The sequence below is a fragment of the Podarcis muralis genome, chromosome 3 (assembly GCF_964188315.1).
Source record: "Podarcis muralis chromosome 3, rPodMur119.hap1.1, whole genome shotgun sequence".
In the NCBI taxonomy this organism is placed as follows: domain Eukaryota; kingdom Metazoa; phylum Chordata; class Lepidosauria; order Squamata; family Lacertidae; genus Podarcis; species Podarcis muralis.
The window spans coordinates 29,826,999-29,899,087 of record NC_135657.1 but is presented as its reverse complement, the minus strand read 5'-3'; the positions used below and the strand labels follow the sequence as shown (position 1 = coordinate 29,899,087).

At 43.0% G+C, this 72,089-nt stretch overlaps 1 long non-coding RNA gene across 2 annotated transcripts; it reads left to right on the top strand.

The window, feature by feature from the left end:
• Positions 1-21,415: 21,415 nt before the first annotated feature.
• Positions 21,416-58,040, top strand: LOC144327224 (uncharacterized). Of its 2 annotated transcripts, XR_013392156.1 has the most exons (7): positions 21,416-22,918; positions 25,160-25,342; positions 48,569-48,658; positions 54,253-54,413; positions 54,943-54,998; positions 56,902-57,003; positions 57,816-58,040. It is a non-coding gene; the product is annotated as an uncharacterized LOC144327224 (long non-coding RNA). The 2 variants fall into 2 exon arrangements; XR_013392157.1 differs by lacking the exon at positions 54,943-54,998.
• Positions 58,041-72,089: the final 14,049 nt, after the last annotated feature.

The window sequence follows — 72,089 nt, the reverse complement described above, 5'->3', positions numbered from 1 at the left end:
GTCATCTGAACATTTGATGAGCATCCCCTTCATACAAGTCATTTGTAAAGACGTTGAACAACAACGGGTCCAGGACAGAACCCTGTGGTCACTATTTTCCAGCATGACGAGGGACCATTAGTGGTTTGGTCAGTCAACCAGTGCATCATAAGGCCTTCTTAGCACCTCCAGTATTTATAATTCCTACTTTCAGCAATGTACGAAAGCTCATTTGCTCTGAGGTGCGGAACGCGCCTGACATGATCCATTTAAAACCCTTTAAAACCTCAAACCAGGGAATGGGGTGAGATGTTGAATGCATAGGATTACTATTTCAAGTTTCTTATATATGTGTGCGTTGTTCTTCTTCTCCATAAAATTCCTTGTAGATTAAATAGATGGAAATCTGATTGGCAAATTCCAAAGAGTTTGAAGGGAACAAGATGAAAAAGGACAAGGCATTGAACTTGGAAAACAGCTACAGAGCACGTGCAAAAGCTACTCTTTTTTCCAAATAAATTTCATAAAGAGTTTTATTACTTGCCTAAATCATGAGCCATGCAAGTGACTTATCCAAAGCTATAAAAATGAGTACTTCTTCTGTTACCTTTATGGGAAATCTAGGATATTATTAACATAATAAATCTCAGGCGCTAACCATGACAGAACCAGATACAAGTCCTTGTTTTTGTAGGTTTCTGTAGAAAGCTACTCAGACAGATGCCACATGCCATGAAATAACTTTAGCAGCCAGGTCCTTTTCATAAACAAAGAACACAGGCCAAAGGGAAAGAAAATCCAAAACAAGTATCATCCCTTGAGCACCTCTTATATACACTAATGTTTGCTGTGACAAATGTTCACCCATTTCTATTATTGTTTTGAAAAGATAACTTCCATGGGAGCTGAAACATGTCCAAACTCTCATTTAATGTTCATTCCCCGCCCCATGCCTGTTCTTTGCTGTTCATTTCCCCTGCTTAGGCACAGTTTTTAAAGTTATTGCTTCTTTCTTCATCTTTCAGTGCATCCGGCCAATCAGCGATTCCATAACACATGTTATGACATCACAATACAAAATAGTGAATCACCTTTGGATGCCTAATGCCACCACTGAGGGCAAATGAAAACTAATAAGAGAGCAGGCAAAGTTTCATGAAGTGATCACATTACTGGATCACTGGTCATCCTCATTCCAAATGTGCATTACATATCTGCCCCTTTCAGAGTAACATCCCCGCCCAAAAAAAATCAACGAAGGGAATGTGTTGCATTTTTGTCACTGCCAAATCATTTCCCCCACTTTCAATTTGGCCTTGCCAAATGTATTGTGATCCAGTGCATGATTATTTGTGGGGAGGGACTGGAGATAAACACATACCCCGTAGATATATAAGCTGTACTGTCAGTAACAAGAGTTTCTGCTTTGAATACCCATAATTCAAAGCTCTACATCAACTAGTGGTCCTCCAGATGTTGCTGGACTTCAGCTCCCATCATCCCCAGCTGGCATACCCAATGGTCTGGCTTGATGGGAGTTGTAGTCCAACAACATTTAGAAGGGAACAGATTCCCCATTCCTGCTTTCCATCTGCCACTGGCTACCCACTGTCTATCCATTAAAAAAAGTGTATGATAAAAGCAGTTTAAGAGCTGGTGGAAGGGATCACCTGCCTCACAGAAAACATAGTTTCACTAAATGTTTTTAAAAAGCACATTTTTAGCAGAAGTGTAGAAATATGCTCAGTGGCTGCTACACTAGATGGCAGGTATCAACTTTTTACTCTCAGAAGGTCCAGACAATGTCTTTGTTCAACAATCTGCTTGTCCACTGTGTGTTGGCTTCTCATTTAATGGCTTTTCACATTGCTTCTAACTAGCATATTTCTTGGTCACTTCTTTCCCACATTATTCTCATTACCCTCATGATTCATCCTTTGTCATAGGATTCGGACATTCTTATAGTGTATTGTGTCATATAACATGCTACTTCCCAAAGAACAAGCAAATCAGTTCATTTTTCCCTTGTGTCCTTTCTGAATTCTCTGCTACATTTGACATTCATTTGCTATATTTAGTGTCCCACGATTGGCCATTCTGCATTAAAAAAAATAAAAAATCAACAGCATTTTGAGAAAAGAGCAGTTTCTATGGAATGAGAACCCTTTGAATGGCTTTAGCATCCTTTATTTTGATTATGTGTCAGCTTATTGTGCCCAAGATATGGAGATACGGGGCTGTTGTTTTCCTCTGGGTAATGAATGAACAAATAAGCCAGTGATGATTCACATGCAGTCATTCCAGAGTTCAGACAATGGGAAACAATAATGGTTTCAAAAATACGACACTTTCATCTGCAATATTTATAGGTTATTATTAAACGGGAATGGTGCTTAACAATGCCTTTGAAAAAACAAATCATTGTCTCCTATCGCCATTTAGCAGTTTCTTCCTGGGAAGTGTTTCGTAAATGCTTGATGAATATGTCCTCCATTAGGACTTAGGAAACAGAAGCCGTCTGCACAATAGTGGGCTTTAAAGGGCTGGTGCATCCATTCCTTCGTTAACAGGAATGGGGGATTGGTGCTGCTTTCAACTATTAGTCAGTAAGAGATTTCATTCAATCCTCATGAATGACATGATATGGAGACATCTAAGGAATGTGTGATGCTTCTCCATTTCTGTCACCAAGTAGTTGGGGAATAGTTGGAGGCGCTGATGCTTCTGAATACTGGAAGCCACAGAAGGGGAGAGAGAGAGCTCTTTGGGGGTTGGACTATATGAGCCTTGTGGACCCTTCCAACTCCACAATTCTATTATCCTTCTGCTTGGGTCCTGCTCGCAGGTTTCACGCAGGCTTCCACTGTGAGAAGCAGATGCTGGACTAGATGGGCCGTTGGCCGGACATCCTTATGTGAAATTATGCAAAGCATTAATACGAACCCATGAGAACTGCTGCGTAGAATACACCGTGCGGCACTTGATAACTCACTTAAGTGCTTTTTCTGCTTTCCTTGGGCAAATTACTTGACCACAATAAGCAGCAGAGAAATTATAAAGCAACGGCCGGATGTCTGAGCATATGGCAGGCGAATACAACAGGAACTTGCAGAGAGAGCAACCAGGTGCGGCAGCAGCTGAAGTCGAAATGTTGGTGACAGATGTTCTTCCTGGTCTTTTGGAGAAGTGCATACCAGTCAGCATCTTCATCATATCACCTGACATCTCCTGCTGCAAGGAAGCATGGGATTACTTGATGACTTTTACAACTGTGGGACAGGGCCGAGAGCATGTGCAGGTTCTGTGTCACCTCTGCCTGTAAACACCTCCTCCATCGCGCAGCCTCTCAGCAAGGGGACCGTAAAGAATGCAAAGGGGCTTGAGAGGAAACCTGGGACAGAGGATTCAGCTGTCAACTCGCGAAGCTCGGCAGCTGCCCTGCTTATAAACACTTTCTCCACCGGGCACCCTGTCGTCCAGCGGATTGCAAATCGCATTCTAAAAGCGGCGCTGATTTCATCAGAACGCAGGCAAAGGCAAATGACAAAGGCCCACTAAACTCAGTCGCCACACCTACTAATAGGTAGAGCCAGTGTGGTAAAGTGGTTAGAGCATCAGGTTAGGACCTGGGAGACCAGGGTTTGAATCCCCACTCAGCCATAAAGCTCAATGGACCTTGAGCCAGTTGCACTGCCTCACTCAGCCTAACCTACCTCACAGGGTTTTTGTAGGGATTAAATGAGAAGGTGAAATGTAAGCCTGTTCAAGCTCCACGGAGAGAAAGGTAGGATATAAACACATTAAACAGATAAATAAGAGGGATTGGAGAATCTGTCAGTTTCTCAGGTTCTTATATGTTTGCACTGTAAATAGTAAGCATAATGCAAAACATGTGTCTTGCTTCATTTGTTGAAGGCAAGTCAACAGAGTAAGAGCTGGAACTAGAATTGAGCTGAAATTGCAGAGAAGACTTTTTTCTCCCTTGAGAAAAATTCTGAGAATGTCCCGGGGTTGAGGGGAGTGCCCCTTGCAGAATTTACTCTGAATATAAGCTGCCATTTTAAAATCATTTTTAAATTTGAAATCATTATTATTGTGCACATTTCCCCACAGTGCCTTGGAATAAGGCTGGATCGGTGGCATTGGGGAGGATGCAGAACGGTGTGGCTGGGCTGCCAACACAGTCAATGAAAACCTATAGGGGGAAAATGAAGAGTTGCTGCCCTTATCATGGCCAATTACCCCTCAAGAAACAATTGGAGAATTTCTCCTCCCACTAGAGAAATCTGGTGAAATAATCTCTCAGCCATTTCTCTGCCTCCAGACAGGGTGGAAAAAAATTCAAGAGACCAGTTATGTACACCTCCACCTAAAGCCATGCCAGCAGTAGGCAAATAATGAGTTGGATTCAGCTAGCTGTCACTGGGTCCCATCAATGGGGCAAGTTACTTGCAACTTAACTTAATCCCATTGAACATAAATGCAACCAACTAAAGCATGCTATTCTATGCACACCATCTTGGAAGGCAGCCCTGCTGAATTTAATGGGGCTTACTTCCTGGTAGGTGGGGTTAGAAATCCAGACTGGATCCAACTCTGTGTCTTTTACTGCTCCATATTCATTTTCAAGAATTTGCATGCAGAATGTTCCAGATTCAATCCTTGGCACCCCCCAGATAGGGCTGAGAATGCCTTCTGTCTGATCCCCTGGAGAGCTGCTGCCAATCCCCGTAGGCAGTACTGAGCTAGGTGAGCAAAAGGTCTGACTCTGTAAAAGGCATCTTCCTAGGTTCCTATGTACCTTAAAGCTAGTGGGGTTTAAAAGTGCTTACTTTGAGCTGGGCCATGCCTCTAGGTCTCTGAGAGAGCGCGGCAAGTGGGAAATTTCAAACGGTGGAAATTTTATGGCAAATATCCTGCCTCCATTTCCCCAAAGACAAAAAAACTGAGGACAGTTAGTGCACAGAGTAGCTGTAAACGATAGCGAACGTAATGGACTAGTTCTATCGCTGCAATCCAACAAATGTGATCTGGGTGGCCAGCAATAACAAAACCAATGTGCAGCTTCATCGAAAATTTACATGAGGATGGAGTTCATTTTCAGCTTGCTGCACACCTCTGGGGGACTGAATTTGAATCAGATCCATGTAGCTAAGTTGTTCTCAGTGTTATAATAGGAAGTACGAACTCTTGGCAGTGGAAAGAGGCAAATGGGATGCTGGAGGGAAAATAATACAAAAAAAAAAAAAAAAGAGGTTCAATTTGTTGCCTGAGCTGAACAGTGTAATCTTGACAGGGTGAGAACAGCAAGCCAGCTCTACAGGGACAATATTTATTCCTGAATTGGGAAGGGAAAGTGAATAAGGGAGGTTGTCTGCCAGCTGTTAGGAGCCATAAGCAGTTTGGTTTTTAAAGGCCTCTGTGTCTCTGTGTTCACCTTGAGTCAGGCGTAGAGATTATTCTTACACTTCCTAATTTACAGCTGATCAGGAAAAGTGAAGTGGGTGGAAACAAACTGTGGAAACTGTACTGGGCTAAGTTCAGCCTTGAATAAGGGACAACCTGCCTCGCTACCAATTGTGTGGCTGCCTATTTTTCTTCTTCCTTCCTTCTGATGGCAAGTTTTGTGTGTGCTCTGCCATGGGTCCAAGTAGCAATATGGCATGCTTATGCAAATACTCCAAAAGTTGTTTGGATGACTGCATGATCTCAGTCACCATTTATGCAAGGAAGCAGAGACAGTAATCTTCTCCCTGTTTCAAGCCAGATGTGGTCATTCTTCAGACCATTTTCTAGATCCACTTCAGTTGGGGTTTTGGCCCAGTTTTGGCCCAGAAACTGCTTTGGTCACCCTGTATGATGACCTCTGACAGGAGAGACAGGGGAAATTTGTCTCTGTTAATTATTTCAGTCTCTCAGTGGCTTTCAATGGCATCAACCATGGTAGCAGCTGTCCATATTATGGGTGGGTGACACTGCGTTGTGGTGGTTCCAGTCCTACTTGGATGGTTGTTTCCAGAGGTTGATTTTTGGAGAGTGCTCTTCAGCCCCATAAGAGCCTCAGGGTTTGATTTTATCCCTTATGCTGTTTAACATCTACATGAAAATGCTGGCTGGGGTTATCCGAAGTTTTGGAGTGTGTTGTCAGTCTTTAAGAATGCAGCCAGAAATGTTACAGAAATGCTAGTACACACTTACCCAGAAGTAAGTCTCATTAGGCTTCCTTCTGAGTAAGCATGCCATACGGTTGTACTGTAAGGAAACAAGAAACATAGGCATGGCAGCTTCTGTTTCTGATCAGGCCTGAAAAGAGATTTGTTCTTTGCACATACAGTGTTGTCAGAGCCAGTGCAGATCTGGAAACCTTATATGCAAAACAGTTGACTTGCCTGAAACAGTCAAGTATGCTTTTTTTATTTAGAAAGGAGGGGGGGTGAGAGGGAATAAACATAAACTCCTTAACGGAGAACAAGCCAGGCAAACGTGACAATGTGAACGGCAGATAAAAATAAACCTTGAGTACGCTTGCTGGCCTTCTGCAGTGACAAAGCGGCTCCTTTGATATTTTGTGAATTAACTACCACTTGGAACGGGGAAAATAAATTTTAAAGGCCATACAGCCTTTTTTTGTTTGTTAACTGTGACTTATTAGATTTTTTTCCAAAGGGGGTTGATGCATTGCCTCTGCATAAACAGAAGCAGCTTGCTTACAACTCCCATCTTCTGCTGTTATGAGTTTATGAGAAAGGAAGCTCAAGGAAGATCAATACATCCTCTGCGTACATTACAAATGACTTGTGACGTAGGTCCACAGGAGCTGTTTTTAGTGGGGGATAGTCCAGTTATTATGGATTTGACATGAACTTGGCCCATTGCCTTCAAGGGAATGAAATGTAGGCATAATTTGGCCTTCCTGTAATTGTCTCTTTAACTTGGCGATGGAGGCTAATTTTTTCCTGTGAAATGAGCCCAAGACGTCACTAGAGCAATGCCCAGATTAATTAATGAGACATAATAATACTCCTAATAAAAGCTCATGATATGAGGCCTCTTCCTTCAGCTCCCCCTCCCCACCCCTCCCCACATGCTCTCTTAAGAAAACTGCTTTACAGGAATCTGTGAGTCACTTTCCATCAAGGCGCTTTGTCTTTAATTGACGCAAACAATACAGTGGAGACAAATAAGCAGCGTAGAACCATCTGTTTAATTGAGTCCTTGACATTTTATTGCATTTCCCCCAATTGCATATTAAAGGAAGCAAATAGAAAAACACTGGCTAATTATATGCTGTTTACGGATCCTAGATTTACTTTGATTGTATTCCTCTAGATGACGATCCCGCCTTGTTACACGCGTACCTTCTGCTTCCGCCTGCCTTCGCATTGCACGTTTGCATAACAAATCCTTGTTGTGCATTTAGCATATCTCATCCCCGCAAAGCTCTTTGTGCATCTGAAAAGGAAAACAATAATCTTGGGAGGGTAAGATAGAAGGCAAACTCATGAAAGGTTCCCATATGGCCTGCTGTCCCTGATCTTAGGAATAGAGCAAGCTGTGCTACATTCCACTTTTTATATTCCTCATATCAATTCAGCTGAAGATACAGTTGAATACAGACAGTTCATTGGATTCTACGATGCCGGTTTGTAAGCGAATGGTCTGTTGAGATTGATGTCAATATTGCACCTGAAAAGAAGACTCATGCGAGATAGCATTGGAATAAGGTTATATTCAGTCCTTTTTTCTTTAAAAAAAAATGTTTAGGGGTACTCTCATTTTCCTATTTGTACAGTCATACCTCATGTTGCATCCGCTTCAGGATACATGTTTTTTGTTGCATCCCGCAGCAACCTGGAAATACCGGAACGGGTTACTTCCAGGTTTTGCCACTCACACATGCACAGAAGCGCTAAATCACGCCCCGCAGGAGCGCAGACCCAGCACTTCGGCTTGCGTCAGTTCCGTGTTAAAGACGGTCCTCCAGAACGGATCCCATCCATAACACGAGGTTCCACTGTACAGGGGTACCTCGGGTTACAGACGCTTCAGGTTACAGACGCTTCAGGTTACAGACTCAGCTAACCCAGAAATAGTACCCCAGGTTAAGAACTTTGCTTCAGGATGAGAACAGAAATCGTGCTCCGGCGGCGTGGCGGCAGCGGGAGGCCCCATTAGCTAAAGTGGTGCTTCAGGCTAAGAACAGTTTCAGGTTAAGAACAGACCTCCAGAACGAATTAAGTTCTTAACCTGAGGTACCACTGTATTGAAATACTGCCCCTCAATGAGGCCAAACTTAGATTCACAAAATATTTAGGGGTATGCGTACCCCTGCATCCCCCCCAGAAAGAAAGCACTGGTTATATTTATTAGAATATAACAAGTGGGAAGAGTTGCCAATCTACATTAACCCAATTAACCAATTCAAAGAAGTAGAGGCAGGAAAGGATTTAGCTAATCCTAGTAGAGAAGCATCTCTCCAGCCTTCTAGGCATGTGATGCAGTCTCAGCCTGTGGCTTCCCAGCTCAGGGTGGGGTTGGGGGGACAACCATAGCTGTCAACTTACAGATTTTAAAATAAGGGACCAGCAGCCTCGAAAATAAGGGACCAGCAGCCAAAATAAGGGATTTTCCCAGCACAGGTATGTTCAGCTTCTGAGCCCCTCTGAGCCAAAGGCAGAAAGCCCAGCCAGCAGCCAAACGAAGCCTCAAGCGATGGTTCCCACAGCGCAGCAACCCGGCAAAGGGGATGCAGCTAGGAAAACCACCGTCACCTTTCCGCTGGGAAGCACTGAGCAAAGGCGAGTCCCCAGGCAACACGGCCAATTTGATCGGCACAAGGCATGCAACCTCCACCCCCCCCAGTCGTTCTTAGACTCCTTATTGGGTGAGCAACGCAGCCAAGCAACACAGCTGGAGCCTCCCTCCTCCCTGGCCGGCAGGGAGGGAGAGAGAGGAGCTGCTTCCTTTGAAACCCAGGAAATTTAAAGGACATCATCAATAAGGGACAGCAGTGGGACATGGCGCTGGGATAAGTGAATTTCCCGCCAAATAAGGGATGGTTGGCAGCTATGGGGAGAACCTCCTGCTTGCTAGAAGTGTCGGTTATGAAATCAACACATGCACTCAGGTCATACTGCACAGCGTTTGCCTAAATTGCCAGGCCTAAAGAGCATCCACAAGCCCCACCAGGTATAAATCACTGGCAGATCCCTGAAAGATGCCCTTAACCTAATAATGCCTTAGTTTCCCAACTATTTTCTCACCCACTGCCTTACCTGCCCATGCTCAATGTCCACCATGACTACCAGACCACACAACTCCCAGACTGCCCATTGAATTAGTCCCAGCAGTAGGAGAAAAACAGGACAACCCTAAGGCAACTCAAGGATTTCTCCCTCAAAAATTCCGACTCAGCCCCTTCAACAAGACACACCAAAGCCCACACAGCATACAGGGAGGGAGGGAGCTGCAAACTTGCAAGGAGGAATAGCTGGGAGAGGAGCAGTCTTATGAGGCCAAGCTTCCCGCCTTCCCTGTTGACTGTTAGGCCTCAAATGACTTCCTTTGGGGAGCAACTAAAATTCCTGAGTCATCTTTGTTAAGAGGGGAGTGAGGGCAAACATATCTCTATGCATATATCTATGCAGTGGCACTTTAGAATCATAAAAGCATTCTGACAAGAAGTGCTTAGGTGTGGAAGTTTGCATTGAAGAAAGAAGGAGTGTGTTGTAGCAGATAGAGTCAGGTAGACCCAATACATTTCAGACCCTCCAAGTGTCCCTATTTTCCAGGGACAGTCCTGGATTTACAGAAGCCGTTCCGGTTTCTGATTTGATCCCTGAATGTCCCACTTTTCCTTAGGATGTCCCTATTTTCATCAAAGAAATGTTGGGAGGATATGGCTGTTTTCATCGGAGAAATGTTGGAGGGTATAAAGTTGTGTGACCACCCCCCCCCCCAAGCCAAGGAAATAAGTAACTATAAAACTTTTAGAAGACATCTGAAGGCAGCCCTGGAAAGGGAAGTATTTTAATGCTTAATGTTTTATTATGTTTTTATATATGTAGGAAGCCACCCAGAGTGGCTGGGGCAACCCAGCCAGATGGGTGGGGTATAAATAATAAAATTATTGTTAATATGATGGTGGAATAGGACGTCCTTATTTACATCAGAGAAATGTTGGGGGCGGGTATGACATTTTGCTACCTGAGGTGACAAAATGGCACCACCCACCCACCCCGTTCCACATTTAAGCAAGAGGCTTTGTCCAAGTTCCAGGGCACATTCTAGCCAAGCAAGAGCACTCAAGGAGGCTGCGAAGCAGGGCCAGGGAGGGTTGTGGCTATTTATAAGAAGAATATTCAGATACTTGTTCCCTTGTCTGCAGTCTGAAAGGGAGCATACAGAAAGAGAAACGCTGTTTAGAGCAGAGCTTTCCAAACTTTTCATGTTGGGGACACACTTTTTAGCCCACCCTGTGGAACACCCTCCCATCAGATGTCAAGGCAATAAACAACTATTTGACTTTAGAAAACATCTGAAGGCAGCCCTGTTTAGGGAAGTTTTTAATGTTTGATGTTTTATCATGTTTTTCATATTCTGTTGGGAGCTGCCCAGGGTGGCTGGGGAGGCCCGGCCAGATGGGCAGGGTAAAAGTAATAAAGAATATTTATTATTTTTATTATTTTTATTACTACTACTACTACTACTACTGACTTGTGGCATCACAGAGGTGGGCTTTGTCACTGGCAATACCAGTGTTGTGGAATGCCCTCCATGCTGAAACATGGGAGGTTCTATCAGTATCGGCGTTCTGCCAGCTCTTGAAGGCACACCTGTTTGGTCGTGCATCCCTCTGAATTATGCTTTATAGTGGGCTTATTCTGGCATATATTTTATGTTTTGATGTAATTGTTTTATTGTGTATGGATATTTTATAACTGATTAGAAGTCGTTTTGGAATGCAAGTGGTATATAAATCAATAATAGTAATTCCAGAAGAGAAAGGCAGAAAGAGAAGGGATGTGATGAGAGATGTTCTTAAGGCTGCTTGTGGATTCTCAGAATTATCCTGTACAAAAGAAATGCTTTCTGTTCTGTAGTTTGGCATGGGTCCATTTGTCTTCTTCATTCTTCTGACATTTCCTTATATATGTATTATTATTTGTTTAGCATTTATTTAAGGTATCTGCACTCTTAAGGTGGCTGGCAAGAGTCAATGAAATACAACTATCAAATAATCCTGAAGTAGTCTAAGGAAATACTTTTCCTGGTCCTTCCCATTCAGCTTTTTCTGATGTTATGCATGTTGCTCCATGTTTCCTTTTGCTGATATCAGATTCAGCCAACACATGGGGTCTCCTGGAAAAAACTACTTTCTCTGTGTGTGGGGGGGGGGTGCATTTAAATAAATAAAAAAGGAGGCCAGTTAGCCATTTGTTTTGATAGGGTAAATGCAGAGATGTTGACTTTACAATCAAAAGCATTATGACTCCAAACTTTCCAAACCCAAGTTGCGTGCTTCAGCTAACACCACCAACATGTGCTCTGCATGATTAATAGTGTTTATAAAGTACATAAAAGAATTTTGGAAGAATATGATATAAGGACATTACTATGTGCATTTTTGGTGGGGGGTTTTTTAAAACCCAACATGATAAATATACAGTTGGACTTTGCTTTCTTGACAAAAATTATTTATGGAAGAAGAAAAATCAGAAATAAATTAGGCAAGCCATGTGATTTTTCTCAAAATGGGGGGGGGGGAGGGGGAATGCTAACAGTCCAATATCCAGATTTGTGCGGACCATTTTCTTAGCTTGACTGATGTTACTAATGTGGTTCTTCCCCACTCCTCCAAAATAAATAAATAAATAAATAGCTGTTTCTCTCTTTAAGTTCTGCCATTAAACTGCACGGGGATAATTCTTACAAACATAAGAACAGACATGCTGAGTCAACCCAACCACATACATCACTCATCATTTTCCTTACAGACAGTAGACCAATATGCCCAAGAAGGGAGCACAAGCAGAGAGTGATGGGTGTCCTTCTGATGTTTATAGCAGGGAATAGATGGCAGAGGGAGAGATTGGTCTGCAAGCCTCTCCATTAGCTCAGCCGAGAGACCAGCAACTGTTGGTTTCTAGTGAATACATGGTTATTAATAAATGTTTCTATGCTTTCTAAACATACTTCATTGGGAAACTATCTAAGTAAATTACAAACCATCGTAGTACTAATAAACATTATTTACACTTACAAAAATTTACAGCAGAAATGATCAAACATACACATAATTCAAACAAAGTTTCCTTTATTACAATCATTAAATGTTTACTCAGGGTGGCGCTGTGGGTAAAACCTCAGCGCCTAGGGCTTGCCGATCGTCAGGTCCGCGGTTCGAATCCCCGCGGCGGGGTGTGCTCCCGTTGCTCGGTCCCAGCGCCTGCCAACCTAGCAGTTCGAAAGCACCTCCGGGTGCAAGTAGATAAATAGGGACCGCTTACTGGCGGGAAGGTAAACGGCGTTTCCGTGTGCTGCGCTAGCTCGCCAGATGCAGCTTGTCACGCTGGCCACGTGACCCGGAAGTGTCTTCGGACAGCGCTGGCCCCCGGCCTCTTAAGCGAGATGGGCGCGCAACCCCAGAGTCGGACACGACTGGCCCATACGGGCAGGGGTACCTTTACCTAAATGTTTACTCACATGTAAGTCTTGTCAGGATTTAGCATAGAACCAGTGAAGAATATGAAGCAGGCAGTGCAGTGATACTTATATGTTACTTTCTACATACTTAAGATACTGCTTGCTTTCTGGAGAGAGCAAACAACATGCCCATGCCCATCAACAGGCAAACGAAAAAGAGGTCAGGAGGAAATAGTAGGGCTTAAAATCCTTTGTCTAAGTTCCCCAGGAAATGACATCACAGAGATGTTATCTCTAGGAATTAATCTCTCTGTGAGGCTTAACCCCTTTATACAGTAAACATAATTGTCATTTTGGCTGCAGATTTTCTCCAAAAAATGAGACCCAGCTGAAAAGTGTCAGCCTGTTAAACATGGCAAGCTGAGGATGGGGGATCAGAGCACCATGTGGGCTGACAGGATGAATTGAGGACTGTGGCCGTGGGAGAAGCGGGTCGCTCTTGAAGTGTAAAGCTGGAAGCCCCAGCATCATAGGCTCAGATTGTATATATGTGTAAATAGACCATATATTTGATAAAGACACCACAGTTTCTGCTGTGTTTCCATTTGCAAAGGAAACACGAACCCCAAGTAAGTGCCTGGACTCCTGGAATCTTGCACTGCTTTGGAGATTGGGGTGGCACATAGCAATATAAGAAGAAGAATATAACAATAATGTAACATAATAATAATATATTATATGTTATAATACATATAATAAAATGTAACATATAATATATGTTGCTTTGATTAGGCATTGAAGAGTGCAATGTAAATGCTAGAAATAATTTTCAGAAAAAATAATCTCATATCATTAGCTTGAAGCTCTCATTTATTATGAGTTTGGTCAATATACATATACATGTGTATGTTAATCAGTTTATCCTGTCACTTTCGGTGAGTCTGAAATTTGCAAGTAATAGACACATCCTTTGGTCATTAGTCTTGAGTTAGCTGCCCTTTTGCTGATTTTTAAAAGCCCCAAGGGAAGAAGAGAAACATTTATAAAGGCATTCTAATCTTTAACATAAGCTGAGCCTTTGATTGTAAAATGTATCATTTGGTCATCTTGGTTTTTAAAATGTAGACCCATTCCCTAAATCCATCACTTGTTGCAGCTGTTCTGTCTTTAGCACCTGTAAGTTTACCCCTGAGAGGCTCCAGACCTAACGAAAATATTTTATAGGCATCAGGTCCAATGGCTGGATGTTCAAGCATTGTTTTTTCAAATAAATGTACTCCCCACCAGATTAGTCAACCAGAGAGACACAATGGTACCAAAAGACCCATGAACTAAAGAATCTGAATTGAAACAGTCTGGACTCCTTTGACGAAAATAAGCAAATAAAATAAAATAATTACTAAACCATTTAATGGGTGTCTAATTCCTGCTTTAAACTCCAGGGCTCTTTTAAACACAACCTTCAGTTACTCTGCCATGAAGAAGAAACAGATTTTTGTTAAGTATGCGCAACACCTGAGTGTTCAAAAGTGCATTCTTAAGTGTTTTCATCCTGCAGTAAATCCTACTAAATTCAATGGGTCTTACTCCAAGAAAAGCATATTTAGCATTGCAGCCTCATGGTGCAATCCTATTTAAATTTATTTGAAAGAAAGTCTAGGGATGGGTGGATTGGCCAAAATAGAGGTGATACTAATTGCATGAATATATCATATGCAGAGTGTGTTAGTGTGTATCTATCAGGAAGGGTGAGGAAAAGCAGCACTGCGAATACAGGTGAGAGACAGTGGAATTATACCCCTTTCCCTCCTCTACAATTACTATTTGCTTCAGGAGCTAAGCCTCCATTGGCATTGCAAACAAACAAAAAAGCAGTGCTATTTTCCTAAAAAAAGAGGTGCCAGAACTCACCAGGAGTTCTCTTATAATGGCAGTGGCAGACACCTGAGAGGTGCTGTAAACTGAGTTCCAGTGAGTTCCGGCTGGAAAAAAAAGCCCTGCAAAAAAGCACTTGTTCATGCAATTAACATCACATTTCATTTGGCCCAAAGATTAAACATTCAGGAAATTTATTATATCTGTGCCCAACAATTGGTACAGTCCTATGCGTTTAACTGGCTCTGCAGAACTAACTTCGGAGGATTCCATAATTAAGGTGCAAGCAATTTGCTGCACAATCCTCAGAGGTCAGTCCCATTGACTTCACTAGAATGTAGTTCCAGGTAAGTGGGGACAACATTGCAGCCTCAAAGCCCTGTTGATTTCACTGAGAAAATCAAGCTTAATGTCCACCAAATCATGTTTTTAATTTTCTGTGTCCCTGAAAAAAGCTGGGATTATTGATACTATCTTGGATCAAAAAGCTGTCATTTGCTTTTCCATGCTTATTTTTATTCTGATTCGAGATTACTCTGGTCTTGTACACATATTATATTGTAGAACAGTTGATGTGTATATGGGAAAGAACAGGATCGCGCCTGCAGCCCCCCTCCCCCCGCCAACACATTCAGTATAACACATTCACTGAGCCTAAGTGCATCTAATTTGACTGTACACATGTGCTCAGTCTTTTCATTTCTTGGAATTAAACTGCTCTTCCTCTATGAGGAAGAGATTGCATCTTTTTAGTAGAATTATTTATAGCCCCCCTCCCCCCTATCGCCAGTTCCATGGAAAACTTCACATTTCACGTGCAAAAATCTCCATATTGCAGCCTTGCAGTTCTAAACACACAGGGTTGTAGCAACACACACACAAAAAATGCTCTGAAGTAGACCCATTGAAATAAATGGAATTAAGCTATTTGATTTCAGTGGGTCGCCTCCTGAGTATGACAATTGGATCCAATCAGCTAGTATTTACTGTTTTCCCTCTTTATTGCCTCTTTTGCATTGGTGTCCTTGTAGGGCTGCTTTAAAATCCTCTATAGAGTATGGGGATCATTGGATGACTTCATTATGTAACATAAAATCACCATCCATCATTTTCCTCTAAAGGGGAAGTATAGGGAGCTGACGACATTATTAAGCAATATATTATCAGAGACACCATAAGGATTTTTTCGGAATTTCTTATAGAGGCCTCTAAAACAAGCTGCTTGCAACACCTGGTGCTTATTTATTTCCTGGACCCAATCTCAAACCATTGTTAGAGTTCCCAGTGGAAGATATTTATGGTTTTAGGTTTTCCAGCAGGCAAAGCCTTCTTTAAGAAGAGGGGCTATGTGTATTGGATAGAAAGTGAGAAGATTCTAGATTAATAAATCCCCTCTTTATCCGAACAGATCTGAGCAGATTAATGGCTTTGGTTGATTCTAAGCTATTACTGTGCACAGTTAATTACATGTGAGCAGCAAGCCCCAGATAGTGGAAGAAGCTGTACATTAATACACATTCGAAATGGAAAGGTACCTGTGTATTCATTGTCAGGGAGCAGCTGGGATCCTCCATTCATCAGCAAGACCCATAGGGAAGAACATCTGTAAAATACACATCTGGGTACTCATCTGTCTCATGCCTTCACTCTCCATGTGTTATGTCAAAGCTCCTCAACCAGTGCATTCAACCTCAGCTGCTGGGTGTGGACTCTCCAGCATATTCAGCTGCACCACTTGTGTGTTCAGATTCCCATCCGGCAATTTAGTCATTGCCATTCTCCATTAATGGGGGCAGGAGGGCTATCCAGGATTCTATAGGCCAATGGCACATGGTGCTGAATGCTTCATTGATGGAGACACACATCTTTCCCTAACCTTCAACAGCAGGATCGGAACAATAGTGTGCAGGAAGGGACGTTAACACTTCCTCACCAAAGAAATATCCCACCCCCTCCCCAAGCACCCAGTGGCACCAGTGATCTGCCTCACCTCCAAACCTGCTGTTTAAAGGTAGGCTCACCTTTAAATTCAGACCAGGTCAAATTTCTCCTCCATCTCTTGGGCTCTTGGTGAAAGCCCTGAGGTGGAAATAGCACATAAGATGTGACACGGTTTTTCTCCCTCTTTCCGCCTTCGGATCTTAACAGCTCCTTCTTCACACTATTTTCTCCCATCATGAAGGTGCTTTTGAACCTTCATTCTAAGCTTATTCACCCCTCATTCTAAACTGTGGGAGTTTTAGAAGCATAATTCAGAATTGATGGTATTAATTTCTCTTTGTGGGAGAATCCTATGGGACTGAAACAAAGCAACACAAGTCAGTTATCTTCCCATATTGTGATTTTTGGTAACTGTAGACATTGTTTAAGAATCAGCTATTCCTGTTTCTTCACATAACATAGCCTTGGAATAACTCCAACAGTATACATTCAAACCATGTCCATCACATTATATTTAGCTAGAAATCCCCCTATTTCATATCTCTGTCTGGTTATTACTTTTGCTTTTGACAATTGCATGGTGAGCAAAAAGTACCTGAGAACATGATGGAAGGCACGAACTACTTTAAGAAACCCAAAATCCTGTGGTTTAACACCAGGATATACTTGCCTTGTCAAAAGAGCGAAAAATTCAAATGAATTAAAATCAGTATTGGCATGTAAGTTATTGTTCTCTGAGTGCTGAGGTGAGTAATGGGGCAGACTAAGCCAACTAGGTTGATGTGGCCATACACTTTTGAAAGTGTCACAGGGCTTCTTTTATGTGTGGTGAGTGAACACATATAGATATGGCTTCCAGTGGTGGGTGAAATCTCATCACTCAGTTTAGGATTGCTGCACCTTCTTACATTCTTAAGAGAACCCTGTGTGTACTCCAAGTCCCAGCCAGCATGGCCAATGGTCAGGGATGATGGGAATTGCAGTCCAAAGCATCTAAGAAAAACCTTCTGGATCATGGCAGCGGCTCATCTCCTGCAGTTTCCAGCAATTGGTAAGGCACCAGGCTTGGGAAAGGTGATGTAATAATAATAATAATAATAATAATAATAATAATAATAATAATAATTTATTATTTATACCCCACCCATCTGGCTGAGTTTCCCCATCCACTCTGGGCGGCTTCCAATCAAGTGTTAAAAACAATACAGCATTAAATATTAAAAACTCCCCTAAACAGGGCTGCCTTCAGATGTCTTCTAAAGAGAAGATAGCTGCTTATTTCCTTCACATCTGAAGGATGTTCCACAGGCCGGGTGCCACTACCGAGAAAGCCCTCTGTCTGGTTCCCTGTAACCTCACTTCTCACAATGAGGGAACCGCCAGAAGGCCCTCGGCGCTGGATCTCAGTGTCTGGGCTGAACGATGGGGGTGGAGACGCTCTTTGTCCTGACCTTCAGATGAATGTGTGGAGGTCAGGGCAATCATCTCCCTCCCTTCCCCCTTCACACATTCAAAGAATGCCTGAAAGGGGTTCTTCTCTCCTCCTAATCCACCTACAGGTTTTCTTTGTGGCTTTAAGCGCGGTAAGAATTGCAAAGGCCTTTGGCAACCGCGACACAGAAATTATTGCTCTAAAAAGAAAGCGATCTTTATGAGGGCTTCATCAGAAGCACATGTATCTAAGTATTAGGAATATATTATTCCACAGGACTTGGCGACGGCCCAGAAGCCGGAGCGCTGCGCACAACGTTGGCCCGTGCAATTTGAGAAGCTGCTGAGCATCCCAAACAAGAGCAGCAACGATAAGAGATAGCAAGAAAGGTTGAAGAGCTGGTCATGTTTAGCTTAGGGGCCTGAAGGCTCCAGGGTGATGGTGATATAATGGTTCTCAGATCTTTGAAAGTAAGCTGCAAGCAGGATGGCAAACAACTGTTGGCTGAGTGGAATTTGACTGCATAGCCCATAAATGATGACTGAACTGTCAAACCTTTGGGATTAAATACCAGAGTCTTCAAACCATCAGAATATATAAATCAATCTTCGCCAGCCCAGTGCTGCACTGGCTAGGGCTGATGGGATTTGTAGTCCAAAACATATGGAAGGCACTCTGGAAGGCTGGTGAAGGTTGATTTAAACTATGTATCTTTTTGTACGTTCTTTCATATGTGGTGGACCTGTAAAAGGGTAAAAGATTATTGGGAAGTAACTGATAGTTCAATTCATTATAATGAATTGGGAAAAAAATGTTTGAAAGCACCTTTCCTAAACAAAAAACAAAAAAACAGAGTCCTTTTTGTTGGGGATAATTCAGATGGAAATTCCCAGGTGTCAAAAAAGGATATTTATGTATGCCGCTACGGCAGCCTGTGTTTTGTTAGCCCAAAAATGGAAAACGAACAAGGTCCCAACCAAAGCAGAATGGCAACTTAAACTGATGGAATATGCACAGCTTGCAGATCTAACTTACAAAATAAGAGAACTAAGAAGAACATTCTTTTAAAGAAGATTGGGAAATGTTTATTGAATATATGGGGGGAATTGCGTACAATTGAAAACGTTGGCAGCATTAGGATAAATTCAACAGTGTAAATAATCTTTGATGGAAGTAATGATGGAATACTGAATCGTTTAGTTTATATAAAATATGCAGAGATTTATGCTATGCAAAATGAACCATGGGAAGAGAAGAAGGGAAGTCACTGATATTTTAAGGTTGTTTAAATGAATATTCTAAATTGTAAAACAGAAAATTTTAAAATTAAACAAACAATGTATTTTTTGTACAATATCCCTGGGAAAGATGGAATATATTGGCATGTCCCATCACTCCAGTGGCATTTAGGCGTAGGAAGCTGCCTTCTACTAAGTCAGACCATTGGTCTATCTAGGTCAGTATTGTCTGCACTGATTGGCAGCAGCTCTCTGAGGTTTCAGACAATGCTCTCTCCCAGCCCTACCTGGTTGTGTCCAGTCCCTGTAGCAACTGGCCATTCTTGCTGCTTAGAGCAGCTGCAATCTGTGTTTGTCGAGGGAACTTTCAAAACAGGCATTGGGAACCTGTGGCCCTCCTGATGTTGCTGAACTACAACTCCCATCAGCCCCAGCAAGCATGGCCAGTGGTTGGGGATAATGAGAACTGTAGTTGTAGCAACATCTGGAGGGCTAAAGGTTCCTCACACCTGTTTAAACTATTAAAGGCAGTCCTTGGACCATCTTGTAAACCTTTGTCATTTGGGGGTGCATTTTGGAGCGTGTGTTTTTAAAAACTGCAGATTGAAATGGATGGTATGGATGGTGTTTTTCTTTTTTCCAGATAGGAAAAAGAAATTATCCGAAAGCAAGAAGGAAGTAAGGACATGAAGGGGACGGCCAAATGCTGTCTGTTGGTTGGAAGATGTTGAAGAAATCCCCTGTGGAAAAACAACAAAGAAAGGTACCAGGAAACAAAGTATTATTTTCATGTTCTGCCATTAGCTTGCCACCTGTTAGCTGTGATCATTACCCAGAGCTGAAAGGGGAAAGGCTAATCTCTTGCACATTTAGATCAACAAACTCAAACAAAACCTGCCTAATTATCCCATTGAACCTGTGTCAGTTTTTTAAATCCAGCTCCCTTTCCCAGCTTGGCTGCAAGCCAAGCCCAGCAAGCTGGTGTCCATAAGCCGCATGCTAATGACAATGTCCTTTCATTCCAGGAATGATATAATTGCCAAAAGCAGTTTACAGACTCATTATTTTTATGGTCATATTTCAGAGGAAGAGTCAAAGGTCAGTCTAGGGTTTGCTTGGGAGCGTATTGGATCTTGCCTATTGATAGCATGCAGCAGCAGCAGCGCCACACCATCTCCCAAAGAGCAAAGTGTTATCCCTGGGTTAGCCAGGATTCCCACTGTCACAGCAATGACAACCTAAGAATTATCCAGGTGGTCAGTTTTTACACAGCCCATTGCTAATCCGTACTTTAAGAAAATCCCCCTGTGATGTGAAAACAAATAATTCATTTTGATGTTGAATTGAGCACGAGCGTTTTGTCCAGATAAATTTGACGTGCTTTATTTAGTACACTCTTATTCTGCTGTTCATCATAATAATGCTGTCACATTTTTTTGCCAGTTTTGGGGGGGAGAGGGAAGGGGAAGTGCTGAACCATTTGTGTGAATGTTCTTGTGAGTATGAATGAGATTGCCCTGCCCATAATAATAATAATAATTTATTATTTGTACCCCGCCGATCTGGCTGGTTTTCCCCAGCCACTCTGGGCGGCTTCCACAGAGACCAAAAATACACTAAAATGTCACACATTAAAAACTTCCCTGAACAGGGCTGCCTTAAGATGTCTTCTGAATGTCAGGTAGTTGTTTATCGCTTTGACATCTGATGGGAGGGCGTTTCACAGGGAAGGCGCCACTACCAAGATGGCCCTCTGCCTGGTTCCCTGTAGCTTTGCTTCTCGCAATGAGGGAACCGCCAGAAGGCCCACGGCGCTGGACCTCAGCGTCCGGGCAGAACAATGGGGGGTGGAGACGCTCCTTCAGGTATACTGGGCCGAGGCCGTTTAAGGCTTTAAAGGTCAACACCAACACTTTGAATTGTGCTCGGAAACGTACTGGGAGCCAATGTAGGTCTTTCAAGACCGGTGTTATGTGCTCTCGGTGGCCGCCCCCAGTCACCAGTCTAGATGCCGCATTCTGGATTAGTTGTAATTTCTGGGTCACCTTCAAAGGTAGCCCCACGTAGAGCACATTGCAGAACACTGTAGAACACATTCTGTTTCCACCCCACATTCAAACATATTTGTTCAGGAAGGGTATTTCACCACACACACACCTACCAAGAATGTCCACATGGGTGGATTCCACAACTCCAAAGTATCATTTTTCACCAAATCATTTATATTGGTTTTTAACTGAAGCTAACCAAGGCAAGCTCTCATTTCATTGTTTCCTAATTTCCCAGGCAAAGGAGATACAAGAAGGAAGAGTACGAGATCAAGTGGGTGTGAAAGGAAGATCAGAAAGGGGAACAAGCTGCTAGTTAAATGTAGGCACTGTGGAGCCCTCCTGAACTTGGTTGGACTACAACTCCCATCATCCCTGACCAACGGCCATACTGGCTGAAGCCAGTGGGAGTTGAAGTCCAGCTACATCTGGAGGGTACTATATTGGCCATATGTGTGCTAGGTCATTGCAAAACCCAATAACCAGAATCCTGTGGTGACGATGGTGGTGACTGATTGTGACTCTTAGCAGTGGTGTTGTTTAGTTTTGAATGTGGCTTTCCTATTGCATTTCTTATATTGATTGCTTTTTTGCTAGGAATTGTAAACCGAGAGATTTCTGTTGAAAGATGAAGTAAATAAATAGATAGATTTGGGGTGTAAAATTCAGGACTGACAAAGCACAGCACTGCAGAATTCTGTTCCCACAAGAAGCAGTGGTGGCCACCATCTTTGATGGTTTTGAAAGAGGATTGGACAAATTCATGGAGGGTAAGACTATCAGTGGCTACTAGCTGTGATATCTATACTCTGTTCTCCATGGTGAGGGGCAGCAATGCTTCTGAAATACCAGTAGCTGGAGACCACGGGAGGGGAGAGGGCTCTTGGGCTCAGGTCCTGCTTGTGGGCGTTGCCTAGGCATCTGGTTGCCCCCCCCCCCCAACAATATGATACTGTGATAGATCACCCTTTGGCCTCTTCTTGTGTTCTTACATTCGTACATTTCCATTTCAGACAGCAGAGATCAATGCTGAAGACCAAATATTCACTCTGTTTGGAGAATATTTGTCTTCTGCTTTTGCTTGGGAGAACTGGGGCAGGGGGTTGTTTCAACTCCAGGACTGCAGAAGTGGGCAAATGGTATCTGCTGTAAAACCATAGGTGAATTATAATAAAACAATACCTCAGTGGTATATTATATAATAAAATGAAAACAGCATATTAACAGAAACAGTAAAACTGTAATTAAACGCATACATCCCTTACAGTGCAAGCTTATAATGTCTACTCAGATGTAAGCCTCATGGACCTCAAGGGGACTTACTCCCAGGTAAGAATGGGTATAGGGTTGCAGCCTTAATGTCCCAAAGCATGTTGGCTAACTTTATAGATCCTCTGCCATCTGCAGTTAATTACTGTAGTTTTACTATTAGCAGGTCAATAAACTTTTGATCACCTCTTTATTCTTTTATTGGGTTCTGTGCCAGCTTATGTTTCAGTGTGAGGTTCAGTAACAAGTTTTTCCCTGAAATAGGGAAAATTAATAATTCTGAGGTGTTTGACATGTTTCAAGGGCAGGGATTATATGCTGCTTTGGGTGATGGACCTAAACACTTATTTATTTTTTTGCCAAGGGAATTCTGTAAAAATGCCGTGTGCACTGACAACAATCGGATTAAAACACTATTAATAACCTCTGCAGTTCAAGCTTGTTCCTCGATGACAGTTCAACAAGGCAAGCCTGTGGATATCAACTCACAGGTAAGCTCCACCTTGTTCAATGGGATTTACTCACAGGAAAGTGTGCATACCTCAGCCTAAGTGTACATAACTCTGGGCACAAGAGTTTCAACCTGCAAACAGAATTTTCTCAGATATTCAAGGGCCAGTATCCTGTTCTCACAGTGGCCAACCACATGCCCATGAGAAGCACACAAGCACATCCTGAACAGTAGTGCATTGTACCTCTTGAACAGAAAAAGAGAAATATTACTGATGTTGACATAACAGTTTACATTTTACCTACAATTTACACTGGGTACCTATGGAATATCAGTTACTTGATTTTGGCAGCATATAAATAGTTGAAATGTTACCCTGGAAGAATTGCTTCTTGTATTATTATTTTTAAGCAATTTAAAGAGGCATAATTCTGTTTCACTGTTGCTAATCGAAGGCTTTGTCTTGCGATTCTTGTTGGTGTTGGATCAGAGCCTCGGTTTTTACTGTGTGCTGCACTCTCAGGACAATAAAGATTAGTGTGTTTAAATTGGTTAAGGCTAAAGAAACAAGTGAGGAAACCAAATCCTTGCCACATCCACAGTAAAGATGAAATACACACACACACACACACACACACACACACACACACACACACACACAGCTCACGCACACACATACAAACCAGTCCCCACTCAATTAAACAAAACCTGTTTACCCCCTCCCTCCTTCATATCTGAAACCCATTATTCTGTGAGTGTAAACCTAAATAATAATAATAATAATTAATTGTAAGTAAATAAGCTGGAACTCTCACCAAACTGTGTGTCTGTGTTTCAACTGAGATGCATTGTTTGACTGAGGGCATTTTAATGTTCGGTGTCCATTTCAATGAGTTCATCAGATGTGATGGAGGATAAGAAGCCTGGATGTTTTTAAAGTGGTGCATTGGAGCGATTTTTTGCCTAATGTTGGGGTCCGTCCCCCCCGCACCAACACAACTATTAAAAGTACAGTGGTACCTCATGTTACAGACGCTTCAGGTTACAGATGCTTCAGGTTACAGACTCTGCTAACCCAGAACTAGTACCTCAGGTTAAGAACTTTGCTTCAGGATGAGAACTTTGCTTCAGGCGGTGGCTCAGCGGCAGCAGGAGGCCTTATTAGCTAAAGTGGCACCTCAGGTTAAGAACAGTTTCAGGTTAAGAACGGACCTCCAGAACAAATTAAGTTCTTAACCCGAGGTACCACTGTACAGGGTCCCTGTCTTATGTTATGTTTGCTAATCCTACACATATCAGTTCAAACTGGTTTTATTATTTGTTTTATTTTATTTTAAATGTTTAGAATCCACCCTTCTTCTATAGAAAGGGTGGGAAATCTTTTCGAGCCCTTGCAGACAACTTTCTGGGGGCCACATATTGGAAGTGGGCAGGGGCAGCTGCAAAAGTGAGTAGACTTTCACCTTTTTACATTGCAGTCAGGATAAAAATCAAAGGATCTTACACACACAACATACATCTCTCCACCCTCCTTTCAGGCATATCCGACAAGAAGCAATTCCTCTGGGGTAATTTTTTCAATATTCTCCTGAACTGTAGGGAGGATTTCTCCTGGAGAACATTCAGTGAAATGGTCTGCCCATGTTCACCAGCTGTGGGACCAGTCTTAATATCGTTTAATCTCATGTTAATATTGTTCAAGGAAGCAACAGAGGTGCCCCTTCACTCTTTCCGGTTCCCCTATATCAGCCCTGGCTTCTTTCATCCACCAATATGAACTGAAAATAAAGCTTAATCCAACAATACATGAGCCTGAATTTCTCAGAGGAGAATTTTCCAGGGGGAAATGTCTGAGATTCTCTCCCTGTTTCATATCACCAGAATATCTGACAAAATTCCACCTGCCCCACCTTGAATGCTTCAAATAATGTGGAGAACTTTTGGAGGCCATTTTCATTCAACCCAAATCTAGAGATCAATGAACACAGCATTCACAGAAAGCTGGTGGCACCTTTTAATTTTACTACATTTCCTTTCCGCTTTCCTCCGTTCCCTCTTAGCCCCCTCCCAAATGCTTATAACATTGCAGCTGAGAGCTAAGTCATTTAGTTGCGACTACTTTCTGTTGCTTATGAGTGCTTTCAAATGGGAAGGGAGTCTTAATGTGATACCGGAAAGGGCATTAGATAAATAAACAGGTCTTTGGTTCTGACATTTCCTGGAAGCTTAAGATCATTAACTGAGGGGTCCCCACTCATCTTAACGCTTTGCCCATTAACAGGTACATTTGAGTCTTTCCTAGGGAATTCACCAGCCTCTTCTCATTCTCGGGGCGAATGGTTTGCGAGTGACATGCCGTATGGTGTGTGTTAACTGACTTACTCCCAAAGGGACACCGATATGCCCTTAATTAGGATGTTGGAAGCATCAAGTGAAGCCTTCTGAGATGGCATCAGGAAACGAGGTGAGGAACTGTGGCTGCTCACCGCCTATTTGTTTATAGTACTTATTTATTTATTTTTAAGATTGCTCACCCCACCTTTCACCATAAGATCCCATAGCGGGTTACAGCAAGGGAAAATACCATTTTAAAAGCAGATGAAACCATCGCAATTATAAAACAAGTAAAATCGCTGTAAATGGAACAGAAGAGTATAGATTTGGCAAAAGAAATAAAAAATCATTCCTTTCCTCCTAGTGAAAAGATAAAAGAAGAGTTTTCTCTGGGAAGTGTATCTGATCCCAGTCTATCCTAACTACAACCACGTAAATTAGGTAATGGTGAGCGATGGCGACTGGCCAAAAGTTACCCACTGATGTTGTTATTGTTGTTGTTGTTGTTCTCCTCCTAATCCTTCTTCCCACCCTGGCATCCAGCCTTTCCTGGAGATCCCAGGGCTGCTCTCAATGTTAAAAACAGAATTAAAGCCTTAACCTAAAATCCATTATAAAAATAAAACAACCAGCAATACAGTCTGAATGGGGATTTTGAACCTGGGTATTCTCCATCCTACTCTAATAACATCCAGCTGTATCCAAGAAAGATCCCATGAATGCTGGGGAAAGGACAAAATAAACTTTAGAATGGGCAACTGCAGCACCAGAATATTTATGCATTTGGCAATGCTAGCTCTAGATGTTTGGAGTGGGTGGTGGCTTCCGTGAACCCCCTTAACTAAGAAGAAGTGGTTGGCATCTTAGACTGCACCATCTTAGTCTCAGTTGAATGAAGTAACTGTTAGATGGATTTGTAGCTGGTTGACCATACCCAAAGAGTACTCATTAATGGTTCCTTGTCATCCTGGAAAAAAGTGACAAGTGGGGTGTCTAGAGGTTCTGTCCTGGGTCTGTTGTTGTTCAACATCTTTATAAATGACTTGGATGAAGGAATTGAGGGGATGCTTATCAAATTTGCAGATGACACCAAACTGGGAGGGGTAGCTAATGCTGCAGAAGACAGAATCAGAATTCAAAATGGCCTTAACAGATTGGAGAACTGACTGCAAGCTAACAAAATGAATTTCAATAGGGACAAATGTAAGGTTCTGCACTTAGGCAGGAAGAACCAGGTGCACAAATATAGCATGTGGAACACATGTAGCAGTACATGTGAAAAGGATCTAGGGGTCTTGGTTGAACCACAAGTTTAACAAGAGTCAACAGTATGATGCAGCAGCAAAAAAATAATAATGCTATTCTAGGCTGCATCAACAGAAGTATAGTGTCCAGATCAAGGGAAGTAATAGTACCACTCTGTTCTGCCTTAGTCAGATCACACCTGTAATAGTGTGTCCAATTCTGGGCACCACAATTTAAGAAGGATGTTGACCAGCTGGAATGTGTGCAGAGGAGGGCAACCAAGATGGTCCAGGGTCTGGAAACTAAGCCTTATGAGGAGCATTTGAAGGAGCTAGGTATGTTTAGCCTGGAAAAAAGGAGACAGAGGAGATATAATAGCCATCTTCAATTATCATAACGGCTGTCACATGGAGGTGGGAGCATGTTTGTTTTCTCCTGCTCTGGAGAGTAGGATTCGAACCAATGGTTTCAAGTTGCAGGGCCGTCTTTAGCAGATGTGACACCAGGGTGCAAATGCCCAGTGCCCCCAAATTACCATGGATAGTGTTGGGGTGGCCGTAGCTGCGCACTGCAGGCTATCCAGGGGGGCGCAACTCTCCCCCATGCTGCTGCAGGAGAGCAATCCCTGCAGAGGCTTGGGAGTGAAGTTGCGCCCCTCCCAAGCCTCCTTGGGAGAAGAGTGCAGCTTCCCTCCCAAGCTTCCTCAGGAGGAGAGCAATCCCCGCAGAGGCTTAGGAGAGAAGCTGTGTGCCCGCCAGCCATATGGTTAGTGGGGCACAGCTTCCATCCTAAGCCTCTGTGGGGATCACTCTCCTCCCGAGGATGCTTGGGAGGGAAGCTGCACACCCGCCAGCCTTATGGTTGACGGGGCGCAGCTGGCAGGTGTGCAGGGAAAGGGGAGGCCGCCGGCAAAACTGCGCAGCTCCCCCACTTGCTGGGGTGTCCCTGAGGGGCCAGCACCCTGGCACGATGCCCGACTAAGACCTATGGAAAAGATGGCTCTGTCAAGTTGCAAGAAAGGAGATTCTAACTAAACATTCGGAAAAACTTTCTGACAGTAAGAGTTGTTCAGCAGTGGAACAGCCTCCCACAAGAGGGGATGGACTCTCCTTCCTTGGAGGTTTTTAAAAACAGGTTGGATGGCCATCTGTCATGGATGTTTGTGCTGAGATTCCTATGATTCTATGATCACTTAGAGTTGCTGTCAGGGGGCTTTGGGAGGGGGAGATAGCAGTCATTCCCCCCCCCCCATGATGATCTGGGGACAGAATTTACACGCAAACACACAAACACTAAGCCAAATTTCTTCCTCTGAGAATTTTCAGCTCAGCCTTAACAACTTTTGCACACTTTATGGCAACTTGTTTGGCTTCTCTAGAGAATTACAATAACGAAAAGTGTGAGCAGATCAAACACTTTCATATCCTTTATATTTCCCTTCAAGCCAAGTGCCCCTATATATTTACAGTGCTTCAATTGTGGTGTTTGGTCATGGGGAAACTGCTTGCTTGGTTTTATGGGGTTCTCATGAGAAAAAAAAATAGGATAATGAGGTGTTCTGGATATTAATGTGACACCATTTTATTGGGCCAACTGAAGTATTATGAAACACAAGGATTAAGGACACAAATCTGCATGCAGAGTCAATGATACACTTGAAAATGATCCTTTATAGTTCAAATCTTCAACTTTATTGCCTGACTCGCAAATGCATCTTTCTGGAGGCCCTTTGGACAAATTCTTTCTAATAATCATGATGCAGGTACATTATTAAACATCTGCCTATATTAAGCTAAGGATTTGTTCGAACTACAGAAGGTGTTTGGTAACCCTTTCAATACTTTATGGGTTATTCTTACGGTTTAGCACATTACTATAAATAATGACGGTGATTATGATGCTTATTCGGGGCAACACAAAGCAGATGTTGGCAGCCAGGAAAAAATGATTGGATGTGTAATGACAAAGGTATCGTGAAGAAATTGGATTTGTCAGTAGAAGTCAGCGGGGCAGCACAAGAGAGGTGGATGATGCTCACCTGCACGCCAAATTGCAGGAGCTTTTCATAGCAGGCACACTGGTGCCACCCCTTCCCTTAAAAGCCTTAATGTGGTGATGCATTATTGCTCTGGCAGGGGCTACTGGAAGAAAAGCAGTGGCCCCATTTTTTTCAAGACTGTCAGTACATCATTAGGTAAAATCATTCTGGGGCCTTGTGGGAAATGTGGGTTATCCAAGCCAGCTCCGGTGCTGGTAGTGAGTTTCACCCCCTGCCCCCAAGATTCCCTCACTCCAAATTTGGCCCCTGTTGCATTCCTGACTTCCCGCCCCATCAGCTTACCATGCGAATCTGCTGGCATTTACAGGCTTCAGTTCAGAAAGTCGCATTTCTTCCCCAGCCATTGCAGACTATCTTTCTCCAAGCCTTCTTCAGTCGCAGCTGCACATCTCCCTCTGGGCAAAGTGTGTAGCCCCCTCTGCCACTTGATGGCTGCTCAGTGGACACAGAGGAATGTCCCTTCTGCTATGCTTACACACCTCGGTGGCCACCTCAGTGGTTTTGAAGCTCATAACTCTCCATCTGGCAGCTCTGTCTCTGACCTGGGGGGGAAACCCTTAACCCTGTCATGCCTCTGTTTTCCCTTAGAACAACTCAGAAAGCTCTTAAAATTTGAGTGCTATAGTAAGATGATGAACATGAGGTATTCAATTCCCACTGAATTCAATTGGACTTACTTCTGAATATAAAAGGTAAAGGTACCCCTGCCCGTACGGGCCAGTCTTGACAGACTCTAGGGTTGTGCGCCCATCTCACTCTATAGGCCGGGGGCCAGCGCTGTCCGAAGACACTTCTGGGTCACGTGGCCAGCGTGACAAGCTGCATCTGGCGAGCCAGCGCAGCACACGGAACGCCGTTTACCTTCCCGCTAGTAAGCGGTCCCTATTTATCTACTTGCACCCGGGGGTGCTTTCGAACTGCTAGGTTGGCAGGCGCTGGGACCGAGCAGCGGGAGCGCACCCCGCCACGGGGATTCGAACCGCCGACCTTTCGATCGGCAAGCCCTAGGCGCTGAGGCTTTTACCCACAGCGCCACCCGCGTCCTCTAACTTCTGAATATACACGACTAGTATTTTGCTTGTTGGCCTTTGAAAAACCATATACAGAATACTATACAAGGAATACTAAGAGCAATGCGGCTGCTACAAAAGAGAATGCTATGCAGGGGTGCCAACTTGAATAAAATATGGGGGGGGGAGGTTAGCCCCGCCACACTTAATCAATCACATGAAGTAGTGCATGCACATCATTTGAATGGCAGTGGCCCCTAGGAGTTGGCTGCTATGATGCCATGTACAGTGGAACCTCAGTTGTCGAACGCTTAGGAAGTCGAACGTTTCAGCTTTCGAATGCTGACAACTCAGAAATGAATGCTTCCGTTTTCAAACGCGCCTCTGAAGTTGAATGGCTTCTGAGGTGTGTTTCTCCATTTTTTTTCAATGGATTTTGCCGACCGCCTTAGTTGTCGAACGTTTTGGAAGTCGAACAGTCTTCCAGAATGGATTATGTTTGACAACCGAGGTTCCACTGTATCATATTTTTCTGTACAAAAATGTTCCCATTGCAAAAATAAAAATAGAAGCAACTAATTTAGAGGATATCTACTGTTTCACATTCACTCACTTGGGAGCTATTTTCTCCGCCATGTGCTCTACCCTGGAGGGCACTCATCGCACTGTCTTGACTATACAAATTATAGACATTTATGACTTGGGGAGCCTTCTTAGTCTCCTCCTATTATTAGCGTAATATCTTGCAGCTGCAGTCATGAGCGTCCTGCTAAACTTAAGCCTCCTTTCCTTTGCCTATCGTGCATGTATCTCGTAGAGTTTTATGGGATCCAGTGAATTCAGCTGCTTCCTACCTCTGCCGCCCCTCCATTGATCCCAACATGCCTATGCAGTTGCTGTCACAGCGAAGCCTCGCTCCTCATAAATGTGCCAGAGACATAAATGCATGTCATGTGGTGTAATTGGGAGAGGGATATATATCTATCTATCTTCCTGTTCTTTCATTTTATGGCTGCGCGTGAAACGATCCCATGGAGAGAAAGAAGCCAGCCCTATAACCTTTCCCCATTCGGTGCCTTGAGCTCATGCTCATGTTCCTGAAGTCTTTTGCCTCCCTCCTCTGTGGCAGTCTGGTCCTCCTGGATGGAAACGACCCCCCTCACCCCCCTCCCTCCCGCTATCCTTTCCTTTGGAGTCGAAACAGCAAACACCTGGCAGACATTCCAGGGAGCGAATCTGCAGCGCACCTCCTGCTCCACACAGGCATTTGAGCTGAACCTTGTTTTAGCGATCCCCAAGGGCCTCTCAATCAATAATCCATGTACATTTTATGAGGGCCGGATTACAGGGATTTGCAAAGAGGGTGATTAGGTAATGCTTCAAAGGACACTTCCCACCAACACCTGCGACATTAACAAGGCACACCTATTAATAGAAAAACGCACAATTCAGAACGAATAATCCCTAATTCTGGTAACCTCCGCATCGTGAGTTGCGACCCTTAGAACCCAGATTTAGTTCCAAATAGCCAATTGGATTTAGATGGCTGGGGCTTCAACATCTGGCTGAGTGATGACATCTCAAATATGTAGGGTGTCATGGGAGGGGGGGGAGGGCGGGAATGGACGGACCAAGAATAGGGAGCTACACAAAGGACCGGACAATAATAATGGTCCCTTTCAGCTCACACCACCTGCATAATCCTGCTCCATGAAAATGACTTCCTGGCCTGAACTATCTCAAGAGGCTACCTGCAGGTTAGCTAGTGAGAGAGAAACCTGAAAGGGTTGTCAGGCACTGGTGGGGAATGTCAAGCCTGGGCTTCTCTTTCTGGCCTTCAGGGCTTTACCCAGGACAAGTCCCCTCCTGAGTTACATCCTTCATCATCAGTCCTGCTCTGCACCCTCCTTGAGTGTTTTTGCCTGCCTGGAATATGCATTTGTACTCCAATCATGCTTCCATACCCTCCAGCATTTTGTGACAAAGGTTTGGGGCACCAACTCCATTTCCATTGCTCGACCCCCTCCCTGCTTCTTCTCCTGCCCGCTCACCCCCTCCTTCCCTCCCCTCTCTTACTTTTGCTGTATTTGGCCTCCTGATATGGGACCCTGCCTCTCCAGGCGCAGCGCAGCCTGCAGCGGCCTCCGGGAAAATTGGGACATCCCAGATTGGAATCAGAAGCCGGCGCAGCTTCTGTCAATTCGAGATGTCCCGATTAAATCGGGACACTTCAGGGGGTCTGTGCTTCTTTCTTGCCTGGATGGAGGCTGAAGAGGGATAGGTGAGTGAGCGAGACTAGAAACTAGTCTGCTCTGCCTGCTTTGACTTCCGGTCCCCCAGAAAGTCACCCAGGCATGTGGCTTTTGGGCTGAAAAATGGTTCTACACCCTGCTATAGGAGAGCCTTTCCCAACCTTGGTCCCCAGATTTTGTTGGACTACAACTCCCATCATCCATAGCCGGCAGGGGCAGCATTCAAGGATGATGGGAGTGGTAGTCTGACAACATCTGGAAACCCAAGACTGCTTTAGAACAAAGTTTCTGTGTGGTGTCCAGATCCCTGGAAACTCCCTCATCCAAATTAGTAGTGCCACTAGGGTGGGGCTGTTTTAGCACCTGTAGCAGGAGAAACCTGGGAAGGTTTCCAGATTCAGCATCCATGGAGCGTATTGATGAAATTATATAGCATTACATTATATTTTCTTTCTCATCAGACATAGTTTCAAGATGTGAGATGTGTGGCCAGACATCAGCTGACTCAGGTCCAAACCAGACAAGACATGAAGAGCATCATCATATTTCTCAAGTGTTCTCATGTGCTGTTTTCTATGTAGCAGGGGTGGAAGGGATTGGGACCACAGTACACAGAGAGGGTACCAGTTTAACCTTTTCCACTTGTGCTGTGCCCTCAAACAAAAAATACCCCTCCTGAAGTTATTATTCACCCAGGAAAGGACTGCTATCAGGAAGGGGACAATAGATTCAGGAAGGGAGCCATAGCTCAGTGGTGAAGCATCCCAGTTTCATCCCCAGCATCTTCAGGTCGGGTTGGGAGAGACCCCCGTCTGAAATCCCAAAGAGTCGCTGCCAGTCAGTCTCAACAATGAGCAGCATTCTACTAACAAATCTTCTAACAAGGATTTCTGCAACAGGACTTCCCCCTCCTCGTCCCGCACACATCAATAATAAACAAACAAGTACAAGCTTCATCAGAACGGTAGAAAAAGCATCCAGTTTCACAGCCAGCAATGGGCTCGCTGGACCTTGTCAATCCGCATTCTTCTCATTTTACTCTGAGTTTGTTTATGCTATTGCATTATATAAAGCAACGGTTTATAGTGCTTTCATATTGTTTTATGGAAACGATAAAGTATCCTGGATTAATTACTTCTCTGGCTGTCTCGCAAACCTCATGTTGCTTCTTATATTGCGCAACTCATCGAGGAATCATAATAGCTAGTGAATGCATTCATCAGCACAGTTTGGGGTGTTTAATCCCCACTGATTCAGCAAGACAAATGGTTCTGTGCATTGTCTTCATGAGGCTGGGATGGCAAAGCATTGCAGGAAATATATGCATTCCTCTATCTTTCCCTCCACTGCCAAACAATGACTGCAACAAAAGTTTCTTAATACACACACACACACACACACAAAATAGTACCAAATTTACAACCTGTCCACATTTCTTGTTGTCGTTTAGTCGTTTAGTTGTGTCCGACTCTTCGTGACCCCATGGACCAGAGCACGCCAGGCACTCCTGTCTTCCACTGCCTCCCACAATTTGGTCAGATTCATGTTTGTAGCTTCAAGAACACTGGTCCACATTTCTAAGAATGCATAAACGTCCATGCTGTTCCCCCACAACACACACCAGATTGAATAACGAGTGGAGTCATACTCCACAACTAACTTAAGGCCCATTTATTTCAGTGGGTCTGTATTATTTATTAACTTAATTAGATTTACATATCACCTTTCCCCTGCCCCCAAGAAGGAAGCTTTGAGCGTTCTCCCCTCCCCATTTTATCCTCACAGCAACCCTGTGAGGTGGGTGAGGCCGAGTGATCATGACTTGCCCAAGATCCCCAGTGAGCTTCAGGGTTGATGAGGATTAAAATCCTGGTCACCCAGGTCCTAGCTTGACACGCTCAGCATTGCACCACACTTGATCCAAAGCCCTGCCTTTTAAGTGTGACTGAATGTGGCTCCAATTTACCCATTTCTCTAGAATTCATGTATCTTGATGACTGTTGCTTCCTCAATGCAATGATCCTAATTGACTAGCAGAGCTAATGTGAGTAGCATTTTTGGTTCAAAGTTTCAAGTGCAGTTGTACTTTGGAAGTCGAATGGAATCCTTTCCAGAAGTCCATTCAACTTCCAAAACATTAGGAAACCAAAGCGCAGATTCTGATTGGCTGCAGGAAGCTCTGCAGCCAATCAGAAGCCGCACCGGATGCTTGGCTTCCAGTTTGAGAAACATAACACTCACTTCCAGGTTTCAATCATTCGGGAGCCGATTTGTTCGGGAGTCAAAACGTTTGAGATCCAAGGTAAAGGTAAAGGGACCCCTGACCATTAGGTCCAGTCATGGCCGACTCTGGGACTGCGGCGCTCATCTTGCTTTATTGGCTGAGGGAGCCGGCGTACAGCTTTCGGATCATGTGGCCAGCATGACTAATCCGCTTCTGGCGAACCAGAGCAGTGCACAGAAACGCCGTTTACCTTCCCGCCAGAGCGGTACCTATTTATCTGTTTGCACTTTGACGTGCTTTCGAACTGCAGGAGCAGGGACCGAACAACGGGAGCTCACCCCGTCATGGGGATTTGAACCACCAACCTTCTGATCGGCAAGTCCTAGGCTCTGTGGTTTAACCCACCCGCATCCGACTATATTATTTATTCAAATCATTGGTGTTTTTTTTGGAAGACACTGATAGGGAGGGATTAGGTCGAGTAATTAGCAAATTGTTATGCCCCCTAATCCCTTGAGCTGGTGCGATCTATACAACCAATAAAGTAAAATAATTGGAGGCTTCAATAGTTTGCAGTAGAAAACAAGCCTTCTGAGGTTCTGGTCATCTTTATGATGTAAGAATTGGCCCCAAAAATTGGGTTGTGGGGATTGATGGGTATTTTCCGATCAGATGGATTTGAAGGGGGGAAGAGTGCAAAATCTGACTCAATTGCATGGAAAGAGCAACCTACAGGAGACATCTTTAAGGACTTCTAAAGAACACCTCTGAGAAAAACAGGCTCTCTTCAGGAAGCCTGTCACTGAATTGGAATCATCCTGTGGTTTGGAAGGAACATGTGTTCCGAGAAAACATTACACCAGTTTACAACTTGAAGACTCCTGCAGGTAATTGGTTTCATTCACTTTCTCAAAGTGTAAGTGCAGCTTCTTGCAGTTGTAACAGCTGTTTCCTTTGTTCTTGGTTTTGCTTTTTTTTCTTCCCCTTTCTTTTATGCTTTGAAAAATCTGGCTTTGCTATTTGCTACATGGCTCCTCCTCCTCCTAGCCTGCTCCACCGAGCAAAACGCGAAGGTCAAACAGCATGATATTTCCTATGACCCAAACTGAAGTTTAAGTTGGATTCTTAGGTTCCACTTGAATGAGAGTAAATTAATCAACATTCGCCGCGATAGCGGAAACATTATCCTCTTTTCAAGAGAGCTGGCCTGCTGTTATGCTATAGCTGAGATGCTAAAATAGCTCTGTTTCTTTGTTCGATATTTTTAAAGGGCATTTATACCCTGCTCTTCATCACAGTGGATCCCAGGGCTGAGTACAGCGCACAAATTACATTAAATCGCACAGGAATAAAAACAATCCTAAAGCGTAAAACCAATTTAAACGGCAAGAGCAGTTCAAACCACAGGGCAGGCTACTCACCCTAAGCCATTAACACCTAGAGACTGCAATCCTGTAGATGTAAGTCCCACTGAATTCAAGAGGGATTATTTCTGCGTAGACATAGCATTGCACTGTACAACCCTGAAAATGCCTGGGCAAACAGATATGTCATTATTTGGCATCAAAAGCATATATAAGCATTGGCATCAAGTACACTTCTTTTTTAAACTTTTAATTAAAAATGTAGTAAAACGGCTACATACAAATTCAGTAAAAGAGAGAATCCAGTACAAAGCAATGCATAGCGTAATAATAGCAGTTCCAAAGCAGCTCAGAAAATCAGCCGCAATGTGTTGATTATAACCTTGGGGGGGGGGGAATAGATTTTTAACCACCTGTCTATATTATATGAAGCAGGTGCCAAGCAAATGTCATTTTAGATGGTCTTAAAACATTGGCAGTCCATATCAGTTCTCTTTTGATGAAGTGCACTTCTGAATGGATGGCATTGCATAGCTGGGATGCCACCACAGGTTTTGCCCTTCTCACATCAGCACATAATGCATATTCCTCGACAGTGGTACATAGGAAAGAGCTTCCTCTTTGATTAGGGGCTGCATTCAGGAACATCAGGGGTTGCCTGAGAAGGTGAACTTATTGTGTAAATTGTAGGTCTGAGTGGGGAATAGGAATCTCCTAACACCTCTCAGCATCTTTAGCAAACTACAGTTCCCAGATTTTTGGGGAGAGAGCCATCCCTACTTAAATTGAAATGTATGGTGTGAATATGGCCTAGGTCAGGCATGTCCGAAGTCTGTCTCAGGGGCCTAATCCAGCCCACCAGTTGGTTTAATCTGGCCCCTGTGGCAGTTTATTTCCTGGGGTAAAATCCTAAAAAAACCAACTTCAATACTAAAAAAGATCAACAACTTTGGTCGGCCCTCACAGCCCTTTACTTCATCAAATCTGGCCCTCTCTGAAAAAAGTTTGGACACCACTGGCCCAGGTGGATAGCTAAGTTCTGATCCTCACATTCCTCCAGCAGGTACAGATTGGGATTAGTTCATATCAGAATTCACAAAGATGGCATTCCTCCAGCACCCCTATGAAGGTGCTTAGAACACCAGCATAATGTTTGGGGAATTTGGTGAACATATGTAACCTACTTCCAAGCACTGCGGAACTCTCAAACCATATTACAGATAATAATGCAATTCCACTTACTATCTTTACGTATCATGTGGTTAATGAGCAATTATTCATACCCACATAGCTCAGTGAGGCATATGTTTAAACTTCCTTGGGAGGTCTAGGATCATCAGGTCAGAAACCTGAGAGACATTTCCAGTGCACACACCTTCCCCCCCACCATAAAGATCACGGGGATTAATTCAGCATGTCCCAAAAATGCTGTGGTATCTGCTACAGTATATACCATGCGATAATATAAGGCTAGCTCTTGCAGCCAAACTAATGATGTGAGAAACTTCACATTTCATGTGTCTTGCTTTTTGAAAAGAAATAATCAACAGGAGACTAGTATGGGGGAGGCAATCAGAGTTGAGACGGCAGAGTATATGAAGGAGGGAGCTAATCCTTTCTTCAGTCCTGCAGTCCTGGTGGAATTCCCACCCTCTCCAAATTGATTTTTAACTTGTGACAGGACTGGGCATTGGGCAGCCGTCCAAAGTGAACCGGGAACTGTGAGACAAGCCAGTCGCAAGAACCAAAGAGGAAGTCAGGTCTGAACCACGAGGGAACGTCATGGAACAAGACAGAACCAAAAGCCAATCAATGATATTGGGACACGCAAGAGTTCATGAAGACCTTGGCTGAGAAAAGCTAGACTTGAACAGGCAGCTCTTCTTATACTCCTTTCTGCCAAGGAAGGTGAAAGGGTTAAAAACTCCTTCCCACATGCCATGACCTCTATTCTATCCATTGGTCATCTAATACAGAATGCATCTAAGTCCGTGGTTCCTAACATGGGGCACATGCACCACAGGGGGGCAATTTGATTTTTAAGGGGGGCAATTCGAGAATGAGTTGAACCAAGTTAATGGCCTTTTAGGCTTCCTCCACTTTAATAGGAGTACACTTTTTGAATAATAAGAATTATGTGTCATGGGGGGCAGCATCAGGATTTTAGAGATGCTTAGGCGGGGCATGGCCAAAAACAGGTTGGGAACCACTGCTCTAAGTAATTTGCATATACAATTAAAAAAAACCCATCAAATCTAACCGTGATAATAATAATAATAATAATAATAATAATAATAATAATAATAATTCATTATCTCTACCCCGCCCATCTGGCTGGGCCTCCCCAGCCACTCTAGGCAGCTTCCAACAGATTAAAAATACATTAAAACATCAGTCATTAAAAACTTCTCTAAACAGGTCTGCCTTCAGATGTCTTCTAAATGTCATATAGTTGTTTATTTCTTTGACATCCGATGGGAGGGCATTCCACAGGGCGGGGGCCTCTACTGAGAAAACAAAAACAGAGGAAGAGAGAGGGGGAAACAGACTGGGATAAGAGTTACTTCTTAACCTGGTGCAGAAAGGATGTCAACATCAGTTTCAGGCTGGCCTCATAGGGGGCTCTCTCTCCCTTGTTGCCACCCTCCAAATCTCCCTCAGTGGGGGTACCTGGAAAGGGGTGTCATATTTTCCAGGTATGTTCAAGTCAGCAGCCCATTTTTTTAAGGAAGGAAGGAAGGAAGGAAGGAAGGAAGGAAGGAAGGGGGAGCACACACATATAGAAAATGAGCACATCAGTAGTAGAACTTTCTTCCTTACATCTAGCTTTCTACATGGATGGGTTTTTATTTTATTTTTTATTTTTTTATTTATACGGAGGAAGATTTCCTCATATAAGGCCACACCTTATAATATGGTTTAGCAGCTTAATGGAACTCTACCATAGTACCATAGTAGAGATGAAGGCTCAACTTTTCCAATTTTTCAAAGAAAACTTTAAAGCAATTTTAACAAATCAGTTGCCTGATGGATTGGTCTTCAGACATGGGAAGGGAAAGGACCATAGCTCACTGACAGAGCACCCACTTTCCATACAGAAGTTTAGTCCCTGATCTTTCCAATTAAAAAGGCCAGTGAGAATAATAATGGGTGAGACAGACAAATAACTTGACTGGGTATAAGTCATCTTCCTATGTTCATAATGGGGTCAGAATTCATATGTGGTTTATGACCTTTCCTAAAGTGAGTCACTCCAGGCCCATCACTCCTGCTTTGCAGTATTTTATTTCTTCCTTTTGGGAGGAGAGCCAACTTTGTTGCCGTTACAAAGAGGGTCAAATCTCCTTCACCTTTCATTTCTGTATTAGAAGAAGGAATTTCAATACATGCCATATTTCTAACCCTTGCCTACGTGATCAGTGGGATATGTCAGACCTACTCCTTCGTAACTCTGAAAAGGTCAGGCATCCTCTCCTCTTTGACAGTGTTGTCATCCCAGACATAGAAAAGAAAATGCCAGCACAAACACAAACAGTAACAAATGAAAATGCAGGCTGAAGTGAAAAAAGTTGGATGCCGGTTCTGAAAATTTTTAAGGTGGTGGGTCTAGTCAATTTTCCTGAGGACCAATCCAGTGAATACATTGCTTTACAAAGAGTGACACTGGATTTACAGCTGCAGCGAATAAATACTGTTCTTGCTGTAGACACTTCCTCTGCCCATATTCAGACAAGAAATGAGAAGCCCAGTCCATCTGCTTCCTTGAGATGGGAGAGAAATTCAATTCAGTTTGCATTTAAACACAAACTTACCGATTTCACACTTAATATATTAATAATAATAATAATAATAATAATAACAACAACAACAACAACAACAACAACAACAACAACAACAACAACAACAACAACAACAATAATTTATTATTTATACCCCGCCCATCTGGCTAGGTTTCCCCAGCTACTCTGGGCGGCTTCCAACAAAATATTAAAATAAAATATTCTGTTAAACATTAAAAGCTTCCCTAAACAGGGCTGCCTTCAGATGTCTTCTAAAAGTCTGGTAGTTGTTTTTCTCTTTGACATTTGGTGGAAGGGCGTTCCACAGGGTGGGTGCCACTACCGAGAAGGCCCTCTGCCTGGTTCCCTGTAACTTGGCTTCTCACAGCGAGGGAACCGCCAGAAGGCCCTCGGAGCTGGACTTCAGTGTCTGGGCAGAACGATGAGGGTGGAGACGCTCCTTCAGGTATACTGGGCCGAGGCCGTTTAGGGCTTTAAAGGTCAGCACCAACACTTTAAATTGTGCTTGGAAACGTACTGGGAGCCAATGCAGGTCTTTCAAGGGCAGTGTTATGTGGTCTTGGCGCCCGCTCCCAGTCACCAGTCTAGCTGCCGCATAAAGCTTTATATGAACCAAAACAGAGCCGGCGTTTGAAATTTGCACTTCTCTGAATATTGCAACATAGTTCTTCTGGCAAGTAATGTGTACAAAAATACATATACTAGGGTTAAGTGTGCATATGTGCATATATTAGTGAAATGTCATGCAAAAATGCATTCTATTATGGAATGCTGCTTTGCAATAATGTGTCTATTAAGCATACAAAAGCATGTGTGTGTTGGAAGAAAGTGACACTAAAATGCTGATGAATTTTCATGCAGGTTTTAAAAAAAATGCAAACTGATGTAGAGAGCTAAATTTCAGATTGAAAAAAATGAGAAACTGAAATTGATGTCTTCGCCCAATGAGAGCAATGTGTAGCTAAACTGGAGGGCTTGCTCAAAATGCACCTTCAGATTTTACATAATGAAATATTTCCTTTTTGTGTTTCAAGTAGCTACAACCACGGTGGAGTTGAGAGGCTGTTGTTGTTGTTTAGTCGTTTAGTCGTGTCTGACTCTTCATGAGCCCATGGACCAGAGCACGCCAGGCACTTCTGTCTTCCACTGCCTCCCGCAGTTTGGTCAAACTCATGTTGGTAGCTTCAAGAACACTGTCCAACCATCTCGTCCTCTGTCGTCCCCTTCTCTTTGTGCCCTCCATCTTTCCCTACATCAGGGTCTTTTCCAGGGAGTCTTCTCTTCTCATGAGGTGGCCAAAGTATTGGAGCCTCAGCTTCACGATCTGTCCTTCCAGTGAGCACTCAGGGCTGCTTTCCTTCAGAATGGATAGGTTTGATCTTCTTGCAGTCCATGGGACTCTCAAGAGTCTCCTCCAGTACCATAATTCAAAAGCATCAATTCTTCGGCGATCAGCCTTCTTTATGGTCCAGCTCTCACTTCCATACATCACTACTGGGAAAACCATAGCTTTCACTACACGGACCTTTGTTGACAAGGTGATGTCTCTACTTTTTAAGATGCTGTCTAAGTTTGTCATTGCTTTTCTCCCAAGAAGCAGGCGTCTTTTAATTTTGTGGCTGCTGTCACCATCTGCAGTGATCATGGAGCCCAAGAAAGTAAAATCTCTCACTGCCTCCATTTCTTCCCCTTCTATTTGCCAGGAGGTGATGGGACCAGTTGCCATGATCTTTGTTTTTTTGATGTTGAGCTTCAGACCATATTTTGCGCTCTCCTCTTTCACCCTCAATAAAACGTTCTTTAATTCCTCCTCTCTTTCTGCCATCAAGGTTGTGTCATCTGCATATCTGAGGTTGTTGATATTTCTTCCGGCGATCTTAATTCCAGCTAGGGATTCATCCAGCCCAGCCTTTCGCATGATGAATTCTGCATATAAGTTAAATAAGCAGAGAGACAATATACAGCCTTGTCGTACTCCTTTCCCAATTTTGAACCAATCAGTTGTTCCATATCCAGTTCTAACTGTAGCTTCATGTCCCACATAGAGATTTCTCAGGATACAGATGAGGTGATCAGGCACTCCCATTTCTTTAAGAACTTGGCATAGTTTGCTGTGGTCAACACAGTCAAAGGCCTTTGCATAGTCAATGAAGCAGAAGTAGATGTATTTCTGGAACTCTCTAGCTTTCTCCATAATCCAACGCATGTTTGCAATTTGGTCTCTGGTTCCTCTGCCTCTTCTAAATCCAGCTTGCACTTCTGGGAGTTCTCGGTCCACATACTGCTTGAGCCTGCCTTGTAGAATTTTAAGCATAACCTTGCTAGCGTGTGAAATGAGTGCAATTGTGCGGTAGTTGGAGCATTCTTTGGCACTGCCCTTCTTTGGGATTGGGATGTAGACTGATCTTCACCAATCCTCTGGCCACTGCTGAGTTTTCCAAACTTGCTGGCATATTGAGTGTAGCACCTTAACGGCATCATCTTTTAAAATTTTAAATAGTTCAGCTGGAATACCATCACTTCCACTGGCCTTGTTATTTGCAGTGCTTTCTAAGGCCCATTTGACTTCACTCTCCAGGATGTCTGGCTCAAGGTCAGCAACCACACTACCTGGGGTGTACGAGGCATCCATATCTTTCTGGTATAATTCCTCTGTGTATTCTTGCCACCTCTTCTTGATGTCTTCTGCTTCTGTTAGTTCCTTACCACTTTTGTCCTTTATTATGGTAATCTTTGTATGAAATGTTCCTTTCATATCTCCAATTTTCTTGAACAGATCTCTGGTTCTTCCCATTCTGTTGTTTTCCTCTATTTCTTTGCATTGCTTGTTTAAGAATGGTATCTGAAGAAGTGTGCATGCACACGAAAGCTCATACCAAGAACTAACTTAGTTGGTCTTTAAGGTGCTACTGGAAGGAATTTTTCTTGTTTAAGAAGGCCTTCTTGTCTCTCCCTGCTATTTTTTGGAAATCTGCATTCAATTTCCTGTATCTTTCACTATCTCCCTCGCATTTTGCTTGCCTTCTCTCCCCCGCTATTTGTAAGGCCTCGCTGGACAGCCACTTTGCTTTCTTGCATTTCTTTTTCATTGGGATGGTTTTCGTTGCTGCCTCCTGTATAATGTTGCGAGCCTCCACCCATAGTTCTTCAGGCACTCTGTCCAGCAAATCTAAATCCTTAAACCTGTTCCTCACTTCCACTGTGTATTCATAAGGGATTTGGTTTAGATTGTATCTTACTGGCCCAGTGGTTTTTCCTACTTTCTTCAGTTTAAGCTTGAATTTTGCTATAAGAAGATGATGATCTGAGCCACAGTCAGCTCCAGGTCTTGTTTTTGCTGACTGTATAGAGCTTCTCCATCTTTGGCTGCAGAGAATATAATCAATCTGATTTCGATGTTGCCCATCTGGTGATGTCCATGTGTAGAGAGGCTACTGGCAACCAAATGGGAGAGGGACCCAGCACTCATACTAGGACATGGCAAGATGGCAGCACAGACACATGGCTGACAGGCCATCATGGCCCAGATATGTGACTGCTGGCTGTCAAGTCATCCAGCATAGGCATAGATGTCATGGTCTACAAAGAGCATTGCTGGACCACCAGCAGCTCCATATCTGGTCATCTACCAGTCCCTGTGCCATCTCTAAATGCCTTGCAATACTCATCAGTCCCCTATATCCTTGTTGGTGGAATATGCGCAGCTTGCAGGCTTAACATATAGGATAAGAGAACAAGAAGAACTTACGTTTAGAGAAGATTGGAAAATGTTTATTGAATATATGGGGGGGGGGAATTGTGTACACTTTAAAACCTTGGCAGCATTAAGATAAATTCAACAGTGTAAATAAGCTTTGATGGATGTAATAATGGAATACTGAATGGTTTAGTTTATGTAAAATATGCAGGGATTTATGGTATGCAAAATGAACCATGGAAAGAGTAGAAGGGGAGTCATTGATATTTTAAGGACGTTTAAATGAGTATTCAATATTGTAAAACAGAAAATTTAATAAAAATTATATAGACATATATATATCGGCATGTGGGTGGCGCTGAGGTCTAAACCACAGAGCCTAGGACTTGCCGATCAGAAGGTCGGTGGTTTGAATCCCCGCAACGGGGTTAGCTCCCATTGCTCGGTCCCTGCTCCTGCCAACCTAGCAGTTCGAAAGCACGTCAAAGTGCAAATAGATAAATAGGTACCGCTCCAACAGGAAGGTAAATGGCATTTCTGTGCATTGCTCTGGTTCGCCAGAAGTGGCTTAGTCATGCTGGCCACATGACCTGGAAGGTATCTGCGGACAAACACTGGCTCCCTCAGCCAGTAAAGCAAGATGACAGAGATGACAGCCTCGCAACCCCAGAGTCGTCCGCGACTGGACTTAACGGTCAGGGGTCCCTTTACCTTTATATATCATGTGTGTGTGTGTGTATCCTCTGTCCTTGTCCACCTCTCAACACTAATGGCATCACCTCACTGGTTGATGAGATAATAATAATAATAATAATAATAATAATAATAATAATAATTTGGATTGATATACCACCCTTCATCAGAAGATAGAAGATCTCAAGGTGGTTCATAAGATAAAAATACAAGATAAAATTGCAAATAAATAGTTAACAACAAAACATTAACCCTCCTCCCACAAACACATTTAAAAGGCTGAAGAATGGTTGAAGAGGAATGTTTCTGCCTGGCACCTAAATATATGTAGTGAAGGCACCAGATGAACCTCCCAGGGGAGAGCATTCCACAAACTTGGAGCCACTGCAAAAAAGGCCCACCTGTGTTGCCATCCTCTGGACCTCACATGGAGGAGGCAAACAAAGAAGGGCCTCAGGTGATGAATGCAGAGTCTGGGTTGCTTTATATGAAGAGAGGCAGTCCTTGAGCTATCGTGTCAAATTGTTGACACCGATAGTCAAGTAAGGCTCTTTGGCTCTGTGCTATACAACTGGGAGGCTTTATTTATTTATTTTTACCTCCAAGTACTTTCACAGACAATATGCTGTACAGCCCCACTGCAATGCAAGCCTGTCTGGATCCCAGAATGGTAACTTAGTGAGTGGAAGAGAGAAATGTTGGCCAAAGACCAACTTCACTCTTACAAAAAGTGTCATGGGATCTTTAATGTCCATATGGAGTAGGCAAAACCTCTGTTCATTTCAGCCCCCCCCCCCGAAAGCCCAACACACATGGTGCAACTCAATAAAGTCTAATTTATCTGTCTTTGAAAGATAAAGGACAGAAGTTAAGCCCCCACTGAGGATTGAACGCATGGTTACTAAAACTCAAAAGAATGCCACACATAAGTTTAGCCGCTAAGCCCACCTGTCTAACTGAGGGATGTGCCCCATAACTTACCTTCCTGTATGTCCCTTTGCAAGCATGTATTCTATGTGCATGGCAACGTTTGCATTTAACTTGTTTTATGCTGATACCAGCACACAACTCCATTTCCCATGGTTAGAGCAACATATCAGGATTAATGGTGTGGAACATCTACTCCAAATTATGAGGAAGCTCATGTAAGTCTTCTACAGTTTGCTGTAGTAGCAGCAACAATGACTCTGTTCCTTATCCAGGGAACACTAGAGCCTACGCAAATGCCTGGTATCTAGATGACAAGTGGAAAGCAATTCTGCTCTCAATGAAGGTCTGACTCAGTATAAGACAGGTTTCTATGAACAGGGTTGGGGAGGCTGATTCAGTGCAAATATAAACTGAGCAAGAAGAGTCTTTGGTGCACTGTGAATTTATGAGGAGCTATTTACTGTGACCTTTAGCAGGTCCCATAGGACATACTGGCAGACCAATTGGCAGCCAAGGGGGCAGTGGTGGTTATCCCTGCTGTAAAACAAGTTTTAAAAAGAAACAGGGAATCCCCAATTTGGGTTTCAAAAGTACCAAAGTCATTGTGTAGTAATGGCAAGGCCCCAGAGGAGCCCAATGAGACGACAGCAAAAAAAGTAGGCCTGACCCAGATTTTTTGATGCCTGAGGCACAAAGCAAATGTTACCCCCCACAGCGGTGATAACAACCATTTGCTGCACTAACTACCAACATCAGCTGCCGCGCTCTGCCTAATGGTGAGGCTGGCCCTGCAGTTCATGAAATGTACGTGACATTCGTAAACTTGACAAGGTACTAAGGTTGGTGTCTTTAAGATGACCTGGCCTATATTGTCAAGGCAATTGGCCTGGGTTTTTGGTTTGGCTTGATGGTTAAACCGAAGCCAGAACCAGAGTAAAACCCCAGGACAGGCCCTAGACTTCAAAAGTTCTAACCGTACCACTGCTAAATGGCTTGTGTCCCTGTACCTGAAGCTACAGAGACATGGTTTTATGGTTCTCAGTCTTAGCAGTGGTACGGTTAGAACTTTTGAAGTCTAGGGCCTGCCCTGGGTTTGGCCACAAGCTGCCAGTCTAAAGGCTCCTCTCCAGAGAAGCTACAGGAAGCCTGAGTACATTGAGGATCCAAGATTGGAATCAACATACAAACCTGGGACTATCTCTTCCTAGCTCTTTCCATCATCTTGGTGGTAGCCTAGTCCGCAACATGCTCCACATCACGTGGAGCAAAATGCAGAGAGAGTTTTCATGGGTAGATCATCCTGGGCAGGCTATATTTTGTCAATGTGCTGCCCTGTCTGCAGCTGTTGAGATATCAGGTTTCAGAATCACCTGCTCTGGCTGACTGTACAGCAACTTGCTTGTGAGACAGAAAGCCCAGTAATTACTCCTTACTCATCCACACCTTTCTTTGTTTTTTTGGGTATGCCTCCTATTTGAAAATTAATGGCTTTTATCTCACTGTTTGCAAGGTAGACTAGCAATTAGCACAACAGCTGGCTAATATTAGCAATGGCCCCTGTTGCTTTCCTAGTACTCCTTGTCCACCTCCGGCAAATTTAACATAGAATCTGCTGCTTCTGTTTCTCAAAAGGTATAGTATGTACTAGGCAGCCCTGATACAGAAAGAGCTGCACAAAACAAGGTCCCTATTGGCCATGGATAGCATCAGGGTTTCACATCTGCAACCCAACTGGAATGCAGATTCTGGAGCCAGCAATCTTCCTTGTTCAAATTCTCCTCCCTTGCTGCAATAGGAAGCCTGTTTGGGAAATCTATGTGCTACAAAACACCCGTGTGCTCAACACCTTTGCCCCCCCCCCCAAATGTGGCAACCCTAGAGAAGAACACCTATCACCCAGGAAAATATTCAGGAAAAGGTGATAGGGCGATCTTCTCAATCCAAACTTTTGCTGAAATATATTCTGCCTCTCTAGGATTCCAAAATCTATCATCACTGCTGACTGGGATTCTTCATATTTAGGTTTGATGCCCCTGTGTTCAAAGATGTTTCTGTTCTCTTTCTCAGTCCCCACTGCCCCAAGCAGACATGCCTTCACATCCACAGTTTTACAGAGTATACTCTGCCTATTGACCATGAAGCTGGAGGTCATAAACTCAGAGAAACGCCTAATCTGACCCAACCAGGAGCCTCTGAGTCTTCTAAGCAACTGGGGCACACATGAACAAAGGCATCTCATCCTGCTTCTCCCTGTAAGATGATAGTCACATGGGAAGTAGGTGTCCTTAAATGAAACTGCATGTTCATAGCCTGCCTTTCTGTTATTTGGGACTCTCAAGGTGGTTCACAGCTCTGGGGCTGACTATCATCTGGTTCTCATGATTCTTAGAAAGCATTATACAGAGCAGATCTTAGCTCTCCACGTTGCCTGAGACCTTTGTATACCCCTTATTTACAGGGCCAGCTTAAAGCTTTGGTGGGTTTTTTGTGTCGTCTCATTGAGATAGTTCAAATAATTATTGGACTTAGCTGAGGTGGCAAAATTAATGTGTTTAATTAGAGAAGAAATCATTATTGACATTGAGCCACCCAGATGGGCAGGATATTAATAATAATAATAATAATAATAATAATAATAATAATAATAATAGAATTGGAAACTTCCTAGGGGCTTTTTGCAAGAAAGAGAAAATGAATCTGGATTTGAAGACTGAAAAAATATTAGCTTATATAAAATAGAAAAGTTGGATTTTAATGAGTGAATATTATATTTAGCTGATGGACAGAGAACCAGAAGTCTCTTTATCTTTTTTTAGTTCTCTCTCTCTCTCTCTCTCTCTCTCTCTCTCTCTCTCTCCCTCTCTTTCCCTTTTCCTTTTTTCTCTTTTTTTCTTCTGTACCTTTTTAGATTTTAAAAGCATTTCTTTTATTCTGGTGTATTATAAAAATATACCTTTTATTGGGTATGTACTTTTGTATATCTTTGGATAAGTATCAGTAAAAATAGATATTTAAAAAGAGATTGTTCAAATAAACAAAACTTACATAATAACAAACAAGACACATAAGGAATAATTTAGCTTCTGTAAAGCCGAGGTAGATTGATAGATCTTTTGATAAATTGGAAGGGAAGGGAAGGGAAGGGAAGGGAAGGGAACATGTCACCAAAAAAAGAGAAAACATATTTGTATAACATCTGCGTATGCTGACTTAGTTTAATTAGTCTGTCACTAGACATAGAAAATAGAAATGCAAATACAATACATCTCATCATAGTGCAAGCATGCGCCATGTGCTGCCTCAAGATGTTGTTGGACTACAACTCCCATCATCCCTGACTTGGGCAGAGTGTGTGTGTGTGTGTGTGTGTGTGTGTGTGTGTGTGTGTGTACACACACACACACACACACACACACACCGGTACTTATGCTGTTTATTGTCCTTTTCGGTCCTAATGAAAAGCAAGCCAAACCAGCATTAAGGAATTATTGCAATCATATAATATGTCTACTCAGAAGTAAGCCCTACCAAGTTCAATGGAGCTTACTCCTGGGTAAGTGTGCATCCGTTTGCAATCTAAAACAGTTCTGCTTGTGGTTCCAATGAGTTGTTGTCCGTTCCTTCTGAAAACCTCCGCAAACGACAATATTTTGGAGCCAATGTGTTCATTGCTTGTTTAATAAATATCATGTGCCCCTGTTATAAGCATCAAAACTGCAGTCCATTAATCTTCAGCAAAATTTTACTTCCTGATCAGAACGTTAACCCGAGAGGGGAGGTGGGGGGGTGGCTATTGAGGGGTTTCTTTTTTCCACATTCGGGGGGAATGGCATAGCCCTGTGGGAGACAGCAAATTGAAATTAAGGCTGTTTCAGTTGGCCTACAGGATATGCCTGCAAATGTAGACATATTGAAATGGTGAAAAAGTCTGTTTGTGCCCATTCATATAAAGTGAATGGGTTGTAATGTTCTCCAGCCCTTGGGGATGGTGGCTAGATTGAGGAAAGAAGCCAGGAAGAATGGGATGGATTTGACATAAGTATATTTAAGTGCACTGACGGCTTTCTCTCTCCTCCCTGCAGTTTAATGGTATATTCCGCTGGGGTCTACAAGGAAGAAACAGAGTGAATCCCTACAGCTTTCTTTTCTAACCATAACAAATCTTAAAACAGGTGTGAGCACAGAAAGATCCTCTTACTGTTTGTCCCCCCCACCTCCTCGTCCTCTCCTAGCCAGCAGAGCTGCTGTGTGTATTATTATCATTCCGCAGAATAACTGTGGGGCAACAGAGAAAGAGAAGGGAAAGCTGGGAAGGATGAAGGTTGCAGGTTGCAGGGAGGGAAACACTAACAGCCTATGAAAATTACTAATTAAGGATGCTGGTCATGCTGTACGGTGATTGCCAAGGAAGCTGCCAAAGGGATGAGATCATAAACGAAAGGATTCAGCAACTCATAGAAAGGCGTCCTGGACAAGGAATGAATCTTGGGTGCTGAGATGGGTGAATGGGTCTGTTTTGGTTTCCCTCTGTTTCTCTTTTTTCCAGTCCTAAATTCCGCTCAGCTTTTATTTTAGTCTTCATGAAAATTCATTATACACCTTTAGGCGCCAGGCAAAAACTTTCCTTTTTAACCAGGCCTTTGACTGATTTGATTGACATCCTATGCCCTTTTAAAATGTGGAGTTTTTTTGAGGAGTTATTGGGTTGCTTTTTTATTTTGATTATGTATTTTGTGGTTTTATATTTTGATTTTATTCTGTGAACTGCCCTGAGACCTGCGGGTATAGGGAGGCATATACATTTAATAATAATAATAATAATAATAATAATAATAATAATAATAATAACAACAACCATCTTCATACATTTTTCCCTACTATGCAGATTTTTGCGTTGCAATGTCCCCCTAATATGATCTGTTTCATATGTGGTTTTGCTTGTTCTTTTTTAACTTGTGAAAATATTTGTATACTGCTACTTCTTAAAAAAAAAAAATCAAAGTGTTTTACAGCAGTCTACAGGAAAATCCATATTAAAAAGTTTAAAAGTTGATACAGAAGGCGCTTGCTGAATCTCTGTTGGCAGAGTCATCCACAGGACTGGGCTGATGACACAAAAGGCTCAGTTCCTTGTTGTTGGCAAATGAGCCTCGCCAAAGTGAGGAATGACCGATGACACTCCAGCAGATTATCTCAGTGATCGAGCTGAAATGTAAGGCTTCAGGTGGTCTCTGAGGTACCCAGGATCTAAATTGTTCAGGGCTTTGTAAATTAATACAAGGACCTTGAACCCCACACAGTAGTGGATTGGCAGCCACTGCAGATGCTTTAACAATGGTATCCAATGTTATTGGCCAGGTGCCCCCATCAACAGAGATACATGCTACTAGCAACCACCTAAGAACTTTTTAATGAGGGTGAAAGAGGAGAGCGCAAAATTTGGTCTGAAGCTCAACATCAAAAAAACAAAGATCATGGCCACTGGTCCTATCACCTCCTGGCAAATAGAAGAGGAAGAAATGGAGGCAGTGAGAGATTTTACTTTCTTGGGCTCCATGATCACTGCAGATGGTGACAGCAGCCACCAAATTAAAAGACACCTGCTTCTTGGGAGAAAAGCAATGACAAACCTAGACAGCATCTTAAAAAGCAGAGACATCACCTTGCCAACAAAGGTCCGTATAGTAAAAGCTATGGTTTTCCCAGTAGTGATGTATGGAAGTGAGAGCTGGATCATAAAGAAGGCTGATCGCCAAAGAATTGATGCATTTGAATCATGGTGCTGGAGGAGACTCTTGAGAGTCCCATGGACTGCAAAAAGATCAAACCTATCCATTCTGAAGGAAAGCAGCCCTGAGTGCTCACTGGAAGAACAGATCCTGAAGCTTAGGCTCCAATACTTTGGCCACCTCATGAGAAGAGAAGACTCCCTGGAAAAGACCCTGATGTTGGGAAACATGGAAGGCACAAGAAGAAGGAGACGACAGAGGACGAGATGGTTGGATAGTGGGGGAAGACGGGGGAGGGAGGGGGAGAGATTGGGGAGATAATGATATTTTGTTCTATTGCATAGTGTTTGGGCAGGGTTTTTATGTCAACACCGCGTGGGTAAGTCCTTTATTTCTATATATGTTTATTTTTCTTGGCATTGCGAGAGATTGGAGGGTTCAGAGCTTGGTTTGTTGTGAATCTTCATGTAGCCAAAACAGTACTATACATGCACGAAGGGAAGATAGCAGGAAGCTGTGGGGAGGATAACCCAAGATTTGTAGAAGTACAGTGATACCTTGGTTCTCAAACTTAATCTGTTCCGGAAGTCCATTCCAAAACCAAAATGAAGTCGTGCTTTCCCATAGAAAGTAACACAAAATGGATGAATCCGTTCCAGACTTTTAAAAACAACCTCTAAAACAGCAAGTTAACAGGAATTTTACTATCTAAAGAGACCATTGACCCATAAAATGAAAGCAATAATCAATGTACTGCAGTCACACAATCAATCTGTCAGTAGCTGAACTGGGTTCCACATAATCACAAAAACAAAACAAAAAGAACTGCAAAAACAAAAATGCAAAATAAATAGCAAAAACAGACAGACCTCAGTGTAACACTCAAAATGAAAGTGTGGCACTCAAAATGGAAGCATAACACTCAAAATGGAGCACGTTCAGCTTCCAAAAAAAGTTCACAAACCAGAACACTTACTTCCGGGTTTGCAGTGTTCGGGTTCCACGTTGTTTGAGTACCAAGGTGTTTGAGAACCAAGGCACCACTGTATTAAAAAACACAACAACTTAAGGCAGGGAACTCCCATTACATATCTAATGAGGGCTGAGCATGCTCAACAGAGGTGGGGGTTAAAACTAGTGGGTAAGGAGCAACAGAGTGGCATTTGCCACTGCAATACTGGAGACCTAAATATAAGTGTTCCTCACTGCAACTCCTTACCGCGTCCCTAAACAGGAGTGCTCCCACTGCAACGCTCCCTCCTGAAAAGATCATACAATCAAAGAATCTTGTCATCTAGTCCAACCCCCTGCAATGAAGGAATCTCAGCTAAAGATGACTGGATGGAAGCATTTCTCAAGTACAGTTTTCCTGGCTCAGGAAAGAAGAGCTTGATATCCATTCTCGAACTGTTGATGTGTTATGATTCCAGGGTTTTTTTGCATAGGAACATTGCATGCCTTCTTTGAGTCAACATCTAGTCTTGGTAGGAAAGGAAGAGTGAATTGCCCTAAAATATGTAACCAAGCTCTGTTGGATTTGCGGGGAAGGGGTGGGTAGGAGGGAGAGGCTATTATAATTAGGCACATGATATTAATCAAGCAGATTAATTAACTAGACTAGAAGCAATTAACTGAAGGACCTTAGGAAACAAACAATAAATGTCATATTATTGTTTCAAGTGATTATGTGGGAGAGGCTTAATGCAAAGGTCTAGGTCTGGATCTTCATTCAGGGATTTGAGATCAAGTTGCCAATTTTACAGCTCGTCCCACATCTCATTTCTCCTACATGCCTTTGATTCCCATTGATTTTTTTCCCCCGAATGCATTTTCCTCCAGCAAGATGATATATTGTATGTATGTTTTGAAACTAAAATATAATGGTCTCATCAGGAGTTTTTCATTTCACCAACAAAAGAAAGAGAGAGGGGATGAGAATCAAATTCAAGGATTTAAAGGAAGTCTAATCTTCTGTGTATAATTACATCTGTCTCTCAGGCAAGGGCAGGGCTTGAACTATTTCATTGTTTTATTACTTTCTTGGACCCGGCTAATGAAAAATTGCTTGCTTACAAGGTTATAGATCCCGTTTTATTTCCCATTGTTTCTATTTTTATTGTTATTTTTGGTTGTGTCAGCAAGAAAAGTGCGCCGGAATTTCCAGAGGTGCCAGATACATTAGGTTTTAAAAGGACCATTTTAAGCTCATGCAAGATTTTGTGGTGAACTGAAGACTTTAATGGAAGACAAACTTCACAGAAATTAATGCAGACCACCCTGATTTCCTGCCTATGATCACCGGGAGCTGGGCTTGAGAGTTCCAGGAGAACAGTTCTTAATGAAACTACGCTGATCATTTATCAGTTGCCACACTGCCTTACGCAAGCAACGTCTCGTTAATTAGCTACTCTTTTGGCTATTATTTTACCCACATGAAAAGCAGGCTGTCTGCGCAGATTTCACTGCTGTTGATACAAATGGTAACATTAACTTTGCAGCAAATGCTGTGAGAGGTTTTCTTCGGCTCTCTGGGTTCCAGTTTTCGGGCTTCTTTCAACAACTCTCTCTATTACAAGCCATAATTCCTCCTTGTGGATTCCCCCCTTCTCCAAACCTGGCACACGGACAATGGATAATTCAAGAATATCTATATTGTCCCTGCACCCTATAATGGTATTACAATGACAATTTTATTGCGCTCATAAAATTTTTGCAACTTCCCTGCAGCACACTGTGATTTCACCAACAGTTGTAAAAGCTCTTAAATGATATTTCTACCAAATTGAGATGAATTGGTTTCAGTATGGATGCATTCCTCATTGTGTAAGAGGGGAAACATTTTCCCTCTCCCTTTGCCAAGTACAAAGAAAAAAACACATCCATTCAACTATTTGTCAACTCCCATTAGAAACATTTAATAGTAATAAAATTTACAGACTTTGTTTCCAAAAGATGCTGCCAGAAAAGTTCATGACTGCTAAATCAGGGCTTAAACACGGTTTTCTCTTTTATTTTGTGGAACATCGTAATTTATTCTGATACGGATTCAAGTTTTCCTCGGCTTGTGCAACCAAAACTTCACCACACACACAACTGAGGTATCAGCAGAGTTAGGGGTAACTCTTAGGCTAGTTTAAAGAGACAAGAAAAATGTTTTTTACAAAATCCTGAAGTGTGAGGAACCAACAAAAATTGCCCACTAACAACTCAACAGCATGGAAAGTTGACAGACTTACAACACAATCCTAGACATATGTCAACTCTGAAGTAAGTCCCATAGAGTTAAATGAGGCTTTCTTCCAGGAATTTTTCTAGGATTGTAGCTTTAGGGGGGAGGGAGAAAATGTAAATTGGCTATGAATAGTAATAGAATAGTGTGACGTGGAAATAATAAAAACCAGATGGGAGAGGAGAATCTAGTGGCGGGAAGAAGAAAAAGACACATCAAGATAAAAAGTATCAACAGAATCATCTCATTGTCTGGATTTCCAAGTTCATACTGAAAAGCTGTTTCAAAATGTCTCCAGAAATGGAAGTGAGAGCTATCAGAGACATCAATGGGGGAGGGAATAAAATATTGTATTATGCCTGCAATTAGGCGCAATTGGGTTTACCCCACCGCTCAAAAAATTCCAATATGGAGAAAATGACCTGAACAGAAACACTCCACAGTTGGTAAAGCGTGAGACTCTTAATCCCAGGGTTCTGAGTTTGAGCCCCACATTGGGTGAAATATTCCTGCTTTGCAGAGGTTGGACTAATACTAATAATAGAGAAGTTTTTAATGTTTGATGTTTTATCGTGTTTCTAATATTCTGTTGGGAGCTGCCCAGAGTGGGAGCAGCCAGATGGGCGGGGTATAAATACATAATTTATTTATTTATTTATTTATTTATTTAAATAAAATAAATAATAAATTAAAAATATTTATTTATTTATTTATTTATTTATTTATTATCCTCCTCCTCATCATCATCAGATAACCCTTGTGGTCCCTTCCATCTCTACAGTTGTGTGATTCTGTGATTTTCTTGCAGGGCACCACTTGCACGACACAGAAGCAGCAGGGAGATCTTATTCTGAATCAGCAAGCGGGGAAACTTTCCTCTAAGCCTGGCTTACCAACTAAAAATGAAAATTCATTACCAGCACAGTAGTAACAATCTATAAAATGCTCCACATAAATTTCATAACAAAGGTATACAGTGTGTATTATGAGTTTTGAGAACATATGGAGTTTATTCTGCTAACCAGCTAGAAGCAGTAAATTAGATTGTGTTTCTCTGACCTCAAATAAGTCAAGATTGGCTTTTATTTTTAACATATAATGTAGGGGGGGTGATACGTAGACATTTCTGGTAGTTATAAAAATCTGCTAAATGAATGGTATCTTTAGCAGAAAGGCACTGAATTCATTAGTAGCATCATGTTGCTAGCATGGTAATGCTAATTACTGCTATGAAATTGCAAGCAACTTGATTAACTCTTTACATTGCATATCTGGTCATAAAACACAGGGATTAAGAGCCTGGGGAGTGAAGTGGGTTGATACAGCTGACGTTGGCAGGAGGCCACACAGTTGTGATAAGAAGGGAAAAAAGCATCAGAGAATTTGCCATCAAGGGAAGGGTAAATCCTATTTTTGACATTCAAAGCATGCAATGAAACATACTGAGGGGAAATAGAAGGTTAAGATAGAAGATGAATGTCTTTATTTTTTATTACAGTTGGACAGCAATCTTTCAAAAGAATATTGAACGAACTGAGACCTCATTGAAGGAGGGTATATATAATAAAGATTACTTTTTTTCTTCACATCTGCTGATCATCCAATTTTCTGGAATTTTTTTCCAGGTTCCAAATTGTTTTATTTTCTTGGTTTTCTCAATTTTGTTGGAAAACCTTACAGGAAAACTCAAGGTCTGTCTAAGCATCCTCCAAAAAAGTACAGAAAGGCCAAGCCCAGGGATCTTATTTGCCAACCCTTTCGAGCAGTCCTGTCAATGTAGTCTTGTGGAGGCAGCTCACGGGAAACTTTTTTATTTATTATTTATTACATTTTGATACCACCATTTTCTTCCAAGGTGGTGTACATTGTTCTCCCCCTCCTCCTCTTTTCATCCTCACAACCCTGTGAGGTAGGTTAGGCTAAGAGATGACAATTAGCACAAGATCACCCAGTGAGCTTCCTGGCTGAGGGGGGATTCGAACCGTGGTCTCCCAGGCCCTAGTTCAACACTCGAACCATTACGTCACACTGCACAGCAAATATTAAGTTCACTGCCAGCTAGGGATGGGGGAGGCATTAGAGCCAGTTCTTTTATTTAAAGGTGAACCTACCTAGTTTACCATTTCCAAAGCACTGCGAGAACTGCAACACAGCCATCTTTCAAAATTCTCACTTCTTTGAATTTTGGTAAAGCAGTTCTCCAACCCATGCATATATTAGGGGAAAGTGCATAGCAATGGGTGTATTGGTGAGAACATCTTACAAAAATGCCTTACGCTAGTAATGACCGCTCCCCACATTAAACAGGGGGCACCCTTTGCGTGGACGCAAGCAGCCCCTGGACCATGTGCGGCTCCATTAGCACAGGCTTGGCTTTGCCTCCCCCCAGGTGGGATACCTAGAGGTCTCTACCTACCTCAGTCAGTTATCCAATCCAGCCTGGGGAAGCATTGCCAAGGAGACCTGCCCACACAATAGAGGGAGGATCTTACCTGGGAATCTTCAGTTGGCTCCAGAGCTTCTCCCACCCTACCCACCCGCAGTTAAGACTTATTTTGCAGGTTAACCTTTTCTTCACAGGTATGCGGGCGCTGCTACATCAAGGTCACTGTTGAAGGGCCAGAAAGGAATTCCCCTGCATTGGCAGGTTTTGCCTTTCCCGTAGCAAAACGTCACAACTTTGGCAGTATCAGGCCTTGGGCCGAATCCTTTAGTCTATCTTCCTGGGGGGGCGTGGGGGGCGTGCAGCGGTGACCCACGCCCCCTTCCTCTTTGCGGCGGCGATACCAGGGTTCCCCGTTAAAGGGGTTTTTGAGGGGAGGCTTTGACCGTATGCTGAGAGGTCATCATTGCTCTCGCCTGCAACGGTGGCGTAACAGGGGCGGCTATCTCTGCTTGAACATATGTTCTCTAGAGCCAGCCCATCCCCCCCACACACTGGATAACCCTGATGTTCCCCAGATCCCCAGCAGGGGACTGGGAGGGATAAACGCCCAATGCCTGAGCCAAGGTCTACCCACATCTGAAATAAAGTTGTGGCCAATTTAATCCCATAGCACGTTGTCTTGAGTCATTATTCCACATGGGGGGGGGGCCGCCCAGGGTTTGGGGGACTCCGCCTGTCCACGCAAAAATCTCTGCTAACTGGATGAATGGGCATTAAAATGGCAAATGTGGTTCAACGCATGTGCCACATGTTTTAATGGGACAAAAAATTCTAACGCCGTATATACATTGAAAGTGACTGACGAAAGGATGAGATTATGGTGGATAGCTCAATGAAAATGTTGACCCAGTTTGCAGCAGCTGTTTTGTTTTGTTTTTTAAAGGTGAATTTCATGTTAGGAATAATTATTAAAGGGACTGAAAATAAAAGCCTCCAGTACCAATCTAAGGTGTGGACATATTTGTAATACTTTGTACTTCTGGCTGCCATATCTCAAAATTTATATTGCAGAGCTGGAAATGGTCCTGAAAAGAGCAACTAAAGTAATGAAGGGGGGGTGCAACCTCCACAGTAAATGTAACTGAAGAAAAGACATCCCCATCTGTCTCCACAGTAAGTGTTTCCAGGCACAGCCAGGAAATCCCAGTCAATCCCAGATAAAATTGTCCCTACCAGAACATCCACTCTTTGCATCCATTTTGTCTGGATCCATCCTCAGCCCATTTAAATTTGCCCAGTTGATGACAGCTGCCAGTCACTGGTTTAGCTCTGAGAAAGCTTGCCATACAAAATGAAATGCAGAACAGGATATTTTATCTGTTTGCTTGCTTATTAAATTTGTATCCCATCCTTCCTCCCCAAGGAGCCCAGGGTGGCAAACACACAAGTGATAAAACAATTTAAACACCTTAAAGCAATTCCAATACAGTATTGGAATTGCTTGTTGGAGGTCTTCAGCGGGTGCCCAAAAGAGATCATGCTTGTGTAATATTTGATGGGAGGGAGTTCCAAAAGGTGGGTGCCACCATCCCAAAGGCCTGAATTGCGTAGAATGGGCCTTTTCCTAAGGATATTATTATTATTATTATTATTATTATTATTATTATTATTATTATCATCATCATCATCATCATCATCAATTGTTATTTATACCCCGCCCATCTGGCTGGGTTTCCCCAGCCACTCTGGGCGGCTTCCAACAAAATATTAAAATACAATAGACTATCAAACATTAAAAGCATCCCTAAGATGGTATTTGCATAGCTTCCAACATTTTCTCACCCAATTCCGGTGTGCACCCTGCTGCTTTGCTGCTTTTGTGCTCTCTCAAATGTCTACTCTGAGTTATGTAACTGAGCTTTTTTTTCCCCCTTTTTCTTTTTTGCATTGCAATTGGTGCTATGGATCACTTGAAATTTATGCAGTGGCCAAGGAGAGGGGAGAGGAAATTATATTTGGAGAAGTCTGTTTGAATGGAAGCTACCCGCCATCCCCTCGAAAAGGCAAAGTTTCAGATTCTGAATGAATGTGCTTTAACTAATGGATCCCGACGTATCGCTAACTCACATTAACTCTTAAGCATGACAGTTTCCTCATTTTACACCAGTGTCCAATTAATTCTGAACAATAAAATACCATCCTTTGCTGTGCTGATGTCCCTGTATGATACTTACCTCCATGTGTTGCGGAGAGGCTTGGTGGGGTGACAGAAGGCAAGCTGTGAACACAAGTAGACTTTTTAGACAGAATTCTTTTACATGATATATAGAAGGGTAGATCGTCCATCACAGTTATAAGCCATAAAGCTGACAAGAAAAAAAGGATAAAATATGACTCGTCGGGTTTGGGGGGAGGGAGGCCAGAGAGAGAACTATAAAATGAAAAGTTCATGATGAATTAGTTTGTATTTTCCGTTTTCATTTCTGACACATGGAAGGAAATGCTCAGTGTTTTCTTTAGGAAGTGCAAATTTCTCCACTTCATCCATTTTAAATCCTCACCCTTAGGCCTTTTGTACTGAAGCATAAAAGCTGGGATACCTTAAATGGGCATAATGATTCCCTGCAGAGTTTGGCCTCATCAACCTACTAACAGTTCAGCAAAGCTCAGAAGGAAACCCATTTTATAGCAATTTGGCACCATCCATTTACAGAAAAAAAAGTTCATATGGAGCATCAATTCATTCTCATGGTTTCTTTACCATATTTGATGAAATATAAGATGCAACTGGAACAAGCACCTAAGGAAAAAGAGCCATAAACTTTGAAACGGGGCTGTAAAAACACAGAGTGTGTTAACATGAAGCAAGTTACAGACTTGAAAGAATTTGCAACGGCTTGCTCATTGCTGCAAGCTGCAGATGTTTGTTGGCATATCTGGTTTTTTAATACGTTGCTCCCCTCTCCACGAAGGTGCAATGTGAAGATCTGGATGATAATCATGACACAGAGACAAAACGGGGAGCAGGGGAGGGAAAGAAACACAAAACTGAAGGAAGCAAAAAAAGAGAGTTCGAAATAACACAGTTAGCATTGAGTTTATGGGGAAATTGCTAGAAAGAGCCCTTGCCCATTGGTAAGCAGAATATGTGGTTTGTTATTGTTGTTTAGTCATTTAGTCGTGTCCGACTCTTCGTGATCCCATGGACCAGAGCACGCCAGGCACTTCTGTCTTCCACTGTCTCCCGCAGTTTGGTCAAACTCATGTTAGTAGCTTCGAGAACACTGTCCAACCATCTCATCCTCTGTCGTCCCCTTCTCCTTGTGCCCTCCATCTTTCCCAACATCAGGGTCTCTTCCAGGGAGTCTTCTCTTCTCATGAGGTGGCCAAAGTATTGGAGCCTCAGCTTCAGGATCTGTCCTTTCAGTGAGCACTCAGGGCTGATTTCCTTCAGAATTCCTTCAGAATAGATAGGTTTGATCTTCTTGCAGTCCATGGGACTCTCAAGAGTCTGCTCCAGCACCATATATGAATATGTGGTAAAAAATGGTCAAAATTGTGCCGTTTAATATACTGCTCTCTTGAGCTACGAGATCTAGAAGACTGAGGTGTTAGCAGATTTAAGGAGATGTCTTAAACCAATGTGGCATCTTCCAGATGTTGTAGGACTACCACACCCATCAGCACCAGTCCACATGATAAATAGGTACCGCTCCAGCGGGAAGGTAAACGATGTTTCCGTGTGCTGCTCTGGTTCGCCAGAAGCGGCTTAGTCATACTGGCCACATGACCCGGAAGCTGTACGCCAGCTCCATCAGCCAGTAAAGCGAGATGAGCGCCGCAACCCCAGAGTTGTCCGCGACTGGACCTAATGGTCAGAGGTCCCTTTACCTTTATGGTATGTAGAATTATTATTATTATTATTATTACTATTATTATTATTATTATACACTGTTGTGGGTGATAATCCCAAACCATCAACAGGTTTGCAAGTAGTTTCCCCAAACGTAGGGAGTGGCTTGACACACAACATGCTGCAGAATTCTGCAACACTTGCAGGAACAGTGAATAGAGGACTTTATACATCGCTCTGCCTCCAACAGCCATTGCTATCTAAGAGTTTTAACGGCTAGGAGAAAGCGATTCCATCAGCTGAGAGCAGCAGCAGCAGCAGTGGTAGTAGGAACATGTGGTAGACTGGGAAGAAGTTGATAAAGAACATCCAGAGCCAGCAAAATCTTTTCACTGCCTGAGGCAAGGTGGACCACACAACACCACCTCCTTGTGCACAGTGATGACTGCCTTCTCTACTGCCCCCTGCTGTCAAGTTGACATTGTGACACTTATCCACCTTTGTTGATTTGTTTGACTGGGCTGAATTTCTGAGCAAAAAAAAGTCATTCCCTAAACATGGGGGGGGGGGCAGGTGGAGGGAGGGGAGGAGAAAATAATATGTTGAAAGATGAATGGATCTAACATTACTACTTCATTCTCAGGCTGCAAGAAGGACTCCCGGTTCAGTGAGTGACACTTCCAGATGAATAACCCTACATTGTGCTTATTATATAGATCTCTGTGTGTTAAACTGATTCAATGGAGACCTATTATTTTCCCTTATACAGCTCACTCTGGAAGTCACCTACATTATGAAACAACTCCAGCACATCATTTCTTTATGCTGAACTTGCCAAAACTCTGCAATTGATCTACTTCCCCACCACACACAAACACACACACACCCATAATAAATCCAAACAATCCCCCAAGAATTTTTATTTTCTGCAGTCTAAATCTGAGGGCTGAAGAAGCTGCCAGATTAGACGAGAGAACAACACCTACACAACAAACCTGGTAGAGCATTAAACCTCTGCATATTTCTAAATTATAACTCCAGATGCTTTTATCCTCAGTTCTTTTTGATGACCTTTCACTTGAAAGTCCATTTGTCAGTCTACTTCCAGGGTCTGAATAAATCATCAAAGCCACAAGGCTAAATTGTTCCATAAATGGTGTTCCTGATGCTACAGCAATGTTGTTGTGTTAGCTTCCCCATGATGGGAGCAGAGCTCCCGCTTCTGCCAAAGGCATTTAAATAAATTCCTATTTTTTAACAAGTCGCTACACTACAAAGGCTGGCTATTTATCACCCAAGTGATTTACTTGCACAAAGCTTACACAGAGGTTATACAATGCCTGCTCTTTTTTTGAGGATTTGTTCTGATTGGTTTGTAGGGAGGTTTTACAGCAATGAGCTTTCATATCCATTTGCTTCCCATTAATTAATCATTCCTTCATTCCACCTGTTTCAGTTATATTTCTCCATCACTTCCCTAATACAGTGGTACCTCGGGTTACATATGCTTCAGGTTACAGATTCCGCTAACCCATAAATAGTACCTTGGGTTAAGAACTTTGCTTCAGGATGAGAACGGAAATTGTGCTCCGGCGGTGCAGCGGCAGCAGGAGGCCCCATTTTCTAAAGTGGTGCTTCAGGTTGAGAACAGTTTCAGGTTAAGAACGGACCTCCAGAATGAATTAAGTACTTAACCCAAGGTACCACTATACAGTGGTACCTCAGATTACAAATTTAATTTGTTCCAGAGGTCCGTTCTTAACCCAAAACTGTTCTTAACCTGAGGCACGCTTTTGCTAAGGGGGCCTCCCGCTGCTGCCACGCCGCCACCGTGCAATTTCCGTTCTCATCCTGGGGCAAAGTTCGCAACCAGGAGCAGCTACTTCTGTGTTAGCGGCGTTTGTAACCCGAAGTATTTGTAACCCGAGGTACCACGGTACACCAAGAAGCCTTATATTTTTTAAGCGGGTATGTTTGGCTAGGGTGACAGAGCACATGAATTGCGCAAACTAAAATTTCCAGTATGCACTTGAATCCCTCCTGCAAAATACTGGCAGTCTGGAGGTGCAAGAAGCTTAGCATGATGGAGCAAACCAAAGGATGGTGACAATAGCAGAATGTTGGGGGAGAAGATACCATATTGATCCACAGATGACTCCTGTAGGATTCCTGATTGAGCACTGAGGTTAGACAGAGATGGACTTAGGAACTGTGGCTGGTTGGCCCCCAGCATGGGCTAAATTTATCATTGCACAGTGCTTGTTGTTGTTTAGTCGTTTAGTTGTGTCCGACTCTTTGTGACCCCATGGACCAGAGCACGCCAGGCACTCCTGTCTTCCACTGCCTCCCGCAGTTTGGTCAAACTCATGTTGGACCCATCACCAGATTTTGTGGGGTCCTGGGCAGGATGTCCTCCACCAGCTCCCTCAGGGCCAGCCAACAACACCTACCACTTTCCCCTGCAGGTGGCGCTGGTGAAGCTGCCGGCCTTACCTTTCTTCTCGTATTTACATGCACACTTAGATGCGGGCTTTCTTAATGGCACCACTGTAGGGGGCTAGGAGCTAAGCAGCTACTGGGCTCCTAGTGCATTACGGCACTGCCAGAAACCTGATTGTAAGTGAAGGTAGCCATTGGCTAAGCCTGATCACTTCAAAGTACAAGCGAGAATGTCAGCTGCAGTAGTGACTCCAAAGTGGGGATAGGCATTGGGGGACAGACAATGCATCAGATTTGGCAGGCCCTGCCAGGGTCCTTTTCTCAGCCTTCAACAATGAACTTTTTTTGTAATGCAATTGAAAGCCCTGGCTGCATGTAAACAAATTTCATAGAAAGGTCAAATTTGTGTAGATACATATTTGGAAATCTGGAGGCTTATATTGGCTTATATATTTAACCTAAGATGCATGTACAATACTGTGTCTGTATTGCAAACTGATGGTGGTTTCTTGTTACCATTAGTATAATTATTTTTTCCCCTTCCTTTCCTTGATATACCGTATTTTTCGCTCTATAACATGCACCCGACCATAATACGTACATAGTTTTTAGAGGAGGAAAACAAGGAAAAAAATATTCTAAACGAAACAGTGGATGTATGTTTTTTGTGGTTCATGCTGTGGCCACAGACATGTGATCTGACGGTGAGTTTGAGGTAGCCCAATGCAAAAATCCTGAGGATCCATGTGGATCCATGCTTTGTAACCACGTTTTTGCACCACTGCAGCCCCAGGCAACAGTGGGTGTGTGATTTTTTTGGTGCAAGCTGTAGCCATGGACATGCTATGTGATCTGATGGTGAATTTGGGGTGACCCAGTACAAAAATCTTGAGGATCCATGTGGATCTGTGCTTTGTAGCCACGTTTTAAGTGGGGAGGGAAGGAAAAGCACTCAAGGGACAAGGAACATGTGTGGGGTGTGTGGAGAAGGATGTTGCTAATAATGCAGGAGAGGGGTTTAAGGGGAGAAGGAACATGTGTGGGGTGGGTGGAGAAGGATGCTGTTAATAACGCAGAAGAGGGGCATAAGAGGAGAAGCAAGCAGGTTCTGCTTCTCTCCCTCCCCCCCCCACTCGTGTAAGCGGCTCCTCTCCCTCTTTGCTCCTTTAAAGCAAGCAGGCTCTCTGTCCCTCTCTCCTCCCCACTCAGCGGCTCTTCTCCCACTTTGCTGTTTCAAAGCGAGCCACAGAGGAGGGAAGGAAGGGGAACCATGGATCCTCTGCTCACGACTGCAGCAGATCCCCCCGCCACCCGTAGGCATTCGCTCCATAACACGCACAGACATTTCCCCTTACTTTCTAGGAGGAAGAAAGTGAGTGTTATGGTGCAAAAAATACGGTATTTGCAAAATATCTACGGTATATATATCTTAAAAAGGAAAGAAAGGAGAGAGATAACCACAAATAAGACTTTATCCCCTGCTGTTTGAAGGAGCAAAAGCAGCAAGACGAAACTTATAAAAGGACACCTCCTCATCTCTTCTGACAAATACTGCACATTCCACAGAACTAGCTCACGCCACTTCCTTCCCTATGGAGCTGCTGCTCGACTTTCCCAAAGCCGATATTAATATCGCAGACCATTATAATACAGTTATTTTCATGGAAGCCTGGGAGGAAGTCACGTGGCATTAATTGGCCCCAGCTGACGAGAAGGTCTCCGCTGAGGTTGTTGTTTTTACTCACATAAGCAGCAATGGAGTGGAAAAAGCAAAGGAAGTCGCAATGATTGTCTTAAATGAGTGATAACCTTTCTCTTGCCTGTTTTGCTAAGGGATCATTAACCCACTTTTAATTGGATGACCAGGTGCAGCTAGTCTTCCAAAGGCCTACATGAATGCGCAGCTTTAAGCAGCTCACGTTAAGGGGGAGATTTGCCTTTGCTGAAACCTTCCAAACATTAAAAAGGATCGGGGTCAGAGGGCGGGGAGATAAGGGGAACAAGTGTTCACCCTAACCCTAGAGGAACAATTGTTATACACTACAAGGTACTAAACGTAGGTTAAGCGATGCATTAGAAAGAACTTTCTAACTGCATCACAAGCCCAAGTAACATCAATGTCAGCTTGTTGTCTACAATGTAGATTGAAATGTGCTTCTTTCTTTCCTTTTTAACTGAACTTTGTTATATGTCAGGTGTGGGGAAACTCAGGTTTGAGGGAGGAATGTGGCCTCCAGACCTCTCTGTCCAGCCCATAAGACTGGCTACATCTCTCAGGCTACACCATAGCTGTCAAGTGTCCCTTATTTGAAGGGACAGTCCCTTATTCCAGCGCCATGTCTCGCTGCTGTCCCTTATTGATAGATGTCCCTTAAATGTCCCTTAAATGATGTCCCTTAAATTTCAAAGGAAGCAGCTCCTCTCCCTCCCTCCCTGCCGGCCAGGGAGGAGGGAGGCTCCAACTGTGTTGCTTGGCTGTGTTGCTCACCCAATAAGAAGTCTAAGAACGACTGGGGGGCGGAGCTTGCATGCCTTGTGTGTGGCTAGTTAATGCAAACTGAGGGGGGTTTTGAATGCTGAACGCCATTTTGTTGCACGTGCTGCTGCAAACTTTGCAGTGCAAAGCCAGGCTGGGGAGCCATCTTAAGTTGAGGCTGCATAGGCCTTGTGGTGCCTGTGATTCAGATTCTAGTCAGTTGAACCTCTGGTTACAAAGTTGGTTGGACAGTGTTCTTGAAGCTACCCAGCATGAGTTTGACCAGACTGCAGGAGGACCGGAAGACTGGAGTGCCTGGAACAGGTGAGCCTGCAGGTCCCTTATTTTGGCTGCTGGTCCCTTATTTTCAAGGCTGCTGGTCCCTTATTTTCAAATCTGTAAGTTGACAGCTATGGGCTACACCTACCCACCCTCCGAAGGCCCCCACTGACAGAAACAGTATGGTGCTGTTGTGTTCAGATCCATCTTGTGGGCTTCCCATAAGCATCTGGTTGACTATTCTCACAGGCCATGCCCCTTCCTCAAGCCACACCCTCCAAAGGCCTCCACTGTCAGAAGCTGTATGAATACACTTTCTGGGACTCGCAAGTGGGGAGAGTGCTGTTGTGCTCAGGTCCATCTTGCAGACTTCCCAGAGGCATCTAATTGGCCACTGTGAGAACAGGATGCTGGACTAGCTAGTCCATCGGCCTAGCCTGAGCCAGAAGGTTCTTTTATGTGTTTAAGGCCATGCTGTTCACTAACCCTTCTCCACAACCTCCTGGAGCGCTTTTGTCTGGCTAAAATGTGTCCTCAAAGCATGACCATGCCTCTTGCTTACCTTGATGGAGGGTGGAGAGGTAGGGGCAAGGTGGGGCTTAGAAATCTCTGGCTTTGGCTGAAATGTAGCCTACTGTACAAAGGTCACACCTGTTGTCTCTTGGCCCCACCCACTTTTGCCTCTTGTCTCCCAATATTGGTCTGCAGTCCCTAGAAGGTTGTCCATGACATATTGCTCTTGGGCTGAAAAAGCTTCTCTGCCCACTCTTTTATATCAATTAGGTGGCTAGCAATCACCACTGTTGTCACTAAGAACATCTAGGCTCTGCTCTAGATAATGGTGGGTGTGGTATTTCTAGAAGAACGCTAACATCAGAACATGCATGATGCATCCCAGGGGATCAAGCAGCTGTGGATTTTCTTTTTTAAACTGATTTTATGTGCCTCCTTAAAATGATCTAAAAATGCAGTTCACCAAACAAAATGCGCTGCTTGGGGATATAGAAGAATCTCTTTCCTTGGAGGTTTGCATGAGAAACTTCAGAAGCATCTGTTAGCTATAGGATGTCCTGCCATGATTTACAATTATCTATTTCAACATATTTGGTTCAGTGAGTGACTTAAATTCTTTCATGCGGACAATCTGCATTGGCGATGTTCTGTGGGAGTTTGCAAGATTCACAGTTCAAGATTAAACCTTGTCCCCACCCCACCCCCCGTGAGGGAAGCTGAGGGGACAGGCAAACTAACCCTGCATGTCCCCTGCATCTGTGAGTTTAGCTGGCACATAACAGGGCTCGGGTTAAGTACTTAATTCATTCTGGAGGTCCGTTCTTAAGGTGAAACTGTTCTTAACCTGAAGCACCACTTTAGCTAATGGGGCCTCCTGCTGCCGCCGCGCTGCCGGAGCACGATTTCTGTTCTCATCCTGAAGCAAAGTTCTTAACCCGAGGTACTATTGCTGGGTTAGCGGAGTCTGTAACCTGAAGCATATGTAACCCAAGGTACCACGGTAATTGGGTTCTTCTGCACATGCATAAAGCTGATGCATAAGAACATAAGCAAAGCCCTGCTGGATCTGACCAAAGGCCCAGCTAGTTCAGCATTCTGTTCTCACAGTGGCCAACCAGATGCCTATTGAAGCACACAAGTGCTGAGTGCAGCAATCATCTCTGTGCTTGCAGTTCCCAACGACTACTATTCAGAGGCACACCAGCTCCAACAATGGAGGAAGAACAGAGCCATCATGAGTAGCAGCTGCTAGTAGACTTATCGTCCATGAATTTTCCAACGTTGGTGGCCATCACTGCATATTGAGGGAGCAAAGTTCATAGCTGAACTCTGTGCTGTGTCAAGAACCACTTGCCTTGTATGAAGATTTATTTATTTATTTATTTATTTATTTATTTATTTATTTATTTATTTATTTATTTATTAAAAAGGACTTCAGAAGCATCTCAAGGCATCCAACAATCAAAAACAGTAATAAAAAAAGCTTTATAATGTAACATAAGCAAATAAATTTTAAAAGAAAGAAGGATTCTCAGAGTCACAGTTTCAAACACTGCTTTACAAAAATGAGGTTGCCCCTCCACCTTCAGGAGAATTGAAAACAAGAACCCTACATTCACAAATCACCATACCCGGCCAAAATAATTAAAACTGATAAAAATACAAGCTACAGTACTATGGATTGAGGTTGAGTAACAATAATGCGATCAAAAGATGAACAGGTCAGAAAAGGAACCCCATTCCTGATGGCAGGAAGGAAAAATTAACTACTGCAAGGGGCTCAATTCATAGAACCACATATTATGGCTCAGCAGGATATTTTGTTATGAGATTTGAATCTAGACATGTATTTCCAATAAAGAGCTATGCCTTTGAACAACTAGCGTCATCATTTGTTCCTGCTACAGCTTGTCTTCTGGTCTATTTTTCCTCGTATTATCATTTGAGATTCCTACAGAGTCTGGTTTTCTCCTGTGGTATTTGGTTGGGAAAGAGGCCCCGGTTAAATTAATGCTCAATTCTTTACATTTTTTCAGGCGGTAAATACAGTTTGTAGAAAGGGAAACTGTACAGTTCATTCAATAGCTGGCTCCTGTCCCTCCAATGCAGAATGTACTATGTGTTCCTTGGAAAATGGACACATTTTTGGGCAATTCCAGATAAGGTATCCAATATCTCCTTTCTGAGCTCCCCTCTTTCTTGCTCTTCTTCCAGAGAAAATTGGCCGGGTTCCTCTGAGCTAATTTTTATTATGAATAGAATTGTTATGAAAATGTACTCCACTATTTTTTCCTTGACCTCGAAAGCGAACTCCCTAATTAAGAGGAAATGGGAAACCAGCTTTCGAGCAGGCTCTCTTGGATTTTGGACAAGAGAAATGTAGTAAAGTTTATGAACCTGATATGCAGTTTAGGACTGCAAAAAAAATTATTTCTCCTTGCTTTCTTCTGCTGCACATATAATATTGCCCCACTGAAAATTATTAGAGGGAGAAATTCATAAACCATCTGTGTGTGCTGGAAGTAAAATAATGTTAATGGTAAAATGTGTAGAGTGGTTATTTCAGATTACGAGGATTTGGAAATAGGAGCTAATTATTTATGCAAGAACCATTCTCTGTTTTTAAAAGGGCAACGTTCTTTCAATTAAGCATAATTCTAGCACACGAAGATAATATTCAAATACAACCTTTCTGCACCAGGTTGTAGTTCCTTTCAATAAATTACTCAAGTTCTTCCATGGGGGGAAATGATTGAAATAATCTGGGTGATCTTCCCAAATCAATCCAAGGGCTAGAAAATAATTATTCCTTTCTCAGCACCTTTTTTTTTTTTAATAATAATTTTTATTCATTTTCCAAACACATAATAAAAAACAAACACAGCACAAAACAAAAACATACAAAACATTTAAACATGTATAATTTCATACTCTTAATTTCATGCACCTTCTTTTGCCCGACTTCCCCATACCTCCCTTTCGCTGCATCCTTATTTTACAATTTTTTAGCAACCCTTTAGTTCTCAGCACCTTTTTTCATGCCCCCGTAGGAACCGCAATCATAGAACTGTTGCTCCACATCCCTTTGAGAAAAGGTTACAGTGTTCAGGGCTTTTTAGTTTTGCTGGGGGGAACCATGAGTAAAGGAGACACAACAGGTAAAGATAAAGGGTAAAGGGACCCCTGACCATTAGGTCCAGTTGTGACCGACTCTGGGGTTGCTGCGCTCATCTCGCTTTATTGGCCGAGGGAGCCAACGTACAGCTTCCGGGTCATGTGGCCAGCATGACTAAGCCACTTCTGGCGAACCAGAGCAGTGCACGGAAACGCCGTTTACCTTCCCACTGGAGCGGTACCTATTTATCTACTTGCACTTTGAGGTGCTTTTGAACTGCTAGGTTGGCAGGAGCAGGGACCGAGCAACGAGAGCTCACCCTGTCGCGGGGATTCGAACCGCTGACCTTCCGATCAGCAAGCCCAAGAGGCTCAGTGGTTTAGACCACAGCGCCACCTGCGTCCCAAAGGAGACACAATAGAGGCTTATAAAAAAATTGCATGTGGTATGGAGAAAGTAGAGAATGACAAGGGTTTCCCCATCTCTCCAGGGTCATCTGAAGAATTTGAATGATAATGAGATTCAGGACAAACAAGAGGAAGTACTTCACATAGCAGTTCGGCCACATTCACACCATACATTTAAAGCTGTAGGATGCCCCTTGAAACTGTCATGGCTTCCCCCAAAGAATTCTGGGAGCTTTAGTTTCTTATGGAAGCTGAGAGTTGTTAGGAGACCCCTATTCCCCTTCCAGAGCTACAATTTCCAGAATGGTTTAACCATCAGTTACTCTGAGACCCCTATTCCCCTTCCAGAGCTACAATTTCCAGAATGGTTTAACCATCAGAGTCCTACACACACACACACCCAGTGAAGTTTTAGGTGTAAATATGTGTAAATAAGCCATCCTTCTGAAAAACACTAGTCTCCGCTGTGCCTTGATTTCCCAAGGGAAACACAACCTGCCCCCCCCCCCGGTGGAATCTTGCTACCGCTCAGCAGAAATTGGGGGTGGCGTGTAACGATATACATTTTTGTACACATTACTTGGTTGGAGAACTGCACTGCAAAACTCAGAGAAGTGTGAATTTTAAAGAATGGCTGTGCTTCAGTTCGCATATAGTTTCAGAAAGAGTAAATAGGAACTGAATCAAATTCCTCATCCGTCCCTATCTGAGCTATATATTTTTAGGATCCGCTGGTTGTAAATTGTTTTAACTGATTTTAATGTATTTTTGTGTTGCTGTAACCCACCTGGGACCTTATGGTGAAAGGTGGGTAAGAATTATTATTATTATTATTATTATTATTATTATTATTATTATTAGCAGGAAGAAGAAGAAGAAGAAGAAGAAGAAGAAGAAGAAGAAGAAGAAGAAGAAGAAGAAGAAGAGCTACAACATCAACACAGCTATAAGTCTAGGAGAAACCAGAGGCTCAAAAATATATAAATAAATAACAGCTCCTTTTTTTTTTTTTTTTGCAAGTAGATTTCAGCTGATGACCAGTAATAACAAATGACATTAGTTAGAGAAACCAGTCCAAAAAAAATGGTAAAAGACCAACTGTATGTGTTTTTCAAAGCGCTCGTGCTGTCAAATGGTTTAAATATAAGCCAATTTGCCTTACATTTATTTACTAACACCTACTTCAGGATTACATCACAGGACTCCTTCTTAGGACACTGGCCCTCATCCAGGAAATTTATTTGATACAAATGTCTTAACTTATACTCTCTCTTTTCATCTTTCCCAACTTTAATATAAAGGGGGGAAAACACCTGCTTAAATCCCTGGGGGCTGAGTCCCAGAAGTACAATAAAAATAGTTAATACCATGAACATAAGACTCGGTACAGTGTTTTATTTTTGCTTTACTAATATTGCTTTTTTTTGGGGGGGGGTTCCCTTGATATCCCCTGTATGTCAGGTGCCATGAGAGCATGTGATGGGACACAAAATAAACAGAGACCTCTGTGACAGTCTCTCTGCTGAATTTTTCACCTCATAAATATGCCACTTCAGTAGCAAGTCGTTTTTTCAGGAACTTTCTTATGCCTCTGAGCAAGATGATACTGTCCTGGAAAAACAGGACTTTAAAGTTCATATTGAACTGTTCCTATGTAAAGATGGGGAAACACTATCATTTTGTTTTCCTTTTCTTTGTATAACCTATCTTAATCCCCATAATTGGTCATGTGAGAAACCAGAGTCTAATTTGCTGAGCAGGGTTTGGAAATCTCTGTGCATTGTGGGAAAACATTTCACATGGACAAGGAGTTGGTTTGTCTGCATTGTCTTCATCAACTTTCCCGGCATTCATCAGCAGAAAAATAAAAACTCTTGCCATCCATATGGCTCCCCTCTCTATTTGATGCAGTTGTGACATGAAGCAACACCCATTTGGACTGTTTAAAATGGCACTATCTTCATGTGTAAGCAGGCAGGAGCTGTTGAATGACAAACACACAGAGTACATCTTCCAAGTTCCTACCATCCATGACTTTGCTGAATGTTATCGCGATAAATATGTGGTGGAATCCACTTGCATCCTGTGGAACATGGATTATGTGACAGAAATATAATTCCATCCAAGGATGAAGAACCTATGGTTCTCCAGATGTGGTCAACTCCCAACTGCCCCCATCCAGCATGGTGAGATGGTGGGAGTTGCAGGCCAGAAACATCTGGAGGGCCTCAAGTCAGCCACCCCAGCGCTAAAGTTATCCTTTTCATATGATTTCTCACTATCTGACTATTCAAGATTCCTCTTTAAATAATTTGAGGAATGTGGCATTAAAGAGCAACGATATGATTTCAGTAAACTAAGCAGCCGCTGCGCTGAGGCTAATGCTGGCTTATTGTGGTCATGGTTTTACAGTCAATAACCAAGTGAATCAACAATAGCTGTGAGAATAAATGCTCGCTTTGAGAGATGAAGCACTGGGAATTCTATCACCTCCCATATGAAGCATTTGCACAGCAGCTGGGAAGCTATTGATGTGGCTCCATCTCACCTGCTCCAGCTTCCTGCTCTCCTTTCTTATGGTTCTTCACCTTTAAGCGGGACTTTGGACTCAAACAGAGGACTTTTTCCAACAGAGGACAGTCCTCTGGCAGCCCTTCAAATAAGGGATTCTCTTCTGTAATGCAGAGCACGTGGCCACCCTGAATGAATTTGAACCCCACACTAGGAAGATCGGCTTCTGGCAGCGACATGGCCTACTCTTTTGAGGAGGGAGGTTCATACAGCAGCAAACAGATTCCAAAGGAACAACAAACAAACAAACAAACCCAGGCCTCCCACTCCGCAAAGTGAAACTTTTTTTCCTTTGCAGAAGGGTGGTTTTTACTTGGAACGCAGCTGCAGAGGGGATATTGCAATTCTTTCTTTCCTTTTTTTATTAATGTTGTTTCTAATGACATGTTTAGTGTCACATCTAGTTAATCTCTGACTCTGGCCACTTAGTTCACAGTTATCAACAAGAGTTTCTCTGACAGCAAGAAGTAAACATTTTTAACTGTACTTCCTCAAAGCAGCTGTTTTTGTGGTTCGTGTAGTTTTGCAACCAGCGAAGAGCGTTCCAGCCAGAGTAAGGGGGATTTAACATTGAAGAACTTTTGCATGTGTGCTTGTAAGACGGCA